General features: G+C 32.0%; 5 protein-coding genes across 6 annotated transcripts in view; 2 read left to right on the forward strand and 3 right to left on the reverse strand.

Annotated features, from left to right (window-relative positions):
- Nucleotides 1-19,738: 19,738 nt before the first annotated feature.
- LOC134690909 (uncharacterized) lies at nt 19,739-23,475 on the forward strand. The gene is made up of 5 exons (XM_063551073.1): nt 19,739-19,796; nt 20,902-21,325; nt 21,869-22,146; nt 22,580-22,687; nt 23,220-23,475. The coding sequence occupies exons 2-5, from the start codon at nt 20,926-20,928 to the stop codon at nt 23,400-23,402; spliced, it is 969 nt and encodes a 322-aa protein (XP_063407143.1). The 5' UTR covers nt 19,739-19,796; nt 20,902-20,925; the 3' UTR covers nt 23,403-23,475.
- A 970-nt stretch (nt 23,476-24,445) lies between these two features.
- LOC134690910 (uncharacterized) lies at nt 24,446-29,602 on the reverse strand. 2 transcript variants are annotated; one of them, XM_063551074.1, is made up of 2 exons: nt 29,481-29,602; nt 24,446-26,239 (listed from the first exon to the last, which is right to left on the reverse strand). In XM_063551074.1, exon 2 carries the CDS (start codon nt 26,232-26,234, stop codon nt 24,813-24,815), a length of 1,422 nt encoding a protein of 473 aa, XP_063407144.1. In that variant the 5' UTR covers nt 26,235-26,239; nt 29,481-29,602; the 3' UTR covers nt 24,446-24,812. The 2 variants fall into 2 exon arrangements, with proteins under 2 accessions (XP_063407144.1, XP_063407145.1); XM_063551075.1 differs by lacking the exon at nt 29,481-29,602 and adding an exon at nt 28,022-28,114.
- A 2,025-nt stretch (nt 29,603-31,627) lies between these two features.
- LOC134690911 (glycoprotein-N-acetylgalactosamine 3-beta-galactosyltransferase 1-like) lies at nt 31,628-46,453 on the reverse strand. Its single transcript, XM_063551076.1, has 6 exons — nt 46,340-46,453; nt 42,881-43,015; nt 40,318-40,436; nt 39,035-39,115; nt 36,503-37,170; nt 31,628-35,143 (listed from the first exon to the last, which is right to left on the reverse strand). The coding sequence occupies exons 2-6, from the start codon at nt 42,895-42,897 to the stop codon at nt 34,979-34,981; spliced, it is 1,050 nt and encodes a 349-aa protein (XP_063407146.1). The 5' UTR covers nt 42,898-43,015; nt 46,340-46,453; the 3' UTR covers nt 31,628-34,978.
- A 7,091-nt stretch (nt 46,454-53,544) lies between these two features.
- LOC134689884 (heat shock 70 kDa protein 12B-like) lies at nt 53,545-60,237 on the reverse strand. The gene is made up of 5 exons (XM_063549853.1): nt 60,201-60,237; nt 58,010-58,325; nt 56,574-56,762; nt 55,220-55,358; nt 53,545-54,682 (listed from the first exon to the last, which is right to left on the reverse strand). Exons 2-5 carry the CDS (start codon nt 58,316-58,318, stop codon nt 53,628-53,630), a joined length of 1,692 nt encoding a protein of 563 aa, XP_063405923.1. The 5' UTR covers nt 58,319-58,325; nt 60,201-60,237; the 3' UTR covers nt 53,545-53,627.
- Nucleotides 60,238-63,947: 3,710 nt separating this feature from the next.
- Nucleotides 63,948-72,089, forward strand: part of LOC134689615 (uncharacterized) — an 8,491-nt gene continuing 349 nt past the window's right edge. Inside the window, exons 1-3 of the mRNA XM_063549586.1 lie at nt 63,948-64,022; nt 68,142-68,479; nt 69,811-72,089. The exon at nt 69,811-72,089 is cut by the window's right edge and continues 349 nt beyond it. Of these exons, the coding sequence (XP_063405656.1) occupies nt 68,149-68,479; nt 69,811-71,783 (2,304 nt within the window). The 5' untranslated portion in view covers nt 63,948-64,022; nt 68,142-68,148 and the 3' untranslated portion in view covers nt 71,784-72,089. The remainder of the gene's footprint in view (nt 64,023-68,141; nt 68,480-69,810) is intronic.

Genomic DNA, 72,089 nt, shown 5'->3' on the forward strand with positions numbered 1-72,089 from the left:
CAATACCAAATTTTCTCATTACTTTTTCAAAATGGTCATGAAAAATACACCCCCCAAAAAAAAACTACTCACGACACTTCGGTTTTGTACATTTCATGAGCAGAAGATTATATAATTTAGTCAAATAAAAACTTATAACCCCTTCAAAGTATCATACTTTACATAAACTTCAAGAAAATCATTCAAAAACTGACCAAAAAAGACTCATTTAAGCGGAGTTATCTCCCCTTCCAATGTTAATTTCCATAGGAAATTAAAAAATGTTGAATATGAATTTTCACCAAGTTAAGTTTTATGAGACTTTTTTCTGTGTATGTAAAGGGCATAATGCTATAGAATAGATCTAAAAAATGTTCTGTTGCAATTAGTTTAAGGTTAAATCTTAGTTTGAATCGACTAAATCATCTGATACAATTGAATAAGCTCATGTACTTTTTACGTTTGTTTTTGTTTTGTATGTGTTCATTAATTTGAACAGGTGCCACATGTGTAGCAAGATCTTCTTTTCGTTCCAGTGCAATAGATATCAATCCCGTTTTTTATAGAGTGTGTTGCTCAGTCTTAATATGGTTTTCAATATTGTATGTTGTATACATTTTGTACTTTTGGATTCGTTTTCTTCTTTTTTTGCCAAGGCGTTGTCAATTGTCGGCTTATGCGTTTTAGTGTCTATTTTTCCTGTTTTCTCTTTCTTTAGCATAATCATATTTTGCTAAAACCAATGTTCATGTCTATACAATTTGGAGGGGGTAACCAATGGCACTTATTAGGAGAGGATATACAAGTGTTAAAGACTCATTATTGGTACAGGTTACCTTACATAATAAAGAAGATATAGTATGATTACCAACGAGAATAATCTCCATAAGCGACGAAATGACACAGATTGAACAACTAAAGGTCAACTTACGGCCTTCAACAATGAGCAAAGCCTATAATGCAAAGACAGCTATTATATCAGTTTATTTGAAACACATCAATATCGTTAACTGATATTGAGAACATTCTACTGAGAACATTCTACTAAGAAAATTACAACTCTACAACAGATGTATCAATGATGGTGATACATGGCTGTGTACATTATGTATATATAACTCGTCTAAACATCAACCCAACAATGTTAAATCTGCAAATTTGCTTTCGCAAATGTTTTTTTCTTCCCTCGCCGGGATTCGAACCCATGCTACTGAAATACCGTGACAACAAATCGCCTGCACTGCAGCCGTCCCGGAAGACCATACGACACATATATATATATATATACAAAAAAAGTTTTTTTCAAGCGGTGTACAGAATTATATATTAACAATTAAATACACAAAAAGAGTTTTAAAAGCCGCATTGTCTGTGCACATCAGCAAAACAATGAAAGCCAAAAAATGAAAGGTAAGAATACCTTAATCATAGTAGTATAACACAATGACTAGATATATAAAAACATAGCCTCGTCATATGTTACAACAACAAAAAACACAAAATAGGCAAACAGCCAAGATACAACAGCAAAAATGAAAGACAAGAATACTTTATGTTTACCATAGATAAAAAAAATAATGACGGGAATAGCAGCTTCAAACTCTTAAAAACCGGATAATCTTTGAAATATCCCATATGCAGGTGAAGTTGCTATATTGCTACAAAATGAAGGGGTTAATGATAATTTCAAAATTAAAATCGTCTCGTGTGTCATATATTTTAGTACTGAGATGACTGATTGTGTATGTCAAATTGGAGGTATAAGTCCAAAACTGAAGCGGAGGAAGCTTATTTACTTCCTAGTTCTGTGGGATATATTAATTGAATTTAATTAGAAAATTCTGGATTACTCATGGAAAGAACATCATCAATATATCTGAATAAGAGAATAAATGATCGGGCGTCTTTACTTTCCCTGTTTTTTTACCAGTTTCAGAACGAAGGACAGAAGAGATTGACTTCGCATAACACACAATTCGTTTTCATAGGCATGCCGACCATTTTTTGAATACATTTTTTCTCAAAATTAGTCAAATGTGTTCTAAATAAAAATCTTGAATACTGATCACTTGTTCCTCTCTTCAGCATGTTACCTAATGGTTCACTATTGACAAACTATGCCGTATGGTATCCCAAAGTAATTAATTTATTACGTATGTTACCATTTATATGTTCAAAAGCATGATACATTATTTCTTTTGAACGAGTTTTAAATTCCACACAGGTAACGGTTATATAGAGGGTCGACAAATTTCAGAAAAAGATCAAGACTTGAATTAATCCAAAATTTCCTCAGAGGTTTTTTAGAATGAAAATATGAAAAATGCCACAACGCAAGTAAACAGTTTGACTGTATTTCTACAGACCCTCTTTAAATGCAAATACATATTTTTCATATTTCTGACGGGGTACAGACATTTGTGGAAAATTGTGGATTAAAAAATCGCACACAAAAAAAGGCATATAAACAATGTACATCAGCAAAACAATAAAAGGTAAGAATACATATTATAGTAAAATAACACAGTGATTAGAAATATAGGAACACAGCCTCGTCATATGTAAAACAATTAAAAAAAACACAAAAAAAGCAAACAGACAATGATCGATTATGAATTTTAAACAACGGTAAACTACTGTTGCCTTTTTTTCCATCCAAGACATAATGTGAAAAGAGTTAACAGTTATGGGTCAACGTAAGACGGAGCTCACAAAAAGCAACAAGCTTTACAGCGCCACGAAACGAATAGTGTAAAACAATTATCTGTTAACATTTATTATAATCTGTCAGAAAGTGTTGGTAAGACTGTTGGTAAGCAGCTTATTGAAAAGCTTCTCTGACAAAATGAGACATTTTTTTGTCAGAAGAAGTTAAACATAATCAGTCGAGTCACAATCGGGATAATAAAACAATCGTTAACTATTACACATAAGACGACTTATTTGTTATCTCAATACTGAAAACTGTGAAAACATGGCGGTAGAACATTGAAACATTGAAGTTTCGTACAGATTATTAATCATTGTTAAACTACTTGGATGAGCAAAATGTTGTCACTGTTCAGTCATATACACATACAATTGTTCATTATCGTTTTTTAAGCTAATGTATTTTTTACTTGTTATAATAATTACAGACATTTTGTCCATTGTTTAATAAAAATTGATCGTATTATATACGAATTACATTTGAATAAATATCACTGTAACACCAATCAAAACATGCAATCATTATAACTTTCTTATCCTGTTTATCTAAAACATGACTAACCAAGACTATCTAACTTTTATAATACAAAACCTGTTATACATTTCGATAAGAGGACTGCTTTAAGTCACACGGTTCTACCACAGAACTCGGCCTAACAGACCTACCTAACATGCGAGGTTATTTGTTCTAAACATGAAATGTTCTGTAGTGAATGAATGGTGACCGTACAAGATGTAAGACTTTTATCAGAGTACGTCAGAGATTTAAATGCAGAGCAGCAAAAATGGAGATTCAATGTACAAGTATAGTGTACTTTTTTCTTTTTCTTTTTATATTTTTCTTTTTTTTCCTTTGGCCACCAACTGATGTACGTACTATTGTCAAGTAAAAGTGAGCAATGCCAATAACTATCGCCATCTGGATACCATACATACATCGTTGCCATGTCCTCTGAAAATTTCATAAATAATGAAATTACTCCTGTTTTTTTGGTTGTTTGTATTACCCAGTCTTTAGCTTGCTATGTTGAATTTTATTAACTATTGTCCTGTTGTCTGTTTTTGTCATAGCGTTGTCAGTTAATTCATTTGTTATCATCGACAACTTATAAGTGTCTCTTTGATAAAGTTTGCCTCAATTCTTAAAACGCCAACCAATGTCGAAAACAGTAAAACAAACAAATTAATATTCAACTTCCGTGTTCTGCCTTTTATTTTCAGTTATTTTTTGTATCATCTAAATTATCAGTATAGTCAGAACGGTCTATTTACGTTGTATAGCAAACAAATCGTGATAAATATGCTGTATAAAGTAACATCTCAAAAAGGCCGAACACCGAAGTAACTTCCGTAAAAAATAGCAAATGAAAAAAGCAAAGGCGTATAACACATCAACCGAATGTCAAATTATGACATAAGTTTCAAATTGTTTGGTTTGTATCCCAGATTATTTTTTTTCAATTTATTTGTGAATTTCGAACAGCGGTATACTACTGTTGCCTTTAGTTGGCTTGGTTGTTCTAGACTGCAATACATTCTTTGTGTATTAAGACATACATTGAGTGGGTGTATGTTTCAATGAGGACAAGTCGTGTACTCTAACTTTTGGATGCATTTATGGAGAAAATAATATGGTATTATTACAGGCAGTTTGTTTCGATTCGTTAGATATTTAGATTGATGTTGGCAACAATTTGTTTTGTTTAAATCCAAGCATAGTATATTTATGGTATGTATGTAAACATTTCGAAAACAACAACATGACGTTTCTTTCGATTTTGATTGAAATCATAACAAAACATACAAAAACAAACTATAATTAAAAACCAATTGTTCAGAGAACAATTGAAGGTCTTTCCATCAAAACAATGTATTTTGATATGAAAAGTTGTGAAACTTAGTTTAAAATGTCATTTCAATCGTCAAATGATAGCTCCTAGTAAGCTGATTCCAAAAATATATTGTTTCCATACATTCTTTTTAAATAAGGGAGATAATTTGTTACTTCCGGTTTGAAAAGTGTTACTTCCGATTATATTTGAATATTTACTTGACACTGATTCCAAAAATATCTGGTTCTATATACTTTTATATTAATAAAGTACAAAAAAATAGCTACTTCCGGTTTACAAAAAGTCACTTCCGGTTGGTTTTATTCAAGGTTAAATGGTTTGATACCTTTTTCTAAAAGTTGTATATCTTTATCATGTATACATATAGAATAAAAGCAAAGGTCAAAATCTAGAACGTCAAATTAAGCTTTGACCTTGAGGTCAATTTCAAGGTCATAAACCAAGGACCTCAAATCAAAAGACCATAGGTCTTAATTATATTTAGTTAATGAGTTATAACACCAAACGCGTATTTCTAAATACAAGAGGGGAGAAAACTCCCTTTTACATTCAACGTACGCTTGCAATCAAAATTTACATCTTACGACATGTCGCAACTAACAATTTAGTAAAAAAAATTTGTTGATATCTTATACAGTCTTTGGATAGAAGTGAAAATAAGCCAAATTCAAATATTAGAATATGACCTTGACATTTGACCTTGACCTAATTTTCATTTTTTGGGACCAAGGACCTCAAATCAAAAGATCCTAGGTCTCTATCACTTATGATTTATAAGATAGAAATTCATATCACTTATATCAGATGCATAAGGGGAAATAACTCTCATATGGAGCGTCATATCGCTTCGGTCAAAATAGGACAAATCATGCGAAGGATATCACGAGCAATTTTGTAAAATGAATTTGTCATAATCTTTTACGGTTGCGAAGGAGATGCGATAACAAGGAAAAAAGTGTTTGGGGAGATAACTCCTTCAAAGAAAAGTATTCGTTTACGCAGGGTAAATTTCAAAAGCGCATAAACTGTTCCATATCATATACAAAATATCTAAGCGACATATTGTGAAACAAATGTTTATCGCAAGAACAAAATTAGGCGGAAGAAAACAAAAATAATCAGAAGAAAAACAATAGGTCTTTCCACAGAAAAGTGGAAAGACCTAATTAATTTCTTTTATACCACTTGGCTACTGCCCCTTTAAATGGCATATTTCATATACGTATGAACACGAAATCAAGTGTACATGTTAAATGTATATTGTAAATTTTGCATTACTTAAAAAAGATTTTTTTGCATACTCATCTTTGAGACACCAATCCAACAATACATTTAAAGTGCAACATGCAATCTTAAACAATCATCATGTGTCTATACAATATGCCAAATACATAAAGGTTTGTTTAAGTTTAACAAAAACAATATAGGTATCTTGTCAAAAGCGACTACTCCTAATAACAAAATCCCATTGAAATATAACCTTCATGTAAAACAAACACTGATTAGGGGCTAGAACAGGATATGTGGCAGGGTTAAATTTAACCGAATTCTATTTAAAAAAAAAACATTAAAAAATCTTTGTTGTATATCTTCAACAAACACTTATTGATGAGGAAAAAAAAAGCAATTTCACAGCAGTGTAATAGAGAGATCTTGTAGGTATACTTAGTGTAATATAAATTTCTAAGAATATTTTACAGTCAATTCCGAAACTTTTATTATTATATTAAAGTGTTATCTTTTATTCATTTTTTTTTCGGGGGGGGGGGGGGATACATGGATATGTAGACAAAGACTAAAAAATGAGACATACTATTTATTTACTTCTTAATGTTATTAAGCCATGCAAGGTAAGAGGCAAACTGTTTTTTTTTTTTTTTAGTTTGTGTTTACGTCATACATTTTGTAATACATTTCACTGCTGCAACTATTGGTTGAATTTATACGGGAAAGAAGAAGGCAACTCTTACTATAAACAACAAAGGGAATTTTCTAAAGACCTTGACTGGAAATACATCTCTACTAACAAAAAACGATAAAAATACATATAAGGTCAACTTTATTTGTAGTGTCTGCCCTTTTAATTAATCACTTCGGAGGACGAGGTGTGTCGATTAGGACTATAACAGATAGTATCAGGCAATGGAAAAAGATATTCGACACAAGACTGTTGTCATTACGTGATCAACAATTGATTAATTAAATAAGACCTAATAGGAATGCATTCTACAAAATGAAGTATAAATTAAATTAAAAAAAAGACAAAATGTGTATCAAATATCAGTTATATTCACAAATGTAAGAACACTGTTGATCTGCAGTGGTAGATAACCAGGTGTATTTTTGATTTCGAAATAGGCGAATAAACGGTCGGTTTGCCTTCGGTTGGCCTGTTCCCCAATTAGAATAAGACATCAATTCCCCATCGTTAAATGTCCATATGCCTGAAGAGTTTATCATACTTGTACCCTGTATACAGATAGACTTGTGGTAAACTAGACCAATGTCAGCTGAAAATAAAAATTGTGTCATGTATCTTTCTATAGAAATAGGGAACGTTTATGCTAAAAACAAACATGCATTCGTATATAGCACTAAACAATAGGTATCATATCAAGCGGACACAAAACCTATAATTCTAACAAAATCACATTTCTTATGTATTTGGAGTCATAGATCTTAATAACATATAATAATGGTCTTTGACTGCTTTTTACACAATGGCGATATTTGACCTATAGGGGACTTGCATGGGGGTAGATATATATATAGCAGGAGACACTTATCGTATATACACACTAAGTCTCACTCTTGTTTAAGTTACATGCGATTTTCTGAGTTTACATATGTTACCTCAATTCGTGTTTAAATCGATTAGTTCTGTTTTGTTCACGCATCGTTGTTATTGAATTTGATCAGACTGTCATACAAGAGAAAGGTTAAGTGCTATAAAACCAGGTTCAATCCACCATTTTCTTCATTTGAAAATGCCTGTACCAAGTCAGGAATATGATAATAGTTGTCAATTCGTTTGATGTGTTTTATCATTTGATTTTGCCATTTGATAAAGGACTATTCTATAAGATTTAAACACCGTTTAACTACTGTTGTTTAAATTACTCCCTATGAAACGAGTCAAACATGTTGTGTAGCCATCGTTTAAATAATCATTTATTTGTAAAAAAAAAACACTGTTGCATGCTTACAATGTAGTGAATACATCTACAATTCGCAACACAGTAAGTATAGACACCGTTTGCCAAATACCTTACATAAATTGAAAATTCAGCCGTTGGTGCTTTTAAGTAATTACAAGAAAATTCTAAGTGATCAAATCGCTGGTGACAACTAAATATTTGTAGTTTAAGACTTAAGTATTTTGTTCATATAAATGTAGTCTATATATACACACCTTTATTTTGTCAAAAATGTGAGTATTACAAAACACCTTATCACAATTATTTTACGTATTTCATAATTTTTTAATGAACACATTTTTTTGGGGAAGTGGTAGTGATAAAAAAAATTATTTGTCGATGATTATTTTTCATTTATTAGTTTGCCTTTTTATTGTTTGAAATTATGTATTATCACAAGTGGTTATAAACACTTCATTGTATATCCTACATAGCGTCATTTCATATATTTAAACAAAAATGATATAATGAGACAACTTTTTTTATAAACCGTATACGTTCTGTATAATATTTTGTTCGATAAAGAGGACGCAACCGGCGTCGACTTTTTTAGGGCAATATTACAACCTATAATCTAGAATCTTATTTGATATGGTATCACGGATGTATGACTCTCATTAAAACCTTAAAAAACAAAGCCAACATTTACTAAATATATGTCACTGGACACTTGACAAAAATAAATTACATCAGAAGATCTTGTTACAATAAAGTGCAAGTATGTAAAAGTAACTAACTTACAGGACTTTCAGTCAATGTTTAAAAAATTCAAATTTGCTAATCAAACGCACAAATAATGTGGTTTTGCAATTGTTTTAAACAAAGTCAAAAATAACAATTTTCTGGTCTTTATAATTGTACGTACAGTTTATAACCAATTATTTATACCTGTGATGAGTTCTATATATTGTTGTCTTTCTTCCGAATCAATCCTCACTAGTTCTTCGCGAGGTGCATTACAAACATTTGCTACGTTAGCATCAGACGCAGTAATGTTTGGTCCAAACTTGAAGCAAAGATCCAGATGTCGATAATAAAAGAAATCAGCTTTGCAGCGTCCATGTGCCTCTAAAAATGTAAACTACAAGTGTAACATGCGTCATTGTTTGTGTTTATTAATTGTGGTATCTATGATGAGTTTTTAAATAGCTAACAATTTTAGTCTTTCTTAAATAAATTGATAACGTGCATTTATATCGGACTGGCCATCTGCACCCCCTAAGATGAGGTATTTGGTCAGAACAATTGATATATCTTTCAACATGTTCAATATGAATTTAAAATTCTAAATTATCCACTTTTCTGCTAGTCGATCTACATTTTCGATGTTCTTATATTAACAACTTTTTCTATGAGGTAAATTGAAGGGAAAAAAACAAGCTCTGTAATTTAACAATTACTAATTCTAAAACTTTGTGTGTTGCCTGTATCCCACATTACATGAAATGCAGAACTTATAGAGTAACGAAATACTTAAAATCTTTTAAAAAAAATTGGTATTCCAATTAATAAGACGTAAGGTAAATATCATAAGTCCGGATTAATTTCACGTAAATCCTGGCTACAAATGTTGATGTGTCAATATATTTTTGTTAATTTGTATTATTGGTAGTAAACTATCTCATGGATGTTAACTCGATATCTCCTATTTTATGATTTGTTTGTTGCATGCATGGTAGGCACGAGAAGTAAGCAGATAACAATTTATTTTCATCAATATGCTTATGCTTATGGGCGTATAATTAAATGGCATTGATGGTCAAATTTATGTTAGATCATTTGAACCAAATTATAATTTTCGATTCGAACATGCATGACATAAGATATTTCATAGTACCAATAGTCAATAAAAACAAGTTTAAACAACGGAATTGCCCGTTTTAATGTTACAGCATTTTGTGCATTTCAGACAAAATGTCATCTTATTTACTTGATGAAGATGACCTTTACGTTGGTATTGAGTTATATAACCGTAGGTCATCTAAAGTAAGTAAATAAGATGACCTACGGTCATATAACTCAATACCAACATAAATATTAAATAGACACCTACGTATGCGCAATCCTATAGTGTAGATGTTTTAAGGTATTTTGAGGTTCTTGTTGTAAGTAAAAACATGAATAAGATATATTCAAATTTCAGAATTACCTTTAAAAAACATAATGTGTCGATAAAATTTGTAAACAAAACGGTTCTTACTACTGACTCTCATGATTGATTCTCAACGTTTTGACAATCTTCGTCTTTTAAATGAAGACCCGACGTGTGACCACAGTCTGAACACATGTGCAACCCCTATCAGTATGTCAAAGGAAATGTTTCATGAATATGAATTCAAATTAGTTGATTTTTATTGATTTGTAATCTAAATATATATCAGCGATGTTGTCCAGCTTATTTCGACGAAGTAGAAATATTAATGTTTGTATATCTTGATATTGATAAATGTTGAAAAATTATATTTCATTTTTATCTATAAATCGTAGTTTATGCCCTTTCAAGAAACACAATAAAAAAATTACATATTTGCAATATTTGTATTCTCAAAATATTTTTTAATTATGCAAAACAAATCTGCAATTATCTGTCAATCAATATATCATAAAATTGAGAAAGGAAATGGTGAATGTGTCAAAGCGACAACCACCCGACCATAGAGCAGACAACAGCCGAAGGCAACCAATGGGTCTTCAATGTAGCGAGAATTTCCCCCGTAGGTGTCCTTCAGCTGGCCCCTAAAAATATGCATACAAGTACAGTAATTATGGACGTCATACTAAACTTCGAATTATACACAAGAAACTAAAAATCAAAGTTTTTTTTTCTACTTACTTATAAACGTTTGGAAAAATATCCAACCCGCTCCGGCTTTTGTTCTATTGGTGTAAGTGAACGGGTCTGCATGTAGAATACACGTTTTCGTAATTGTATGGTAAAAAAACGATACGCAGCGGTTATCATTTAAACATTTAATTGAACATTGCATAGAAGATCCTACGTAAGATATTCCAAGAGATTTTTCATTTTCGAAAGTTCCATCATACTCATGTACATGTTGAGAGGTTATCTCCCTTACAATAGTTCCTGTTATCAATTCAAAATATAGCAGAACGCAGAGCAAAACACTGCACGCGACTTCCATGTCGCTTTTGACAATAAGCACTACTTTCCCGAATAAGACGGTTTCTGTTTCGTTTCTATTTTTTCGTGTTTGAAAAGTCATGAATGCAAAGCGTCAATATAAAATAATACGCTGTATATAGATTTCAGGATTTTCCAAAAGTAAACTTTTATCGTCAAGATCAATTTTGGTGAACGGAAATGCATTACAAGGATTCTAAAAGGATACAAAAAATTGGTACCGATCGATATTTTCGTTTCATCGTTTCAATACTTTTCAATGGTGTAAATCAACCATTTATCAAAAATACAGAAACCAATGTTTTGAAAAATATAAAAATTGATTGTCATTGTCTGGTTCTTTCGAAAAGCATGCATACATTGTTAGTTATCCATCATTTTGTATTTTTCTTCTATGAATGATGTTTGTTTGTGTCAAACCAACAAACTACAAACATATAGCATATGACGTATATGAACTGTTTATTGATGTAAGCATGATCTTTCAGATTTTTTTCTTTTGTCATTTTTGTGATGTATCTGCATAGAAGATATTGAGACCATAGTTTGACCGGATATGTTTTAAACGTGGATATATAGATCTTTTGAGTCAGTTGTCTGCTTTTAACAGTTCAATATGTATTCACAGTGCTTGTTTGTAACGATGAAACTTTTTATAATAGACATAATTGATATTGAGATCAATTACTTAATAAAACATGTTGTACTGTTTAGAAACTCGGGTTGCAACTCCCTCATGCAAAGTTGACCTTGAATTGATTTACTTTTCTTTCTTTTTTTGTACAAAGGTCAGGAAGATGGCCATTGTTATATTATTGTTCGGGTTTTTTTTGTGTGTTACATTTTAACGTTGCGTCATTTGTTTTCTCTTATTTTTTAGTGTAAATTCACATTGCGATAAGATGTGTCACGGTACTTGTCTATCCCAAATTCGTGTATTTGGTTTTGATGTTATATTTTTTATTCTCGTGGGATTTTGTCTGATGCTTGGTCCGTTTCTGTGTGTGTTACATTTTAGCGTTGTGTCGTTGTTCTCCTCTTATATTTAATGCGTTTCCCTCGGTTTTAGTTTGTTACCCCGATTTTAATTTTTGTCCATGGATTTATGTGTTTTAAACAGCGGTATACTACTGTTGCATTTATTTAACCTGTTTCATTTATCATACATTGCTTTCTGTTTGTTTATTATAGATGTTCAGTTAAAAAGTCATAATCTTAAAATCTTTGAAATGTTTCAGAACAGCGTTTATTTGTTTGGAAACGGAAGTAAGTTTTACGTCATGTCTTCTAGCGTAGGATAATGTCCATTCTCCAGTTTTCTGTTTGTTTATTCAAGAAGTTCAATAACGAAGTCATCATCCTCAATTATATCCCTAGAAATACTCAGTTTTATAACTACTAGAAAGGAGAACAATGAACCTCCGAATTAACAGTGTCAATCAAAATTATAGATACAAATGAAAATTTACATTTTTATAATTTGGATCGTTTTATTTAATAATTGCCACCGGATTCTATTATGAAAAATGCTATCTATTTTGACATCTTTTAAACCTTTTCCATGAAGTCCAAATACTTCCAAAAGAGTCTTAGCTTTATGGAAGTCATTGAATGTTTAAGTTTGTTTTCCGTATTTAAAAAAAAATGTTTACATGCCTGTAACCACCACATGTAAAAAATATAGTGTTCTTCACATTTTCGATTAAACTCAAAACTAGTTTTAATTACAGCTATGCATTATTAACTCAAAGTATGTGTATTGTTAAAAAACAACCATTCAAAGAAATGTTAACGTTTAGGATCCTACAATCGAGGACATAACGTGTAAGAACCACTTTTGATTTACGCTGTTGTAAAACTTTGAAAGATGACGAATTAAAGTTGCAATTTGCAAATGTACCTACATGCATTGTATTATGTTGTATATGTGAATACCAGCATGCAAAAACATTTTTTCTTTTTTTTCGACTAACCCCTTCCAAATCCCACTTATTACATGATAAATCATGTAGATATCCTACTAAAAAATCTGACAAATATTTTACAAAAGATTCTTGAAATTATATCAGGAGCCACTGGATAGTCCATAGCCGCGTAAAGTAAATTCGGCAAAAAAAGTTGAGTCACTAGTTGCGCATCTTTTAATCCGCAATCGAATTTACCGTATGACAAATTTATCAGAAATAATCAACATCATTATCAACTTCAACTTCAACATCAAAATCAACATCATCAACTTAAATTCAATACTGTAAACGTAATTAAAAAATTTAATTGATATACATGTGTCAACATCAACATCAACTTCAACCTCAACTTAAATGCCATTCTGTTAAAATTCAATTGAATGTATTTGCGTATAGACTTTGCGTTGAAATAAACAACGTCGCAGATATTGATCACCGTCTGTTCCGGGGGTTGAACAACCCCCTTTTCTTGCCGATCAATGCTTTTGAATAGGAACATATGGTCTGAGCCCCCTTTTGTCTTGGAGTAAAATCCCCTTTTGAAAATGGCTGGATTGACCCCTGCGTCGTCAGTGCACTCTATATTACAATTCAATGAAAATAGTAGCAGTCTCGGAATAGGGGTTAAAGCTTATATTTCGAGCGTACCAGTCCCACCCATGTTCAAGGTGGATAATTTTCGACACCACGAAAAAAAAACGTCCATACTTAATGATTCCCAAGATCTCTTATCATAATTGCATCAAAGAAAAAAAAATTAGAACTTGTTTGTCACATTTTGTTTGATGTTGTCGAAAACATATATAGCATAGGTTAAACTTTTTGAGTACACCTATTCTTACATTTCAACTGAGTCTGGCGAACTTTACTTTATTTTCGTCATAGAGAAGTTCGTAGACAAAAGTGTTTGTCCTATTCAGGAAATTAAATGATTTTAAAATTATACCGAACGACAAGTGAAATTTCGTGAAGAATAAATAGCTCAAAAACACCCGTCCGGTGTTTTTCTTCATTCTCTTTAAAACACAACAAAAGAGAGAAAGTATGTCTTAGCATAAACATGCTAAAATGCTCCATTGATGATCGCACCTTTCCTAACACAAAGTATTGATTACTTTTTTTCGGTAATTGGCCCAATCTAGCTACTGCAACGACATTTCTTGTGTCTCTCATGTTAAATTTATTTTTTTAAATAATGTTCATTGTTTCATACTTCGTACAACTACAGCATTTTTCACCTTGATAACACTGTATACAATAACTAATGTTAACGTGTTGCTGCAAATATATAAGAAAACATTGTTTCCCGACTACAGAAAAACATCACTATCGTTCCATTGTTTGGGATCGATGGTTTATCTTTAAGAATTTGAGAAAGCCCAAGATTTAAATGATAATTGTTAGTGTAATTATAAACCTAATCGTAGGTGAATGACAGTTTCCGCAAATATCTAATAGTAATAGGTTCACGACAGTCAGTCGTGTCGCTTATCTAAACGAAGCATGCGACGAAGCCTCTTTTGAACAATAAAAGAATGAGCGTTGTCCAATAAACCATTAAAGTAGTAGTCGGGGTAAACATCGGAGTAGTCTTTCAACATATTCCCTAAAACCGTAGTACTAACAGGGGTAAAACAAAAACACCAAATATCATACTGTTGATTGCATTGCAAGCTGTAAAACAAAAATATGATATTTTAAATGATTAAAATTGCATCCGTGGAACATTTGCCTGGTGACCTGAAAATTTATATATATTTATCGAAAAACTAGTATTTGTTTTAAAATGTCCATGTTTATTCAAAAACCTGGTCGACTGCGTTGTAGCTCTAGCATTGATCTGATACCTTGTACAAAATTGAGTGTAGCAGGTGCCCTAGTGTAATTTGGATACCTTGGAGCAGAATAGTCCGAATCTACAGAACTTCGAGGATTATTCTTGTTATTATATGAATAATTTGTACAGTACATCAAATGATGAACTGGCTATATATTATAGATACATGGCTGTATACACAATTCATACGAGTACAAACGGCCTTAAAATTATTATCGTAGCAAGGAGTGTTAACTGTGTGAGAAGTAAAAGAAGATGTCTGTGGCACATGATGTATGCCTACTGCAATAAACTGGCGCCATAGCTGCTTATTAATGACGTCCCATGCACGCATATGATCTCGAGCTTTTCTAAGTCGAATTTGCTTGTCATATTTATTAACGTTCTCAAAAGGTACACTAGCACCCCTAATAATCGTCATGTATGTAATCAATTCATTTGCCAAATCCGGGAATCTTTGCAAACAAATAATTTAAAAAAACCTTTAGTCTACTCACCTACAAAATGTATGTCAGATAATGGTTTTACTTTTGAATATGTGTTTCTTTCAATTAAAATGTCCCCATCTTCATCAAAACCAAGCACGTTTTTCGGTTAATCAGTTGTGAAACAAAGTTTTTGTACAGTAAATGGGCAAAATCAACATTTTCTAAATTACATATTTGGTTTATATTTTTTGGGGTACAAACACATCAACATCATTACTAGTAGGTATAACTCACTGTTTTGTTCAGTACTAAGAACTGTAGGCTGCCCTGGATGTACACATCCCTTATCAGGATTTTGTTGTTCAACGGGTTGATGAGGGACGTTTTGAGTTTCAGCTTGATGTGGTGGTAGAGTTGGGGTACTGACGGCTGGTGTGTCAATAACTAAGGTGGTGTCAAGGATTAATTTTTAAATGCCAACATATTCAAGTTCAAAATGGTGAAAAGAATTCCTCCACCAGAACATTGCACATTCATAACATTTATTTACAGAAATGTACATATTATGTACATGGATAACACATACCTTGTCCAGGATCCGGATTCGATGACAAAATCAATGTCTAATCAATGAACTATTTTGGCTCTTGAATTAACTGGATAGAGTTTATGTTTTTAAAGTCAAGATCATCATTCGTATGAAAGCCTTGTAGAGCAAGCCTAAACATCTATGCATTCCAAAAATGTTACGGATGCATATTTTCTAGATAATGTTGAAATCTTTGTTAAGAAGCAGTAATGTATGTTTGAGTTATGAAAGTAATTCTACATTTTGCTCAATTCTAAAAAGTCTAGCTATACACATTCAGGTTGATATATATGTCGTATACCAGAGGTAAGCAAGCAGATATTAAAATACTGAGTATATTTAAGCATATAGATCGCACTTAAAATTGTAACGGCAACGATTTTGCTATGTATGATATATATTGCATAGACACATGGTGGTAGATATTGTCATTGGTGTCTTTATGAGGAGCTGTGAGACCAGGGTAGTGTTATGTCCTTGCGGATAAACTCTTTTTGTGAATTTCATAGCAGTTTACTCTGGATATAGTTTTAATCTTTTAAAATATATCTGGGTTGTTCGGTATAATGTTTAGATTTGCAAAGTTTCGACAGTCTACAATAAGTGTGCATTTTGCATCACGGTTACTGGAGTGAGTTGCTCATTTTGTTTCAAATATAAATCTCAATATGAAGTTTTTAATTGGAGTATAAAATGATATCCTGATTTTCATTTGCAATGGACAACACATAACATAGATCTTCTGTTTTAGTTCAACAGTTTGGACAAATCGGGTCTACTTTGGCCTGATTAAAACTGTATCTATGAGCTTGTAATAGACTTCCTATTAACATGCGGCATTTTGTAATTGCTTTTCTAATGTCTGAGACTGTTGAGGAAGCTGTAGCCTGAGCAGAGTGTGTGACACCTAAGTTTCAGATTGCTAAATGTTGTAGTCACTGTGTTGATTTTTCTTCACATTTTAGGCATACGTTGTTAGTCAAACATTTGTTTTTTGCTGATTTTTTCAGTTTTGTTTTCATTCTATTTTTGAAATTCAGAAAAGAAAGGTAGGTTGTACTAAAAATTGAACTGTTTTAGTGAAGACGCTTTTTTATCTTCCGGGCATATATTGACGCATAGCCTGTTTCATAATTGCTGTTGTGAGAACACCAAATAAGAGGCTAAGTTGTCTTTTGTGAATTTCAGCATTAAACTGTTGTATATCTGTATGTTGAATTTGTACTTTCCGGGACCGTTGTCCGAGCTCCAAGAAGCAGGTATACTGATGCACATGCTATCCTTTTAGGAAGAGACCTTAGTTTTCTCAAAATATCGAGGTGGAAGCTTGATAGAAGCGCCACCCCTTCCCCCTTTCCCTACCTCCTACCAAAGTTGTTTACTTGTATAAGGTCACGATCTGTACACGTGATAATTAAGCTATAGTGGCCAATCAAAATGAAGAAATTTGCAATTCCGTTTTGCTTTTAATGATATATATAAAAACAAAGGCCAACATTAACAACTTGTTAGCCTTAAATGGTTTTTTTTTATTTATTTCAATCGTTCATCATCAATATCTTCGTCTATTGAAACCTTTTAACAATTTTCCTCATCATCATGTTGTTATTATCTATAAAAGGACGTGACAAAACTTCTAACAGCGTTTTGGAATAAACCGCGCCCATTAACTTAATATGGAATATACACGGTCTCCAAGCGGCTGTTTATAAACAATAATAAACCTAAAAACGAATAAAAGACGAAATGAATATTGGACTCGTTAAGTAACATGTTTACAGGTCCCCCTTCGGAAATAAACTGTGGTGCCTTTTCAGCAATGTTTTTTTTCGTACTGGTAATATTTTCAATAATCTTTAATATATTAGCATTTGTGTAAATAAAAAATAAACATTAAAAAAGTATACTTGAAATCACAACTTTTCTGGCGTACTCTAGCTTTTCTGATTAGCTATAATTTTGTAAGAATTTCTTCACAAGTCAAGAAACATATATTACACGTAGGTCAAGGATCAGGCACTATAGGTTTCAACTCTATTCCTAGAATCAGGCCCATGACTTTGTAAACCTTTTATATCTAAAAAAAAATATTTCTGACTTTTTTTAACTTTATATTTAATCTAAGAAGTTTATTTTAGGATACATGACTTCCTGTGTAATATTTTCAGGAAAAGAAAAGAAACGAAAATAGATATTGTGGTTATCGCTCTTGTAACATAATAATAAGAAGAAGATATTTTATTTCCAATTATGGGCCCCAAAGGGCATAAACATTACAACATCCATAACTTTTTTAGTACAATACAAACAATGATATAACAAAAAATATAGTATTGAGAACTATTTAAGTTCTTAAAGAATATATAAAACAAAGTTGTTAAATTTTTAGAGTAACCTCGAAAGAAATACAATTTCCTTCTTCAAGATTTAATAATAAATGAAAACGTCTCTTTTTTATCTGCCAACTAAAGAAATCTTTGCATTGCTTTCACTACAAACGGTCGTTTATATTACGTCAAAATGTTCAGAACTAAGTACAGCAGGTACTAAATTACATATTTTGTCACTGATGAGTCTTATGTAGACGAAACGCGCGTCTGGCGTTTAAAATTATAATCCTGGTACTTTTGATAACTATTAGCTAATAGTATCACACAACGTGTTTATCCACACTATCTTTAGACAGTTACACTTTGTTGACATCATTTTACCTGTACACCAGAATTAAAAATAAAAAGGCCAAATTGATCAGGAAATAAACAGGTAAGTTTTCACAGATATTTATTGATACAATGATACGTGGGGTATACATAAATGAGACAACAATCCAACGACACATAAACAAGAATATATCATACAGTTTGTATACATATGGCTGTCAAATATGAAAAGCGTCTAAAAATGATGTGATTTGTTCAATAGAAACTTTCAACTATCTGTTACACAACTCGTTTATAGTTTCTATTGATTAACATTTAGGCAATTTGTATACGTACATAATAATAAAATTGTGTTATGTTATATGTAAGCATAAACCAATGTGTTTTTATTTTAGTTACGGCTTGTGTTTCTGTCCAAATTGTAACATTTCTTGATTCGTATATATATTGTTTATTCAACAATTTCAGATTGTTTGGAATCATAAAACATTTACCCTATTTTGGCTGATCTACGTTGTATGGTGTTTATATGTTTATATGAGACAGTTAGTAGATTAGCTGTCATAAAGTTAAATGAAACTTTAAATAAAAAAAGTAATGCATATGTTGGTTTTTTTTTATAATTAAATGGCTAGTTTTTAATATGAAACTTCTGAACATATACTTCTTTCTCAGGAACATTCTATAATGTGTCCAAATTTTTTTTTAATTGTTTGCTTCCAGTAAACAATTCGTCTATATGTTTCCCGTATGCAGTGAACTAAGCGTGACAATCCGTAAACTATACGGAAAAAATATGGAAGAATTGTTTACTGGAAGCAAACAATTCGTCCATATGTTTTCCGTATGCAATGAAGTAAACGTGACAATCCGTAAACTATGACTTAAAAACACGACATTTAATAAGCTGCCATATTTTCACATCATAACAAATCGAGAGAGAAAAAAGACGCATACTTATACGATATGGGTGCGTTATAAATGATAACATCGTGCACGGAAGTTTATGAAATATATATGAATTTGTTCAAGAATTGGATAAACCTTATTTTTCACCAGTCACTCGTTTCCAATTACTTAAATAATGTTTATTATCGCTATTTTGTGCATTTTTCGTTTGACCTTTTTTTGTGATAATTTTCATATCATGCTACTCGCTTGAGATGGAATAATTATCACTAGAAACTAAGGAGGCCACGTGGCGTTGCTAACGAAATTGACATGAACATGATGATGAAATTGACAACGTCGTCATAGGTAAAATAGCGATAAATAGATTATCGTTGATCATCTAAACTCGATTGCTTTTCTCACTTTGGCTGTACCAGCTCAAGTGAGAAAATCAATCTCGTTGAGATGATAAACGATAATCTATAATTCTCAAAATCAACGTTGTGTATCCATCTGCTTTGTGATCGATTTCCGTCGGTTTAAGGTATATATACATATTTAGGCTGATATTCGAAACTATATATTAAGTAATATTGAAAGGTAAATATTCTATTCATTTATCAAGTTTTTATTAATTTATTTGCAAAATTATAAAGTTTAAACTATTTCTTAGAATTGATCTATTTCATATAACTAAAAACAAACCAAATTCAAACATGTTTTTGTTAAATACCAAGTTACCAGAACATTTTATTTAACGTTATTGATTTGACCTCTCTGATATGAAATATATAACCCGATTAAATATACTCAATGATACGTGGTAAATTTTAATTAGATAACTTTCCAATGATACAAATAGCACAAAGACAACTAGAGTACAACATACAGTTTTTATATATTAAAACAAAAGGTCATGCATGCAAAATATTCCGCAGTCTTAAAATGTTTGAATAAAGAATGTTGAACGTCATCAATCAAAGATCTGCAATCACTACCATGGCATATTCTTTAAATGACAAAAAAAACACAGATACGATAAATAAAGCTTTAGCCTAAAATTGATAATGTATCTTAGCAGCTGATTAATTGATAAATCGGTAATAGTTAACGCCATTTCAGCACTAATGGCCATTTTGTGGCGGTCATCTTTTGTAGGAAACAGGAGGGAGCTGACAATCATATTCACTTAAGTTTGAGTCGAACGCACCGTAATTTTCATGAAAATGTATACAGGCTATAGTGGAAGAATAGAAAAAAAATGGTTGAACTGCTTTCGATGCCCCCCTTTTCAATCGAAAAGAAAATGTTTTATTGAATGAATTGTTTGAATAAATTGAAAGACATTATGCCTTCAAAAGATAACTACCGGTTAACTAAGTTTTAATCGTTGATTTATAAACAATGATTTTCCCTATTTCAATATATTCCCTATAACTTACACAGTATAGTTTCCTTCATAATTCAAAACAGGATACAATATCTTAAGTAAATTTCCGACTGTGTCTACACAAATGTCACGCGATATAAATATTCTTATCTTTAGAGGTAAATTTTCTTTTGATCTTTCACACACTTAATGTGCCATTATGAAACCTAATTTGCTGAATTTTCCATGTGTAATTTATCTATTTTTGTTCATACAAAAGTCCACATGTTTTCTGCTGACGGGAATGAACCATGGATATGCCATCTATGTATGGAGAGACGGTTATGACCCAACGATACCCGGATGTAGCCAAAGTGACTTTCTGAACTGGGATAAACATTCAAAATGCTTTACACATACTTGGGACACTCACAGCAGACGACAATGGCTGTGGAACACATGTAAGGTTCAGGGCAGAGAAATTCGAAAGATATTTCTTGCGGACGTTCATCATAAATTACGAGATGGGTTTAATGCCAAATCGTGCGGAATACCTGGAATTCAATTGATAAAACAAACATTAAGTGAAGGTCATTCAACAGTACCGGGACTCCAGATATATGCACTATTTGCTGTTAGTGATATTGACGTTTCAGAAAAGGATTTGATAAAGAACGTTGTCTGGTACAACGATCATTGCGCAGGTATTGTACATATAATATATAAAAAGTATAGGACAAATAGCAATCAGACAGTCGTTTTTGTCGATACATATGCATGTCTTCTAACGCATAGATATATCCGTTACATTTGTATTTGAATATATACAGGCAAAAAAATAAACATTTATATAAATGCATGAAAGCGAACCAGTTTTTAAAATTTCAAATACATGGTTTCATTGATACGATATGCACTGCTAAATGATGACGCATTAGATATTTGCAAAACAAAATAATCCAAATGAATTTGAGCGTCACCGCTTTGATTTCAATGTAAACAAACATATTTTATTGTCCCTACTTAACCTACTGCTGTCCTGTATACACTTGACATTTGAATCAAATCACAGAATGGAACTTAAAATATATGTTACGGTAAATCAGACCGTTCGATTTTCTTTTTTCCCATTTTTTCTGTCAGTTTCTGTTAAAACATACACTACTAATAATTGTCACCTTGTCGATACCACAATGACGTGTTTTTTTAACTAAACCTTAATTATTTTCCATTATGTCAATATTTAGCTGCAAATGAGAAGTTTGATGGAGTTGCAGTCAACAATGAAGCATATGCATCGATAAAATGTCACAGTGGACAGTCAGAACAAACACGGTACCTACAAAACCTAAACATGATTAAAACGGAAGCCAGGAAACAAGTTCATGGTCATTTACTTACTCATTACTCCGTCAGCTGGCACTGGGGACGCTGTGGTAGTACACAAAAACTGATTACGTACAACGGAAAAACACAAGATGCAGTCAGACACTTGATTGACATTTTCGATAGTTTCGATGTGCAGGTAAAATTATCCTTTGTTTAGACACAATTGTGTCTATAATTTAAACTAACCTAGCTACATGACAACTGCATAATTTAAACAAACACAAGGTCTGAAGATGGAAACAAAAAGAACAGAAACAAAACTCAAAACTGTGGACAGTTAAATATTCATAGACACCAAAGACTTGGTTTAGACCCAAATTGTTCACTTTATATAGATATATGACAAGAAACTTTGAATAATGTTATCAGTTCTCTGTGATCAAGACCATCGTTAACTCCTTTGAACAATCTGTCTATATGTTTTAATATCATGACTGTACGATTGCAAGCAAATAAAGAAAAGAATGTTTGTTTAATAAATATATCTATAATTATGTTGAGTTCATGTGGCCATTTGGTATCCCTTTCACAGATCGATATCAATAATTAATCAATGCTATATTGTTCAGGTTGGTTACATCACGTTCCCTCAAATATCTGACCGGACTAAACTGGCAGGATACCAGTATGCGTTAGATACCAGAAAGGAAGTATTCGTCACACTCTACACCAATAAGGTAAGATTGTACATACAAATTAAGTATATCACGTCTTCTAATGTTCCGACCTGTTGTCTCATGATCAGCGATAGTATATCAGAAATTAAGCTGAACAAGATGTAAGCATCGATGAAATTTGTTGTTTCTTGTGGAACCCTTTTGCCACGATATGTGTTTTTTTAATTTTTTTTTAAATATTCATCAATTCATGAATTTCAAATGTTCAGGCTTGAGCGTTATGTGCTTTTCCTTTTGAAAGTGATTTAGAAATCAGACAAGCCCTTAAGACGCACAACATTTATAATATGCTATTTTCAATTATAGTTAATTAATAATTTTCAAATTGTAAAGAAAAACATATTGTTTAACATTACTATATTAAGACGCTTTAATATTCAAAATTTAACCCTCTGACTGATACAATATGACGGATATTGACCATACTTGTTGTTAAAAATGTGCTCCTTTCTGATTTTTTTTATCTTTAGATTTCATATCTTGCTTCAATTCAACAGCTTTAACATAGAAACTGTTTTGATTACATTTTCAGGGCGATCCTTGCCAGACAACTTTCTTTCCATCTCCTTGTAACAAAGGTAACCACACCGAGGCTGGAATGTTTGCTGTCTTTGATAATTTTAAGAATAATGGAATCGAGCACGCAAGTCCGTGTATTCACTATTTCAGAGGGATATATTCCAGTGGTGGGAACCCTGATTGGCCAAAACATTGACATAACAGACTGTTAACAACGGAAATAAAACTTAATTATTCATAAAGAGTTTGATATAAAAGTATGTTTTCAATTCTTTATTTATTTCATCTTTTAATTTATAAATGCTTGATTTTCGTACAAATTAATAACGTTGTATAGCTTCCGAACGTATGCTATGTAAGCGCCAAGTATTGATTTGTCTTATGCCTTCTTAGGCATTAGACTGGTACTTATTTAATATTTATTTATTGGTTTGTTATGACTTTAATATCTACCTCTGTTTGATGGGGTGTTAGGATGCACATCTCTTAATTCTAAACATCACAAAATGTGTACAATCATCTCATACATTCGAATAAACAGTGTAGCAGTTAAGATTAAAAAAAAATTTAAAAAATGTACAGCTCGTAACTTGTTAACTTTTCGCGTTGTTTATCGTAGGTGTTCCGTAATTTGAACGGGTGCCACATTGGGAGCAGGATCTGCTTTTTGTTCCAGTGCAATAGAGATCAATCCCGTTTTTATAGAGTTTGTGTTGCTCAGTCTTAATATGGTTTTCCATGTTGTATTTTGTATACATTTTGTACTTTTGAATTCCTTTTCTTCTTCATTTTGGTAAGGCGTTGTTAGTTGTCGACTTATGCGTTTGAGTGTCTATTTGTCGTGTTTCCCTGTCTTAAGCATAATTATGTTTTACTAATACCAAATGCTTACGTCTTACAATTGGGAGGAGGTATCTAAGGGCACTTATTGGGAAAGGATATAAAAGTGTCATTGTTGGTACAGGATACCTAACATAAAAAAAGATCTCAACAAGCGACCAAATGACACATAATTTAACAACTATAGGTCAACAAACGGCCTTCAACAATGAGCCCATAATGCATAGTCAGCTAAAAAATAAGTTTCTTTGAAACACATAAAATTATATCGTTCTCGGATATAGAGAACATTCTACGGAAAACATTCTACCTACTAGACAGATTCGTTCAAAGGGACAGCAACTATTTAGTGTCTCGTATATGGAGGCCAAAATCTAACAACATACCAGAAAAACTGTGAAATTTTTATGAAGACTTTTAATGCATGAAAAAAAATCTAAAAGAATCCTAGCAGTATAATCAAATAAGACACCAGTAAACACATACATCGCGTTATAGACAGAATTCCATTTATTAGATATTTCCGTTTGTTCTTTCTATGTTACATGACTAATCTCTCTCTGCTACACTATGTGCAATTAACGCGCGTCTGGCGTATACAAAATTTAGTCCTGGTATCTATGGTGAGTTTATTTACTAATACCTTAAAGACAAATTGATTATGCAGCTACTAGTATATCATCAAAAAAGTTAGTTTTTAATGGTGACTTTTGTCCGTCATTATTGTTGAGTGTATTGCTGTTTTCTACATCGCTATTTGTACCAGTTAATCTTTGGTGTGACCTATGGTTAGACTCGACGAAAATGCCGGAATCATTTGAGCTGCCATCTTTTGAAGAAAAACCTCATTGTTGTCAATCCCGCTGTAAAGGAGCTTTGATGTAGATGTATTCCCGTTTCTTTCGGTTATGACTTTATCAGCTGTGTTATCGATAGAACCGACCGCGTTCGTTGTTTCTGTAAGCAAACTATTATTAATGTTATCTATAGAACCGATCGAGTTCGTTGTTTCTGTAAGCAAACTATTGTCAATGTTATCGGTAGAGCAGTGACAGTTTATCATCGATGGTTGTTCGGAAGGAATATATTCTCTATCCTGGTTTAAGGTGATATCTTTAATATCAACACAGGTAGTGTCATAAACAGGACAACAATCAGATGTGTCAGTTGTATTCTGTTTATTAGCTACATGTATACTAGTTGAGTCCAGTTTGCATTCGATGCCTTCTTTTGTCATCTTATTACTTAAACACACGTGTGAGCACAGTTGAATTGGTTGATAATTCTGGTGAATGTCTGTTATATCGCGCTCTATATCTCTACGATGGCCGCTATTGCACGACACTTTATCGTTGTAAAGAAGAGCATATCCTGATGTGTTCTCGTCCCAGACGTGGAGTGGACCTCGGAATCCATATTTATCTGGTCTGCATAAACTTCCATAAGGCGTAAAACATCCTAAAAAGTTATAACCTATCCCGTCAGTATCAGGTATACGAAGACCCGGTTGTTTAAAAATTTCAGAAAGACGCCATTTTTGTGTCTTTGTTACTTTTACATTGTTCGTCTTTTGAATTCGTGTTTGAACTTTTTCAGCACGACTTAAACTTTTCTTGGGTGAAACATCTGTGACTGCTTCCAAAATGTGGCATCTATTTAGCGTTGCATCAGACTGTTTCAAAAAGTTCATAGTACAACTAACAGCATGGTCCGCGAGCAGACGTACTTCAGCTTCCGTTTTCAACATGGCAATTTGATATTCATACGCAAACCCTAACTCTGACGCAATGTCTCTCAGTGTTTCCAATATATCATGATTAGGAATGTCTAGTAATTTACTCTCTATTCGTGAAGCTCTTGCACGGCGTACAATCTGATAAATTTGACGGAAAAGTCCTTTTATACTATATGCACCCTTCATTCGACAGGCATTCTTTATTTTATTCTTTTTTTCACTAACAATCATGTCAACTTCGTCTTCAAAAGTTGCACAGAAATTAACTGAACAGTTACTAAACGCTTCCGGAAGTGACGCTCCGTTCTCCTGAAGCAGTTTTGCATACTTCCGGTGTTTCTGAACAAATCTTGCTACAAAGCGGGTCACAAATACATTTCTTGTATGATCGATTTCCGGAAGTGTTGGATATGGCGAAATTTTTCTTTTGCTAATTTCCATAGATTCCACCATGACTCCTGTCAAAGAGAAAAATATAAAAATATACAATAACAACAATCATTTAACATGAAAAGGAAATGTGAAGAATGTCTTTAATCTATCTTACCTTCCGTTATTTTATTTTTTTTATATTCAAATAAAATTATTATAAAAAAAATGTGTAATGTAAAAGTTTAGTCAAAGATTGGGAAGTGTTGAGCACTCAAAATCCAAACACATGAGTAATACAGCTTTAGTTGTCGTGATAGATGCTTTCGTTTCTGTGTTCTGTTTTATTTTAGGTCATTTGTTCCTGTACTCAGCAGACTTGTCATTTATTATCCCTTCTTCGTACTCAAGGACTCAACTCAAACAAATATGTTATTTAAGGAATGACTGTAATATTTTATTCTGTCTATGAAGAAATAACATAACAAATGTGGTGCAAACTGAATAACGAGCATAGCGGGTTATTTAACAGTGTGCACCACATTTTTATGTTATTTCGAATAGACAGAACAAATAATACAGTCATTTCTTATAATTTAATTCTAAATTCCCTTTTTATTAAACCGTAGAAAACCATGAAAAAACGTTGATAACGTCACGGTCACATGACAAAATTATGTATATGGGCTAATAACAAAATAACGTCAGCCAATCAGAAGACGCGTTTCATCCAAAATTAAATTATAAGATGATAGACTAATAGTATTGTAATGAGCTTTCTATATCGATATATGAATACATTATTTGTATGTGCATGATTCAAATAAAATAATACGTCCTGCATTGATTATTTGATTTATTTTCCAATGTTCAAAGCCACTTTCAACACTACTGGCTGTTTCGTGGCGGCCATACTTTTATTTGTAAAGGAAGCCTGGAGAAACCGTCAATAACGTATCAAAAGCATAAGAGTAATGCTGGAAAAAAGACTTCACAGTTGAATTTCACTACGTTTATAAAGAAGAGGTAAACAACGAAAGGGATACAAAAAGAAACGTATGTCGAAGAAAAACAGACAATGCAATTTGTCATTTTTGAACATTTCGGGAAGACTCATATTAGTTTTTTGAGCGGTTAAGAATTTGTAACTTAAAACAAAATATAAGTTATGATTTGTTATTAGAAATCTCAGACTAAATATAGCTAAAATGTGAGGTTTCGAAGGTCAATAAAAACATGCCTGCGTCAAAGGATAAGTTATTGAAGGGTTGGTAGATGCTGAACGTCCGGTGGCAAGTATTACATGCATCCTCATGACAATAAACTAAATGCCAACTGGATTCTTACATTTTGAAAATAAATTTCTTAGGAAAACATATAAAGGCAGACCCATATTCATGACTGACATTCCTTGGCTGTGACCTCTTGTAGGTTTACTTTTATAAATTGTTATTTAGATGGAGAGTTGTCTCATTGGCCTCACGCGCACCACATCATCCTATATCTTATTCTCGGCGGAGATACATTAAAGGCTTACCTAAAACCTATACACTATCCTTTCTACAGCGTTAGGGTTTATTTCTACTTTCTCTTTTAATGTACCGCGTCAATTAAGCACCTACCGTGAAAATATAAGGTTAATATTTGATTCTTTTTGTAACGTTGTTTAGTTAGTGTCAAAAAGAATTTATTAAACATGTATTTTGATTTCGTATCTATTGAACACATATTAACTCAAAAATGTCGAAGTCCTAAAACGACTTCGACGATCTATGCTCGAACCTTAAGGTTCATCAATTTGAATTAAGCCACGATGTATTTTCTGAATTCTAATCAAAATTGAATGTCTGAATCTTAAACGATTTACTTACAAAAATTATTCAATACCCTTGTATCTTAAATCCTTAATATGGCGTCAGATAAGAAAATGAAAATAACCAAATAAAATTTCCGTGCACCTAATAATAAACTCTAATCAATGATTTTTATCAAATCGTGTTATTATGTCCTTGATGATAATTCAATTCAGGTAAACAAAAATGCACACTATTTCAGTATTTGACATATTAAAATCACATATTTGTATACATTTTTACATAAATCAAATCATTGATATTACTGCTTTCCGTGTTTAAGTTATAGTTTATTAAACATGTCAACGTATATCAGTGTATAATATACATGGGGAATTTGTTCAGGTTTTATTTTAAATAATATGTGCTAGTGAGTCATTGATCATCTAGTTGTTGTTTATATCTAATGAGAAGGTTCATATCAATACATTGTGAGGAAACATGTATATATTTTACAGTATTGGAAGATTCCAGCATGTCCGTACAGAGCGTATTCATAAAATTGTTTAGAACATATGAAAAGAGAGTGTGAATGGGATTTTAAAAAGAGAGAATAATGGGGGGGGGGGTATAAAGAATAAGGAATAATGAGATGTTGCAATATAAAATTAATGAATACAGAAAAATTGACTTTAAGTTATCAAACAGAAATTAAGGACCCTCTTCCATTCAGACCTTCATTAGAGCCCATAGTGTAATGGTTAGTGCATCTTCTTCTTGTTTCTCTTTCTCTCTCTCCTGTTGTACAATTTGCGAGTATGATCTTAAAAACAATGATAGTCCGTTGGAATGGGGCGATAAATGGCCGAACCGTGTTATGAGAGAGCAATATCTCTTGCACGTAAAAGACACCATTGAAGATTTCGCAAAAGAGCAGGCAAATGCCGCTACTCAAACCAGCCAAATGGGAAGGTATTAAACAAAGTTGTATTAACTTGCTTCCCTATCCACTTAACTAAAGTAAATAAGAAAATAGAAATAATTAAATTATTGAATAAATGGTAATTTAATGTCGGTGGAAATCTAAAGTATAAAGCGAGATCTTTATATATGTAATAATTTATACATCATGTATCTTTATGTATAGCAAATTGTACTTAGTGAGGAGAAAACGCATAAATTTACAGTTTTTTGACATAACATGAGTTCACATATTATATGAAGGTGGATACTTATAGTTAAATATTTCATGCTTCAGTTGTTTCAAAATAGATGTTAAAAAAATCATCATATCCAATTGCTTTGAAATTGTTCTTCCGATACAATATATAATGTTACTTTATAACAAGTGATAGTACAAATATTGATTACCTTACTTGTGTTGTAACCGGTAGATCCCCAAGAAACACATGTTACCGTAAAACAATCAACGTATGATATAACATGTTATATGCATCATACATAACATGCATAAGTCACAAGTAATGTATTGCCTGATGACACATTTAACAAAACAATTATTAATGCACACTTTTACCTTTTCTTTATATGTGTGAAGATTGACAAGGGTTGACAACCTTAGGTATCCTGAGTCACACCTAACCTCGGATATTGTTATTGATCTAAGCAACAGAAGCTTGATTATGGGGCTCTTGTGGGAATCACACCTAACCTCGGATATTGTATATTGATCTAAGCAACAGAAGCGGAATTATGGGGCTCTCGTGGGTATCGAATGAAAAATAAATTTCATTATCGGCATGTCAATCTATCGCTCAGCTAACACCAATGTGATAGTTATTGATTCCCATTAATCATAGAATTGTTAAGATAACGTGAATTTATAACATCTAATAAAGAAATAACGTCTAATATACATAAAAATCAATGTTCCTTTCAATAGTATTAGACATCTAAAGTAGTCGGTGTATATGGGTACATAACATAACATTTCACTCGCACTAGCGTCGTATCCATATTCACACATTCAAATTGTTTTAATTACTATTTAAACAATATAAGAAATACAGATTCCATCACTACAAAGAGTTTGTAACGATTATTCTTCATTCAGGAGTTTTAATATTTATAGCGCGAAGCCATGCCGAGCTCTTTAATTAATTAAAACTCAACTGTCTACAGTTGCGAAATACCAGTATCGTAATACACGAGTGATTGTGATGGAATCTGATTATGTAGTGATTTTGATCTTTCCTTTCCGAAGATAGGTAGAACGTAGTATTCCCGATATGTGGCATATTCAGGCGTGGTAGCTTTTTCTTTAAAAGTCACCGTAGGAAATTCAAAAGAAATGAAAACAATTAAACGTCATCATTCAATTTCGAACAATCATTTGCACAAAAAATAGAGAAATATAATTACCAACTAGAAATAAGAATAACACATCTAACAACAATCCATTGTGTGCATATTTCAAAGAGGAACTTACTTCTGTAAGTTATACGTCATGTAATTATGGAAATGCCAATTGTAAAGAATTTTACAAATTATTTATTTTTTGTAAACTCATTAAACAATCATACCATATTTACTTATTTTTATATTGAAGATACATTGAAGGAAATAATTGTAGGCGTTAATACATGATAGTTTCCGGTTGGAAATATAACACCCTCTAATAATAAAATTATAAGGAAGCTCTTAAAGAACCACTATGTTATATAAGTGTACATTCTTACATCAAAGTAAAATGTACTCTTAACATCTGTATATTATATTACCATGTAAGGCATTGCAAACTGTCAAATCAGAAGTACTTTTAATATCTACGTTTATTTCTGCATTTTTTAAAGAATAGACGAAATATTGTCAATAAGTGCTGTACAGACACAAATAATGCAATAAAATGTTATAAGATTTGATCTTTTATAAAGTGATCATACACGATTTTCACAATAATATAAAAACAACAGCGAAATCATTTCTCAATTTACTAAATTTAAATATCTATCGAAAATTACAGTGTATGTATGTGCATTTGTTTTTACAAATTGTGACTTGGATGGAAGTTTGTGTCATTGGCACAGCTATCATACATTGTAACTTCTTAATATTTACATATGATCTAATTCTGTTAAAAAAAACTTCGTAATCCAAATCATGCAATAAAATTTTAATTCATATTTCCTTGATAAATTCCCCTCACAGAACAGAATGATATATCATCAAAAGGAAGCTATTATGGTTTTATTTGGTGAAGTTGAAATCATCCCATTCGTAAATTTTACGGACGCCAGTCATCATGAGTCGGTTGACCGTTAGTGAACATCTGTTTCACTGATGATCCCGTCCCCTTTTTAATTTCAACAAATGTTTTCTACCAAATCTATTTGCCTCATTGTGTTCATCTCAATTTACAATTCTGAAAAATTATGTCCCCATTTTCCCCTCACCTTGAACCTCTTTGTCTTTGTTAAACATCCATTTTACAAACAAGAACCCAATTTTTGTTATTGTTGAATGGCCATTTTTATATATAACTAACCATAAAGCTAACAGAGATTTAAAAACTTTAATAAAAAAATGAAAAATATATTGTTAAAAATAAATTAAGAGTCTGATGAATGGATCTGCAGATTTTAAAACTAACTTCTTACACGAATGCAGACTGGCCACCATGATATGGCTTGGGTTGATAAAAGTGACATAAAACAAAAACATACATGAAGTTAAAGTCAATTTATTTTCATGAAGACGTATGTCATTAAACATAGGGTGTATTTAGCGCTAAATAACTAGTATAATTCTGCCACATTTTCTATGTGCCTGTCCCCAGTCAGTAGCCTGTAATTCAGTGGTTGTGGTTTGTTCCCTGTACCACATTTGTCTTACTTTCATTATTTTGTTCATAATTGAGACAATTAAGTTTTCAACTTTGAATTTTTTTTCCCTTATACATGTTATGAGTCATAGCTTTATATAGTATAGGTTACAATCAGGGTTTCCCCTGGGTCAATTATCATTTTCTCCTAAAAACAATATTTTTCGCCACTGTATTACTTTTTTCGCCAAGAAATATAAACATGCTTTAATTTCGTTTAACATCCCCCTAATTAAGATGAGTTTTCCCCATTGTTGTCATGAGTGATCTCTCAAACTTATCTTCGAGTCTACATTGTAATGAATAAACACTGAACAATTATCTTTTAAAAAGAAGAACTTTATGGGGAAAATTGATTATAGTTTGAACAACTTTAAAAGAAGGGGACTTTTCTAGACCATCTTAAATGAAAAAGTTTTTATCGCCACAAATATCATTTTTTGCAAATTGATAAATTTTGAAAATGGCAACTGCCAGCGGAAACCCTGGTTACAATGCTATTACATGTTTTATGTATCAGACAAAACAATCTGATGGAACTCATATTAGTAACTTAGATATACTATTGAATAAGGATCTCCATTATCTAGGTGGCTCAGACTGAACACTATCTAAGTATGGCACATTTATTCTTATCAAATGATACAATTATTAAAACTAATACAACCATGGAAGGGCTGTATATATAGTCAGTTAAGGTCATATTAAACTCCTGTCATCATATTTATGAAAATTAATTAATGCATACTTAAGGTTTGAAAAGCTTCTATCTTTTATGATCTTTTATTTTCTGACTCTAAAAATCCAGTTATATAATATAAAAAAACATGAAATAAAAAGTTCTTTAATAAAAATAGAAAACACATGGCAAATTAAAAAAACAAATCCCTGTAAGCATGAAAACACAACTTTACATATACCGTATAGTGGGTTATTTTCGCGGGTGTAAAATTTCGCGATTTTCATTGAATAAGGTATACGAAAAATTTTGGCGGTTATTATTTTGGCGGATTCAACATTTTTAACATTACCTTTGCATGTACACTTTTAAATTGGCGGAATTTATTTTGGCGATTTTGTTCTATCCGCGAAAATAAGCGGTATAGTACACTCTTGATGCATTTTAAAGCATTTTAGAGTTCAGATGACAACCACTTTTGACTTTAAAACGATTTTTTTATATCACATTCTTGATAATTTATTGACCTAGTACAAAATTACAATAAGAAAATTGATTGAGGGCACTGGAAAATAAACATGGCATTCAGTTCCCAATAGGAATAAAATATTATTGCATTAAATATTGAATATTAAATCATTATGATAACAAACATGATGAATTGGATATTTATCAACTACAACTATGAACTAAGGAAAGATAACTCCAATTTTGAATGTTGCTGTAATTATAAATCCAATGGTAAATTACAGTCATGACAGTATAAAGCAGATAAAATATTTAGAATTAAAAAAAATATGCTCACATAAGTTTACATGAAACAGTATAAGCTTGGATGCTAGTTGTATGCATTTAATATCAGGTACTAGTATTTAATCTTGTTATTAAGCTTACGTGTGAGTCCAACAACATAAAACATATTCTATACAGCCTTTTGAAACCCTATAAATTATTTGTTCACGATTGTATTCATTTGACCATGTTGACAATACAACTATGACAATATAAAAAGTACAACCTTAAAGGTAGTTCAACAGTTTAACATAATTTATGAATTATTAAATGATGATATCCGACCAATGAAAGCTGCACTTGAATAGTTCATCAGCTGGGCATAACAATCCTGTAGAAAGATTTATTGTTATAATGTTGAATCAAATCTTTTTCTGAATGAGAAAGTATAAAAAAAACATTTTGTTTATATCATAGACTCAATAAAAATAAGACAAACATAAAATTATCAGAAACACTGTCTAGCTACATGTGTATAAATACTTGATTTGTTTAGATGTCAGACAGAATAAACAGCTGCGCCATGAGCGCATGATACACCGGACGTCTTATGTGGAAGTTATATGCAATAATCATAAATAGTTTCTGATAAAGTTTTAAGCAATAACCATATATAGTTTTTGAGACAAGGCGGGAAACCCCTCACCCTGTTTTTTTTTGTTCAAAAAACTAAATATCACTAAAATAAAATTTTGAATCAAAACCAAATAGTATACAGATCTTAAGATTAATATAACAAAGAAGTGTGTAAAGTTTTAAGCAATAATCATAGATTATTGTTAAGATACGGCGCGACATGTAAAAAAAAACTCCCCTGTTTAACAAAATACTCAATAACTCAAAAATAAAATTTTGAATCATCGCTAAAAAGTATACAGATCTTAAGATCAATATAACAAAGTGTGTAAAGTTTTAAGCAATAATCATAAATTGTTATAGAGATACGGCACAACATGTAAAAAAACCCTCCCCCTTTTTTACAAAATACTCAACCACTCAAAAATAAAATTTTGAATCATCATCAAAAAGTATACAGATCTTAAGATTACTATAACAAAGACATGTGTAAAGTTTGTAGCAATAATCATAAATCGAATTTGAGATATGGCGCGACATGTAAAAAAAACCTTCCCCATTTTAAAAAAATACTAAATAACTCAAAAATGAAATTTTGAATCATCACCAAAAAGTATACAGATATTAAGATTAATATAACTAAAAAGTGTTTAAAGTTTTAAGCCATAATCAAGAATCGTTTTTGAGATACAGTGCGACATGTGAAAAAAACACCCCCCTGTTTAAGTTACAAAGTGCCGTAAATCAAAAAGTTTAAATCTAATTTTCACCAAAAAGTATACAGATCATTTGACCATCATAAGAAACAACTATATTAAGTTTTATGAAATTTGGATAAGTCGTTCTCAAGTTATGGTGCGACATGTTTACGCCGGACAGACAGACAGACGGACGGACGGACAGATGGATGGACAGACACCGGACATGTGTATACCATAATACATCCCGTCAAAAATTTTGACGGGTGTATAAAAAAACACAATAAAATCTTAAAAATTCTCTTTGCTAATAATTGCCAATTTACAAAATGCGTATATAGTATTTAACACCCCTATTACATGCAATAATAATATTTGTCCATATTGCACTTATATATAACATGTGTAACACATTTGAATAACTATTCTATTTATGTTTAACTTCTACTTTAAAGTAATGGTAGCACTTTAGCCATATGGAACATATCAGATATATCTGTCGGAGTCTGTCGTCCATAGACACTAGTTCTATATAACATTTGATGCATCAATAACATTGTCTGTGGATTAACGTGGTGGAATGTAACAGAAAACTGGCTACAGCAACCTCCTCCCTATAAAAAACAAGTAGAGAATGGATTAAGATTTAACAAGCATTCTGTGAGAATTGCATGGCAATACAAAGCCCCCTACTGATTAAAAATTCATTGTTTTGGAACGAAATTCGAACTTGATCTTTACTTCATTGAACTTGGCATGGTGTAAACTATATATATATATATATATAACAAATATCAAGTCAATAAATTCAAGTATGATGAAAAGAAGTTTTGAAAACTGATTATTTAAGGAACATGAGGAATTTTGTAAATCAAATTATCATAAACTCTACACAAAATCATAAGTCTGAAACAAAATTTGAACTTGATCTGTAACTTGTCATGATTCAACCATATACCAATTTTAAAATCAATATATTTCAGCATGAGAAAAAAAATGCTGAAAACTGATTATTTTTGTAAATTGCAAAGGACCATAAATCTGCATGAAATAATCAGACCAGGACAAAATTTGATCTTGATCTGTAACTTGTCATGATACAATACACCAAATATCAAATCAATCATGTCAATATCTTCAAGCATGAAGAAAAAAAAAGTGGAACTCTGATTTGCTGAATGGATGGACAGAAGAACAGAGTGCAAACCTAAAGTCCCCTTTGACTTGTCGGTAGGGGACTACAAACCACAACGATATAAGACTCAGACAGGAAACCCATCTCTTTTGTGAACAATATATAATCAAAATTTTTAAAAACTTTAAAACTAGTCATGCTAGTGGGGTAAATATCAACAGTGTCAAAGATAGGGCAATCATAACACTTGACAATGTCTATCATAAGAATAAATGTATCAGTTATCATGTTATGTTGATAAAAGCATCAACATGCTCAAGAGGTCAAAATATGGTCTTCACTGAAGCCTGACTGGAGAGGGATCCTTCTTATGCAGTCAGTTGGCCCACACTCATGAAAATTTCTGGATCCGCCACTGGTTTCCTACATGTACCCACATAAAAAAGCAGCAGGTTTTTTTACCAGGGAAAATGTCAACATACATTTTCAATGGTCTTTTTATCATGTTTATATAAATTTCACTGAGGTGGTATGAGTTATCTCCCATTGGTCATTAATATAACAAAAATTTAGCTATGAGCTAGGAAAAACACATACTGTACTTTTGTTCATGTAAACATATTCATTTAAAAAACAAAGTGTACAATACTGCCAATATGTAGAATGATTTAGCTTTACACATTGAATTGAATATATTAAAAATATAACACATTCTATACATACATAACATATGTTCAATTAAAGATATTCATTTAACAGGACTTGTGATTGTCTCATATTAATGTGAGAAAATTCTAAAATTTCATTTAATATTTCAACATTCAATATATAAACTTACATCTGTTACCCCATTCCAACTATATTTTTTCAGGTATCGGGGAACAGTTCCATAAAGATGCTGCCACACCTTATCAGTATGGAATGTCTCACGTCCATATTTGTCATATGATACCAGCGGAGGTACACCCGCCATCTGTAGACATTTACCAATGTCTAAATCTTCATCCTTCCCGTCTGGTGGGCAGCCATTTTCTTTAAATGCTACCTCGATAACTTTCTTCAACCCTGTCCGACTAATCACATACCCAGCCCCACCACTCATGTAACCTTGTTTTAAATGCATATTGAAATGGTAACCAAGGTAACCTGGTAAATCAGGATTATGGAATGATAATAAAAATCTTAAATTCTCCATGATCACGTAGGTATCATCGTCTGCTTTTAATATCCAATCGTAATCCTTCAAATAGTGAAGATACACATATCGCAACATAAAACGTACTTTTCGAGTCAAATGACTTTTTGATTCCGTCACATCACAGGAATTTAATATGTCTTTTTGTTTTTTGTCAGTACACATGACATAAAGAATTTTATTACATCTTTTCCCCCATGTAGCATTGACAACAGGAATCTGTTTATTTAAATGGCCACTTGTTGTTATAACAAGACAAAGTATTCTTACTTTCTTGAACATTTCATCTGCTGCTGTTGTATTTTCATAAACTAAAATGAAAATTGTAAAAAAAAATGATAGTATAACTGTACAAGAATCAGAATGACAGTAAACCAGATTTTTAACATTTATTTATGTCCTGGCACAAGAACACAGTTATTTCGTAGTGCATTTCTTTTAGACAATAAATTCAAATTAAAAAAATTGCACCTGCTCTTTCTCAAACAGATTTTTTCAGTGTAGTGTACTACCAGTGAGACAAATAATATAAAAATTATAGAAACTTCTACCAGCTCTAACTCAAAATATTGACAATTCTGTGTTAAAAGGGTGTAAAATTCAGTTTGACAGCTTCAGACGTAATAAAATTTGACCTTTTTGAACTGGACCAAATCACTACTTAACATAAAAATTCAGCACCCAAATCTTTTAACATGTAATGACCCCCCCCCCCCCCCCCCTTCTTAATATTTCATGCATTTAATATCAAGAAAAAAATTGGGAAAGTGTATCAAATAAAACATGCAAGTTATAGATATAGGAAGATGTGGTGTGAGTGCCAATGATTACACTAGGGACTATATTGGTAGACGACTAAAACCAAAGGATGATAACTGAGTCCTTGGACCTCCTGGCATTTTGGCATTGTTTGTCAATATCACTATTAACATGACGATACCCAAATTGCACCTATTTTGACAGTATTTTAAACTGTTTTTTTATGATCATTTTGTGTTTATTTTGTAGCCATATCCTTCTTTATTGTATAGGTACATCAATTTGATTTTCAATCCATATGGAATCATAGAAATATTGGTCTGAACTGACCTCCAAACCATCATTGATTCTGTAATGAGGAGTACCCAATTCCATCTATGCTTAAATTCACATCGTCAAAAGTCGAATAACAGAGCTTTTGTTTAATTTCTTCCAAATATTTTGAACAATTGGATATATTTGTCCATGCTTACTCTTCATTTTTAAAGAAATGGATACTTGTAACATATTGTATTTGCTAATTTTAAAAAGATGACATTTTGATGACGTTGCATGGCGACGTTTCAGTACATTTTGCTTTTTCAGTAAACACTTCATCTGTAGTTAAATACTGTGAACCTTCTGTGAATTTTAATATATTTACCTATATGTTAAAAGACGTGCAAAGTATCAAAGCATATAATAACAAATTTTCTTGTCTCTATGAAATCTTGTGAAATTGTTGCTGCTATTTTTGCTAAATAGATACAATTAGGGTACTCAGTGCAATCTGGGTACCATTATGATAGGACCAAAACTCCTAAATGGTAAAATCTACAATTATCAATATCAAACTTGACCTCTATTTTGTCAACAGTAACAGCATTTTAAGATTTGAAAAGATTTAGTTGAATGGTTCATTAGTAAATGCATCAATGTGACTGAAAACGCCATTTTTCAATCTTTCAATAACCATAACTCCTGAACAGGAAAAGTGAAAATAGCCATTATTGAACTTGACCTCCATTTTGTCATTAGTAACAACATATCTAAATTTGAAAAGCTTTGGTTGAAAGGTTCATGAGCAAATGCACGTGCACCACTGGAAACACATTTATTCAAGTTTTTTTAAAAGAACCATAACTCCTGAACGGTAAAAGTCAAAATTGTCATTATTAAACTTGACCCCCATTTTGTTGTGAGTAACAACATTAATAAATTTTACAACCTTTAATTTGTTTAAACAGTTCTTGAGAAAATATACCAGGAACCTCAGTTTATGTTAGAAGTCCAATATGCGCTAACAACTTCACGACTGCTCTCTCTTTTGAACATCATTAAGACATGATGAAAATTAAATGTTTCATAAATGTATGTACAACAAGTTTACCAAGTGTAAAATACATTATTTTATTTTCAGTTGTTATTTTCACTCACTTGTTTTATCATTTTGAAATTCTTGCGCAATTCTGTTTACGTCAATTTTTGTATGGAATGAAGCAAACCAATCCACTAAATCTGAAAACATAAAATCAAATTCCGATAAAAATATTTGCTACTCTGTCTCAAATTAACAAGTGTTAACCTTTTTACAAAGAATGATGTACATTAATAAAGGAATTATACAGACAGAAAACAATTAAGTGTTCATGTGCTTTTTTTCAAGATATAGTTTAAACATATTTATTTATAGTGGATTGGGAAACAAATTTTGCAACTTAAATCAATCCCTTTCCACTTTGCGGGTGCGAGTGCTGCCTTGTAGCGGCATTAGCCTACTCTTTTTTGAAATCTACAAGGGTGTCTTTAACATGCAAGAGATATTACTCTCTCTTAACACTGGTCAGCCATTTATGGTCCCCTTCCGACAACTATCATCGTTTCCTCAAAACCATACTCGCAGATGGTGTCAAGGGAGAGCCGAAAATTGAGTTCCTGAAATTTTTATCCCAAATAGGAATCGAACCAGGAACCTTTGTGTCAGTACTTAGTTCGATGTACTAACCACTACACCACGGCCCTCAGATATAGGCCGTTGAAACTTTGGAGGGAAATTATTCTCTGTAGATTTTTTATCCAGGGGCTGGAGATTCCAACTATATCTATATGTATCCATTCAAATCATTGATTGTCCACACAATAAAAAGGGGGGGTCCAACCCTCTGGATCCGCCACTGTCATACATTTACCATTAGCATTTTTTTTCTGTTAAAAATTATTAATTAATAAAAAAATATATACAGTATTCGGTTGTATATAGTACGTAGTTATGTATAGTCCACATCCCCTTTTTATCCCTTTAAAATTGAGAAAAAAGTTTTGCAAATAATTTGTTTTTTTCATAAATGTCTAGTACACTGTAAAATGCCTTTGAAAAAATACAGATAACACATATTTAATATTAAAGATTTCAGAAAAGATGGCATTTTAAACCATATGTTATCAAATGATGAAAAGAAATGTAAGGGTTATTTGTTGGCAAAATTATTAATGGTGTATATAATACAGGGATAATACCAGATATAGGATATTGAATATCAGGCAAAAATTCAAAAAAACAAAAGGAGTGAACATCCTATAGTTACTTCTGACGTCAGAATCTGTAACTTTGGGAAAACGTAAGATAAAAAAAGTCAAAATTATTATATATATAAATATATATATAGGGAATCAATGAATCATGACTGTAGCCGACATTTAGTGAGACACCCTCTTCTTACCTTCACTAAGAGTGACACAGAACATTGAGGTGAATGATATGACACAAGCCGCACACAGGTACTTCAAGTATAACTTCCAAAATGGTCGGTGATATTTCAGACATAACCTGCCTCTATACCTGTAGATAAAAAACATTCTTAAGGTGTTTACATATCTCAACTTGTACGATTCGCTCGTGTATGTAACAACGTATTAGATTTTAGTGAGAGAAATTTATGTATTACTGAAAAATTATTACACCAGGGTTTTCGATATCACAAACTGGTCAAAACATTTACTAAATTTTATCACCGGTATAAGGAAATAATTCGTAAATATAACTCAACATGCAGACATCTTATACGTTTAGTTATTTCACACCCAATTTTTTATTGAAATATTCTTTATAAAGCACAAAAATGTCAGTATTCTCCTCAGAAACTAACAAAACCTTTAAATAGACTTATTAAAAGGGGATATAGTTACGATACTGTTGTCAGGTCATTAAAGATTGCATATTTTGGCTTTAACATTGATTCACTGATAGGGTCTTTGCATCGGAACTAAACACATTTATTTCTAAAAAAACAGTTGTTGGCATGACACGGGTTATGTTCTTCTCATATATTTTATGATAGTATGATACTAAACCCCTAGCGGGAGGGATTGTACCTGATATTTATATGATGAAGACATAATCTTTCAATCAGTTTAATTGAGGTCTGGAGCTGGTATGTCAGTTAACTACTAGTAGTCTGTTGTTATTTATGTATTATTGTCATTTATATTTTCTTTTGTTACATCTTTTGACATCGGACTCGGACTTCTCTTGAACTGAATTTTAATGTGTGTATTGTTATTCTTTTACTTTTCTACATTGGCTAGAGGTATAGGGGGAGGGTTGAGATCTCATAAACATGTTTAACCCCGCCGCAATTTTGCGCCTGTCCCAAGTCAGGAGCCTCTGGCCTTTGTTAGTCTTGTATGATTTTAAATTTTAGTTTCTTGTGTATAATTCGGAGTTTAGTATGACGTCCATTATCACTGTACTATTATGCATATTTTTAGGGGCCAGCTAAAGGACACCTACTGGTGCGGGAATTCTCACTACATTGAAGACCCATTGGTTGCCTTCGGCTGTTGTCTGCTCTATGGTCGGGTGGTTGTCGCTTTGACATATTCACCATTTCCTTTCTCAATTTTACTATTTGTTTTGAGATCATAAATTCTAGGCAATCTAAACAATCATGACAATCATGAATTGATGATCAATGTTTTTAAATGCAATTTCATTCCATATACATGATATATAACTGGTAAACAGAATAAACTAAATTATACACCTGATATATGTAAATTATTTAAATCTTAAAGTTTCTTTTGTTTGTAATTTTAAAATAAAAGACAATGTGTTGTTGTTCACCAAGTTTGCAGATATTTAATCATGTTAATAGTTTGTTTCAATTTGGGACATTTTTTCTACATTTGCTATAATCATTATCATGATTATGATACACATGTTATGTTTCAGCTGTAACATATCTTTTATTTAGCATGGATTAAAGACTATTTGATACATAAAACATATATATATGCAAACTAGACAATATAAAAAAGAAGATGTGGTATGATTGCCAATGAGACAACTATCCACAAAAGACCAAAATGACACAAACATTAACAATTATAGGTCACCGTACAGCCTTCAACAATTAGCAAAGCCCATACCGCATATAGTCAGCTATAAGAGGCCCTGATAAGACAATGTAAAACAATTCAAGCGAGGAAACTAACGGCCCTATTTATGTAAAAAAATGAACGAAAAACAAATATGTAACACATAAACAAACAACAACCACTGAATTACAGGCTACTGACTTGGGACAGGCACATACATAAATAATGTGGCGGGGTTAAACATGTTAGCGGGATCCCAACCCTCCCCCTAACCTGGGACAGTGGTATAACAGGACAACATAAGAATGAACTATAAAAATCAGTTGAAAAAGGCTTAACTCATCAGATAGACAAAAAATAAAAGTGGACAAGCCTTTTAAAACAAAAGTAGGCAAGCCTTTTATTTTTGTCAATATCATAATGCAAATAACACATAAATGTAACTAGCCAAGGTTTTTGGTATAGGAAGATGTGGTATGACCTCGAGTGTCAATGAGACAACTCTCCATCCAAGTTACAATTTATTAAAGTTTATCATTATAGGTCAAGTATGGTCTTCAACAGGCTCACACCAAACAGCAAGCTATAAAGGGCCCCAAATATTATTAGTGTAAAACCATTCAAACGTGAAAACCAACGCTCCAATCTATATAATAAACGAGAAATGAGAAACACTTAAGAACCACATAAATAAACGACAACTACTGTACATCAGATTCCTGACTTAAGACAGGTGCAAACATTGATTGCAGTGGGACTAAATATTTTAATGGTACCAAACTGTCTCCCTTTTCTGAAACAGTATTAATTTTGTATACCTGTACATTGCACCTTTATCCATAGTACAATGTAGTAGGTTCAAACATACATTTAAATTTAGAAACCATGTTAACTAATTTTACATACCTCATTTTGGCTATCATTTGAGAGTCCTTAAATAACCTTCAACATGTTCAAGGTATCATTCTAAATATTTACATCTTTATGCTGATGACTTCACAATCAATTGTTTGACCTGTTACAATCTGCTTTCCAGGATTTCTGAAAAGATAATTGAAACCCTTCAGAATTTTCTCCTAATACATCCAGTCAAGGGTACTACATTTGTACTTCAACTAATGTACAAGTAATTTAATTATCAAAGAATGGTACAACATCAAATTGCAGATAATGCATGTATACCATGGTTTTTCCTAAACACACTTTTAAAATAAATTATTTCATTAAAACATCCAAAGAAAAATTGTTATATATATATTACACCAATCATTGAGATATATTATGTCATTGATCAATGAATGCTTTAAATCAAACAAGCAATCAAAGCAATCAACTTGTACATATTTCTATCTTTTCAAAGATTTCTAGAATATATATATAGTTATATACCATACATGCCATATTATGCCCATATACAATGATATAACAATGATAACACATATAAATATCTGAATAAGTGTTAAAAGTAAACTTTAATGCCCTTCATCCCTTAATCATGTTAATCCTTATATTTTTTTCATATGACCAGATGACCATGATGACCACAAAAAAATTCTGCAGATATTTATATTTATTGGTATATATATGACGTTGGCAACATTGTTGTACATGTTGAAGTCTCAAGACACATATGCTATCGGACTATGACTTTAAAGTTTAAGTAAATATAAATCTTTGAAATTGAAACACAAGGTTATGGACCACAAAAGGAAGATTGTGATTGATTTTTGGAGTTTTGGTCACAACAGTTAAGGAATAAGGGGCCAAAAAAGAGGCCCAAATAAGCATTTTTCTTGGTTTTTTTTACCATAACTTCAGTTTCAGTACAATGCAAATAGAAATCTATGAAATTTAAACACAAGGTTTATGACCATTAAAGGAAGGTTGGGATTGATTTTGGGAGTTTTGCTCCAGTTTAGGAATAAGGGCCCAAAGGGTCTAAAATTAAACTTTGTTTGATTTCATCAAAAATTGAATTATTAGGGTTCTTTGATATGCTAAATCTAACTGTGTATGTAGATTCTTTATTCTTGATCCCATTTTCAAATTGGTCTACATTGAGATCCAAAGGATCCAAAATTAAACACAGTTCGATTTTAACAAAAATTGAATTCTTGGGGTTCTTTGATATGCTGAATCTAAACATGTAAGTAATACTTAAATTTTTGATTATGGGCCCAGTTTTCAAGTTGGTCCAAATCAGGTTCCAAAATTAATATATTTTTTTTTATATCTACTAAAATTGAATCCTTGGGGTTCTTTGATATATATGCTGAATCTAAACATGTATTTAGATTTTTTATTATAGGCCCAGTTTTCAAGTTGGTCCAAATCGGGGTCTTACGTCTTAAGTTAAACTTTGTTTGATTTCAACAAAAATTTAATATATATGGGGTTCTTTGATACATTTGTATATGCTGAATCTAACCATGTGTTTAATTTTTTTATATTTGGGTCTGGTTATATTGGTCCACATTGAGGTCTAACATTTCTAAAGAGTCCAAAATTGAACTTTATTTGATTTCATCAAAAATTAAATTCTTGGGGTTCTATGATATGTTGAATCTAACCATGTATTTAGATTTGGAATATTGGACCATAATACATGTAATAGGTACATTGAAAATGTCCAATTTACAATTTTTAAGATTTTAAGTTTAGGTTCTTAGACCACATTCATTCTGTGTCAGAAACTTATGTTGTGTCAACTATTTAATCACAATCCGAATTCAGAGCTGTATCAAGCTTGAATGTTGTGTCCAACTGTTCATGGTTCGAACTCTGCTATCGTATAAAACTGCGCCCTGTGGAGCATCTGGTTAATATAAATGTAGGGAGAATGAACCAAGGATGAAAGACTCTTTTGGGCGAACAAACTCAAGGCAAACATGTCATCAGGGCGAACAGACCCAATACCACCAGCAGGATACAGGTATGATATCAATAAACATGATAAACCAAAACAGTAGGAAACAAGATTTCAAATCTAACCAATTGGTTACAATATGTTGCCATGTACAAATGATGTTGTCTGGCATCACACCTGTGTCCAACATCTCTTTTACCATAACAGCTGGCCACGACCCCTGCTTGCCTGGCAAAGCAGCTGTTTGATTCAGTGTAATATCTGTCTAGGTGCCATGCCTCTCCAGGGCTATAGAAATTTAACATAACTTGTCATTGGCCTATAGTAGGGGTTACTTTATACTGTATTAGTTGTATTAGTTACTCTAGTTTTAATGGGGTTTGTGTAGTCCAAATAATTTAAATGACGTCTTGAACGGTTCATGCCCAATACACTTTCGCACCCTACACGTTCCCACCTCGCACGTTCAATCACACCCAAGGTCTTTGCACTCTTCACGTTCGCGCCTAATTTTAGTTCAAATTCCAGATTCATAATTGTTGTTTTAAATTGCTTAGGTTTAAATACTTAATGTATTTATTTAGCTTGGTATGAGTAAAACATTGAAGATTTTAAATGAAAAACACAAAAGATAATTGTTTTTAACAGCTTGATCCCTTTGATCTGAAACAATGAAACAATAAAATATAACCAAGACGTGATAAAATTTATTCAACACACAAAAAAAACGTAGTCAGAATCTCACTTTATTGTAAAACAAGTCAATGATTGAAACATAGTTAGAGGGATACACTAACCAAAACATGATTAAGAGTTATTCAACACAACATAAAATGTTGACAGAATCCCACTTTATTTAGAAAGGATTGTTAATTTTTTTAACAATACACATGATACACTATCCAAAACTTAAATAATAATAATGCTGTCTCACTTTATAATGAGACAATGACAACAAATATACTTATAGGAATACACTTGCCAAAATTTGATTACAAAGTTAATAAACACATATATATACATACAAAACCAATAAAAATTGGGCGTGAACATGTTGTGTGCGAACGGACTATGGGCATGTTGGGTGCGAACATGTAGGGTGCGAAGGTGAAAGGGGGCGAACAGACCCTGATTCGTCTTGAACATGTTGAAAGGCTATTATATATACCATATTCTTTTTCTTTTGGCAACTGTCAGGTTTTGCTGAACAAATGCTGAAAGGCGTCAAAGCAAAAAATAAAATGTACTTTTAAGACTTCATAATTATGTTGACTATGGCTCGTGTACATGTTCAAAAGGTGTAGCACAGTGTTTAGCTTTTATGTTGTAAAATTTATTTTTGTGTGTATTTTTGTCGTATTTTGCCATTCATAAGAGCCTGAGACTACTATAACAGTAGTCTCAGTAAGAGCTAAAGACATGCACATTTCGTCTCTTTTCCGTAGAGATAGTTTGCCTCCATGCATTAGTTTGTTTTCAAATAGAACATATCTGCTTACCTCAGATTTTAAGCAATTTCCTAATTGTGTATTATATCAATCTGAAGGTCTGTGTCATCAAAAATATTATTTTTATTTTCGTAGGTATAATCCGGAAATAAATATTGATGATTAAAACTCAATTCTCAACGGAGAGGATACGATTTGTTTACGGAAATTCGTACAGCTGGACATTTAGCGGTATCGGTTTAGATTCCAAGTATGTCCTCTCCGGTTTCCCGTTCGTTGTCTAGGCATTTGTGCGGCATCCGCAGTGACCTTATCCTTTATTTTGTATATAATGATTGTTTTTTTTTTTATACTATGCATTTTTTTATATTTTTGAGGATGAGCGAGTCGGGTGAGTGGGTGTGTTCGTATGCTTTATTACATTGTACTTTACTAAGTATTGTTTTGGGGAAGGTTAACTTTCTGGTAGACAAATTTTAGTGAACTTTGGTAACATTGTGCGAAACAATGATATAGAGAAGGAGATTTGTATTAGACAACTTGTGATGAAGGATAACACCTCTCATAGCTGGTTTATATATGTGGACGCTATACTCTCATTGTATGAATTTGAATCTATTTTTGACATTTTAAACTCGATTCCAAATAGAGAAAGCTGGAAAATCTATGTGAAATAGAGAATAGAAACATTCTGGAAACAGAAGATAACGAATATGGCAGAATGAAAGTCTACTCTTCGCTTCTTGCATCCTATGTCAATGAATTGTGGAACTGTTCATAACGTTTGGGCCAACACAGGACTTGACTCTATTTCTATTATGAAAGCTAATGTAAAAGCTAGGTTACTTACAAGAGTGTAAACACTGCAATCAAATCGTATTAGATTTAACAAGTATGAAGTAAGTGCGATATGTCAATTGTGTATGGATGAGATCGAAGATACTGAACATTTCTTGCTACAATGTGCTAGTACAGATACTGTGAGGAATCAACTTATTCCAAAGCTAAGAACTCTGCTTTATGACTTTAATCATGAAATAGGAAATTTAGTCTTCTCAAACAATTCAATGCTATTGAGAGTGATTTTGGATGTCTCTAGTCCACAAGTTCCAATATTAATACAGACTTTATTTATGGAGAAAATTGAGGCCATAACAGCAGGAATGGTATATGCCTTGCACCATAAAAGATGTTCTATACTGGATTTAGTAGGCAGCTAGGTCTCCGACAAAGGTAACGTTGTTGTGGTAATCAAAAACTCTTCATCCTTCTAGAATTATTGTTGACGTCACGGGTATTTGAAGTTCATAACTACTCTGTGTTTATATAAGAAACAAAAACAGATGATACCATTCCACCCGTAATTCGGTATTCAAGAAATACTTTTCAATCATGATGATTTCATGGAAGTCACGGAAGTTTCAAGACTGAAAGTTGCCGAATTTCTAATATTATAAAAAAAATAGTGAGTTTATAAGTTTGATTATAAAATTGTCAGTTTAAATCGATGATAATTTGCTCTATATTTAAAGAATTTGTCGAGGTGAATCTTCCATACACCGGATGAAGTTACGTTTAGAACAATTGTGTACTGAAAATCAATGAAACATTTGCCACTGGACATTAAACCAAAAATATCAATCATGTCCGAATTGCAATAGGAATGTACATCACCGGTTAGATTTGACACTGTCATGCACCTTCGTAAAACAACAAACGGGTTCTGTATACATTGTGTGTAATTATTTGCATTGGTGTTCTTTGATGTCTATTTAAAACACAACAAATCGGTTGTCTTTTCTTCCCGTTTAACGAATAATCAATTATCGGTGCAGCTCACGTTTTTACAAAAATGTTCATAACTTACGAGTACTTTTCTTCTATTTTTTTTTGTGTGAAATAAGTCCAAGGTCTAGAAATTTCTAAAGTAGGTATTTATTATGTGTGTATTCTTAACATCGGTTGTGTTCCAAAAATATATAAATGGATCTACAAGTTATGCCATATGTTTACCTCAGATGTGAGGAATCTTTCTTAGGAAACTATAAATCCAGTCGGTAAAAGTATTTTTGAAATATTTTTAAAATAGATTACTGTTTACAAGTTCATTATATTTGAAAATGGACGTAACTCTATCTTCACAAACTATTACCAATACAATAGGAATGTTCATGCTCCAATGATAAAACTACTTTCCTTTCTGATTTAAACCCTAGTGTAAGATTTCATTGTTTTAACTAAATACCATAATACAGATGCAATCATAAGGTAAGGTTTATTTACTTATTAATAATTGGCCAGCTAAATGACTAAAACGAAAAATGAGATTATGAGAAACACCAAAAGTACAGCAAACATTCAACAAAAGAAAGCAGATTAGAAAAAGAGAAATTCATTGGCACATACCAATCTTCAGTACATAATCACATCATAACTAAAACTGGTGATTATTTAACTCTATTATATCAAAACTGAGACTACTATAACTATAGTAGTCTCAGATCAAAACGAAACAAACAGCGTATCTTGCCGTTGCATCACTGTACTGGTTTAGGAGGAGTGATGGCGCTAAAAAATCTAGTTTAATCCTGTCAAATTCTGCATGTGTCTGTCCCAATAAGAAGCATGTAATTCAGTGGGTGTCGTTTGTTACTGTATCATATTTGTATTCGTTTATTATTTTGAACATAAATAAAACCGTTAGTTTCCTCGTTTGAATCTGAGACTACTATAACAGTTTGAACTGTTTTGTATGTGTCCTTTCTGGACTTTGCATAGCTGGCTATGCGTACATACCTCCGGGTGCGGGAATTTCTCGTTACATTTAAGACCTGATTGGTGACGTTCTGCTGTTGTTTTTTCTATGGTCGGGTTGTTGTTTCTTTGATACATTCCCCATTTCCATTCTAAATTTTATACTTTACTCATTGTTAAAGGCCGTACGGTAACCTTTTTTGTTGATTTGAGGGTCGTTTAGTCTTTTATGGAGAGTTGTCACATTGACAATCATACCACGTATTTTTAGTTCTACACATAAACAACAAGACAGTTAGCAATTAGTAATACGTCTGTATTGAACAAGATAAGGACAAACTGACATAGACATTGCTTAAGTAATACCAATTGCAAGAGCTATGGTATATATCTGTATGTTGAATCCGTATTTTCCGGAACTGTATTGTCTTATAAACTATGAATGTTTTGATGATTATATGTATCAGCCTCTTTTGGCGTTTGAATCAAAGTAAAAGAATCATAATTTGAAAGGTCTCCGTTTTATTTACAAAATATATACTTGTCTTTAGTCTTCCAAACCTGGTATATATCACAGCTAGTATAAACGATAGTGTGTACTTTAACATGTTGAAACACGCCAAATCACGCAATCTGATTATAATAAAACTATGCCGCAATTCCATGTATTGAAAGTAAAATGGACTAAAAACGTTTCATGATTAAAAAAAATTAAGTGGGACGTGGTACAATTGCCAGTAAGATAACTATTCAGTAACCGTAGATTGAGGGTCAAAACAACCATAAATCACTTTACGTCCTTCAAAAATAAGCAAAACCCATGCCGCATAAAACCTTCGTGACAAAATGTGTGAAAGGTATTAACCAAAAAGATCACAGAACAAAGTACCAACGTCCGATTACCCAGATTACCCAAAGTTATTGAAACGTACTTGAAATTTAATTTCAACAAATTAATACATGTGTTTACCGTTGATATCCATGGCATATTTAAAATGGCTTGATTGATCAGATCAACACAAAGTACAAATACAGAAAAAAACAAGCATGCCTCCAAGAGAAAAAAATCAATTAGAACACATCGAACTGATTCAGTGAAAAGACGTCATAAATAGTATGAGCACAGCATGCATTATCTTGTTCTATACAAACGTATATAAGTATCGAGAGAGTGTCCATTACCGGGCTGTATATATATAAATGCATATTTTTCCTGTTTTGATGAATCAATATCATAATTGGAAATTGGATCTCTGTGAACTGGATTACATGTAAATTTGTACCATGCGGTCAATGCAACAATGTATATAATTTTTTTGTTATATTTCAGACATCAACAACAGAATGGAAAAAACTATTTTGAAAATTGTCAAAGTATGTCAGCAATCATATATCACTTTACTTATTGTGTTATGTTTTGTTTGTCTCTTTTGGTTGGTCACAAGACATACTCAAACAAACTATAAAATATCAACGAAGAGTGTTAATAATTATATGAGATTCCATTCCCCACATGAGATTAGAACTGATTTTCTGAAACAAGACATCAATGCTTATTTTACAAATACCAAAAATACAAGGAAAGCAGTCTCTTTTGAAAGAAGTGATGGTATTTTTTCGTACAACAATTCGTTTTGGACTTTCACCAACGATAGCAAATGTATGAGAAAGAAAAACTTTGTTTTAGGACATCTACGGTACAAAAAACGTAAAAAGAAAATCCCTATATATTTACATCAACCAGACAATGACATCCACATATCACGTGTTCTATTAAATGGGGGAGCATGGGAGGAGAACAACTTACGTAAAGCAGTAGAAGTAATGGGTCAGTATCCAGATGCAAGGTTTATAGATATTGGCGCCCACGTTGGAGTTTATTCACTAACATTAGCTTCATTAGGATATAAAGTGATATCAATTGATTGTTTTAAGGATAACATTGATCGACTTTGTGCATCGGCAAAATTAGGGAACTTGTCAAAAAATATGTATATAATTCATAATGCTTTATCAGACATGAAAGCGACGGTTGTTGTTCGTGAGTCTTCTCCGTCAAATATAGGTGGCAACAATATCGTGCAAAAGAGCTCTTTGAACATAAATACCGGAAAAACTGTCATGGGCGCTCTTGAGACTATTCAAGCAATACGATTGGATGATTTGTTAGAAGTGATTGATATAAAATCTGCCGTACTTAAACTGGACGTGGAGGGAAGTGAGCATAATGTGTTAAAAGGAGCAGACACTTTTTTCAGATCTGTAAATGTGCATTTCGTGATGATGGAATTTCATACACATAAGGATAGAGTCTCAGGAAAGTTTATATCAGAATTTATGAATCAACATGGATTTCAGCCTATTTTGCCAATTGGCGTTTCTTTAACAAACCAAAATGAATGGCCATGGGATGTGCATTGGACAAAAAAAGGAAGAAAAAATAACAAAAGCATACTTCAGATAATTTAGTTTGTATGCAGAAATAGATTTTGTACATTGACAAAACAATAGTGTGAACTACTAAATTTTGAAGAAAAAACATAATATCAATCTACTATAAGTTGAACTTCATTACAGAACTACATTTACATCAATAACTAATAAATAAAGTAACAAAATGCATGAAAGGGACTACCATTTATTATTATCTTACATATAAGTTCAGGGGCGATAACTATAAATCAAGTAAATGTGGTTTAATGACCAATGAGACAACAACCCACCAGAGACCATCTGACGTAAATATGAGAAACCATTTGTCACCATTTTGAACGAAATCCTTGCAGGCGTGTATTGAAAAACAAATTGCGAGTATAACGAACAGAAAGCCGTATATCTGTTTATAGCACCTGGTTTATACACAATGGATGCATGAAATCTATGGGTCGTTGTCATTGCCGACAGACGCTTTATACCCAAGGCAACCAGTCAAAACGTCAGCATTGTTGCAGTGTTTTCTTCTAAATCAAATTAAAACAGTACCGGTTGATTTTATATGCATTTTACTTTCTATGAAATTTAAAAATCATGCATTCGAAACAAAACAAAAAACAACCCTTGCTGTAACAATGGAGAAAAATATATGACCTAAGATTTAGCCGCTAAATATATTGTTTATGTCTATGTTAAGCTCAACAGGGGCGGATCCAGCCATTTTTAAATAAGGAGTGGGTAGTTCCTAACCATATGTCACGTTTTAACTGCATTAATCGTCCCTCCAAAATCCGCCGCTCCTAAGTGGTTATCTAAAAGTTATACAAGTTTGTAAAACGGTCTCTTTTGTAAACTGTCTAAAACGGCTGAAAAATAACACTACAATATATATGACCAAATATTTGAATAGCCTTAAGATTTCTAGACCTAATTTCATTTTAAGATGCAAAACTATTTTGTAACCATCAGGATCCTACGTATCTTTATGTTATGATAATAATTGCATTTATGAATGCTAGAATCTAGAGCGGGTCTAGGGGATCTTATCTGGTGATACATTGGATGTGAACGCATTGTTTTTCTATTAAATGGTATCAAACCCTCATGACCTTAAAGGCAATTCACTAACAAAAAGGCTTCCTGAAAAGTCGTGGAAGTCAAAGTCCTTTGCTTGACCAATATTCGTTGAATAAGTCATTTTTGTATTATTACAGTTTTTTACGTTATACATGTACATTTGCCTTGGCCTGGAACGCTTAAAATCACATATTTGAAAGTCAAGGAAGTATAAGATTCGAAATATTTGAAGAGCCATATTGTGCACATGTTTTTTTTTAAATCATACATTTTTAATAAATAATTGTACAGGAAATAATTTCCGTGATTACTGAAACTTCATCAGTAAATATTATATCATGCTTGGTTGTGTATATGAAGAAAGGTTTCGCTATGTGAATATGTGTGAACAAATACAATGGATTTTTATGTCGACTATTTTGCGCGCAAAACCTCGAATATCACCAGCAATGGTAAAAAATAGTAAAACTGAAAAGATGCAACTAATAAGTTTTGCTTTTTTGAATAGAGAAATGAGTAAAAAAAAAATAAGAAAAAAAAGAGATTTATAAGCAAACCCAATATAACTTTGCATAACATTATTCTGTCAACGCTGTTTCAATAAAATTAACGGTACCAATTTTCTTGCACCAGATGCGCATTTCGACAATACATGTCTCTTCAGTGATGCTCGTGGCCAAAATATTTGAAATCCAAAGCTTATATAAAAGATGAAGATCTATAATCCAAAAGGACCAAAAAGTATAGCCAAATCCGTGAAAGGATTTTTTTTTTCAACCGAGACAAATTCAAACGTGATATTTAAATCATAAAAATTAGAACAATACAATCATTACAAAACAAGTGCAGAAACCAGTCTAATATTGAGAAAAAATAAGGTTAAAGACTAAAGTAACTTTCTTTATGTAAATGTCTCTGGTTCCACTTTATTAAATTGATTGATGATATCTGGTACCGAATACAAGAAATACATAATTTACCTCTATAAAACGATTAGTTAAATGCTAAAAGAATGTCAAATGAAATCTAAAAATACGTTTTCAACTTAGTGAGAACACAGCTAATAGCAATACAATTATATAAGATTGAGTTTTGTTTTAATTTCTTTTCCAGAATTGCGATCCTTTGCACTTACACTTATTTCTGTATTTCCGAACACAAATTCAACATCAACGGTTCTTTCTTCTTCAGTTGGATCAGGAAGTTCTAAACTAATTTGGCAGAGTTGTGTACAGCTTTCATCATCTGTGTACATTGGATCTTCGTTTGTGGAAACATAAACTGGAAAGGTGATAGCTGATTGCATCTTGTGCGACGTATAAAATTCACCACTTACTCTCTTCCCTGCTTTAACAGTCTCGTTTTTCGAAACAAATTTTGAAAATATCTTGTCACATTTATCTTCTCCTTCGATTTTCAACAGATATTTGACATCGTGTGTGGTCGTATCAAATACTTCTATTACTTCAACACCATATGTGAATCGCAGAACACGGGACTGGATATAGTCTGGCCTATGACCAAACAAAACAGCACCTTTTAGTACAGAAAGACCAGCTTCTTCTGGAATTATTATTTTTTTATTCCAGAATTTCTTGATAACAGCATCTTGAATAAGTCGACATTCAGAGAAACCACCTACTAGCAAAATTTGAGTTACATTTTGTACCTTTTTGTCTTTGAGAATTTCGGACATTAGAGAAAGTATGTTGTCAACTGTTGGTTTGAACAAATTTATCATCAGATGTGCATCAATTCTCATTTTATCTACACGTAGTGAAATTTCATTTCCGTATGGAGATGACGCAATCACAGCTTTTAAATCATCTCCCAACATTTCTCTACAATTAGCATCAAGAGACGCATAGGGAATAGTCATGTTTACTTTTCCCTCTTTTCCAGTTACAATTGTTCTCTTTACAGCCTCAAATTCTCGAAACAGATCAAGGAAGGCAGCTGGATCTTCATCTTTAATCTTTTTCATCACTGGTCCACCTAGTATCTTTACAAGCATCTGGAAGAACCTGCCATCAACTGAAGTGCCACCACAATCATTCCCTGAAGCTCTGTGGAGTTCTTTCAGACGTCCATCTTTTGTTTTTTCATGAACAGTTATGTCAGCTGTACCACCTACAAAAAGATAATAAAATTTGTGTTGGTACTGAAATAATACCAGAAACTATCAATTAAGTACATTGTATAATCTATAAAGTTATAGTCACAAGTGAACTTGATGACGGTAATTTTAGAAATATGTGTTTTGCGCATGGATACCATTTTCCATAAAGATGGACAAAAATTGGAATTTCAAGACTTTTAAATAGATAAAACAAGATGCGACGACTACAATGATACCAGTTATGCTATACGACTGCCGTTCATTGATTCATGTAAATTCAAAAATGTGTCACTGCCATATACATAATCTTAAAAACTAATCCGTTTGACAAACGTTTGATAGTAAGTTATAAAATAAGCTATCAAATATTTGCCATCAAATTCGTGTTATCCTGACAGCCACTGTTTCAACCTTTAAGAGTTAAGCTATTTTAGAAAAATAAACTTGTTTGATATAAATGAATTTCAAACTTGAATTTGAAAATAGACAAGCACAATAAACACAATTGTGTAAAACAGAAACCAAGTATGAACTACACTTAGATTTACCTCCTAAGTCGGCAACCATGTACCTAGTTCCCTCAGCTGACATTGCAAAAGTCTGGTCTGCTCCGTGTAATTTTTCAGTCGGCAGATACTGGCAGAATATACTAGCGGTTTCTGGTTCAAGAGCTAGGAGTAATTTTTTCTGATGGAATGCTAGCCTGAAAAGATAGGATTTATATAATGAATAGTTATCAAAGGTACCAGGATTATAATTTAGTACGCCAGACGCGCGTTTCGTTTACATAAGGCTCATCAGTGACACTCATATCGAAATAGTTATAAACCAAACAAATACAAAGTTGAAGAGCATTGAGGATCCAAAATTCCAAAAAATTGTGCTAAATACGGCTAAGGTAATCTATGCCTGGGATAAAAAAAAATCCTTAGTTTTTCGAAAAAGTCAAAGTTTTGTAAAAACAGGAAATTTATAAAAATGACCACACATTGTCCATGATAATATATATATCCACATGACTTCCTATACAAATATCTTATTGATGGATGTATTTTACATTTGCTGGAAAAACAAATTAAGGTAAATTTTTGATATGACTTTATACATTTGCACAACATTTTCTAATTATTTCAAGCGATATATTTGAAGTTCAAAAAGTCAATAAAACTATTTGAAAGTGCAGTCTATTTTCAGAACTAAAGCAGCAGCATTGTAACAACATATAGCATATAAAGCATGTAAAGGTTGATATTATCAAGAACTCATATCAAAACCGAATCTCTCGTTTAACCAAATTCCATTAACAAAACATATATACAATGATATATATTTATTTTAATTTCTCCCGGTTAGCATCCAGTTAAACAAAGTCAAAGTAAATCAAAAACAAGAATGTATTTGAAAAATTGGAAAATATAAGGCAAAGAGTGGTTAAAAAAGTAAAATTAAATTTGCACAATAAAATAACACTGTTTTAATCACATTTCATTAAAATTAAATGAAAAACATTTATCATATTAAAATTGGAATACGATATTTTAGGATACTTATGTAGTATAAATACACACGTAGTTTTTTGTTGTATATCAAGATTTCTTTTTTATTTTTCTTAATCCCTTTTATAATTTCTATGTCATTTTGATCAATACTGAACTAAGATTGTCATTCACGCTCAATTTAAACATTTTTTATTCAGGACATAAATAATATGGATTGAATAGCAGGTTGAAGTCTCCTCTTTCAAACAGACATTTGAGGGAATTTCTCAGTGCATTGAAGACCTGTTGGTGACCGTCTATTGTTGTTTGTTCTATGTTTTCTCTTTGAGTCATTCCCTATTTATATTCTCATTTTTATTTCATTTGGCTTCCTAATGCATGATTTTTTTTTAATGTATTCGACAAAAAGTATTACCTTTTCAGCACATTCCCTCATAAACTGTTTGGCAGCATCTGTCCATATTGCTGGTATTGTTAAAACCCATTGTATTTCCTGTATTTTCACACCAGTTCCCTGTTTTTTCACACTGTCCATGAAATGATCTACCAGTGCCTTAATGGACAGGCTAAACACATCAACTGCACTCACAGGCTTGGCTTAGATGTCCTCCAAGAACATTTCAGAAGAAATATTCTAAAACAAAAAAATGTTTCACATTAAAAGTATAATGTTTCATTTTTGGTTTAGTATAGGAACAAAATGTTTTATAGATATTTTGATTTGAGCGTCACTGATGAGTCTTATGTAGACGAAACGCGCGTCTGGCGTACTAAATTATAATCCTGGTACCTTTGATAACTATTTACACCACTGGGTCGATGCTACTGCTGGTGGACGTTAAGTCACCGAGGGTACCACCAGCCCAGTAGTCAACACTTCGGTGTTGACATGAATATCAATAATGTGGTCATTTTTATAAATTTCCTGTTAACAAAACTTTGAATTTTTCGAAACACTAAGGATTTTTCCATCCCAAGCATAGATTACTTTAGCCATATTTGGCACAACTTTTTGAAATTTTGGATCCTCAATGTTCTTCAACTTTGTACTTTTTTGGCTTTATAAATATTTTGATTTAAGCGTCACAGATGAGTCTTATGAGACGAAACGCGCGTCTGGCGTACTAAATTATAATCCTGGTACCTTTGATAACTTTTAATCAAGTTTAACTTAAGGCAAAATATGTTAGCTAAAGTGTGCATTGAGCATCGTATTACCGATTTCGCATGTTGTATACATTGCTGAATCCATCAAGACGGCCTACTTCAATGAGAAATATCAACTCAACAAACCCTTTATCCAGCACAAGTTTAAATCGCCGTTGACTTTGTATATTTATTATTCTTATACTTATTGATGTAAAAGGTTCTCTTAACAAGGGAATGAAAACCTTTACAGTGAAGTCTAGAAAAAATATAAATTATTGTTATACAATTTGAAAAATAGATATATTTTATATCCGAGTTTAAGGGCAAATTATTCAATACATGTGTGCTATTATCAAATGTTAAAATATAAGACAAAGCTTGCATAGATTAAAGTTTAATAAACAAAATTAATAAAATAATAAATATGAATTCCGATTATATGAATTCCGATTATATGAATTGATAATGTTATTTATTATACTGAAAGCCGAGGCCGTTTCAAAACATTGTTTGTTAGAGCATTCGTGTATACTTTTAGTACCTTTAATACTGTTGATGCAAAATGAGATCTCGTGATGGTGCATTACTATTCGCGATAATATACGATAGTTTGACGAGTCTAAAACTGACCAAATTTTCATATTCATTTTAATGTATATAGCCTTATAATACGTAGTATGTATGTTATACCTTGTTGTTATGAAGATTCATTTTAAATCGATGAAAGTAGAAATATTCGTCTTGTTTTTCATCCATTACAATATCTGCATACTGGTTTTCTGCATCGTAACCAAAAGCTATGAATTGCTTTTTATCATTCAGAAGCAAACATGTAGGAGTTTTTAATGATAACAATGCTCTCCCGCCGGAATTCCAAGCCTGGTTAGCATGAATTTTCATTGGATCAGTTTTGAATTCATGTCGCATAGAAAAAGCATATCCAGAATAAGTTGATCCGAAATCTAATGCAGCTACTAATCGGTGGTCTTTCGTCGCCATGGTTAATCTAAATTCAAATAAAGTGCATTTCTTATCTAAGGGTTTATATAATAATTAGTTTTTTAATTAATTTTAAAAAAGAAACAAAGTAAAACTAAAATTCAGTAACACCTGAATTTTCAATCTGTATACATGAACTCAATATAGTTGGAAATTCAACATATAGCTCGGTCTTTACCACCACATAGCCTAATCACTTCTTCTTTATCTCTGCCAAAAGTAGTTCCGGAATTTGGAATATTGTTTTTCTAATCGTATAGCTTTAGATGATATAAATTAAATAACAATGTTTGTATCGGTGGTCAAGCCGATTGCTCACTTGTACATTATTATAAGCGGTGTATATACGGAAGACAGGGAATAATCATAAGTCACTGTTTAAGTTTTACATGCTAAATTATAAATAATGTCATGAAAATTAAATGAAATATATAATCAGGTTGCTGAACAAATACAATTTGTGACTTAAACCAACATCGACTTCATAAATGCATCATCATGTACGTGTCATGTCAGGTTTTGTCTTCAGAAAATAGTGTAAAATTGATAGCTAATGGTATATAGTTTGCCATAAATATAAAGAAATGATTAAAAATATTTAAAAACAAAATGTTATAAAATATTCGGTGTGTTAAGACGAAGCGTACATTTCTTTTTATTTCTATCCATTTATTGTGCATGGACTAGAATGTTTCAATGAAGGTCAAAATAAGAAATAAAATGTATACAAAGGAAACATTGTTAACAATATTGAAGAATTACTCAAGCTCAAGGTTTCAGAGGAGCATTAACTTCAACGACAAAATCAAACTATCACGACATTTGTCACATAACATCTATTGTTATGTTTTTTAATATAAAAAGAACAGAATTCATAACACGCATAACGTGCAGTGAAAAAAAAACGAATCCGAATCAGGCTCGAATGGCTATAATAAAGATGTGGGCAATTTTATCCCATCAACACACATGGTTTTAACAGCTGTGTCTTTAAAATGGAAAAGAAAAAATGACAAATTATAACAAAAAGATAAAATTTACTTTTGCAGTGGGAGTACAAATTCCGTCTGTGAATATTTTTTATGTTATATTTGAGTTTAGAAACTGTTGACAGATCATACTATTCGCTTTGTAAATGTATCTCTTTGTAATTTTATGATTAAAAAAACTTGTATCTAAATCACACATTTCTTGTACATCCCGTCCTTGTGATATTGTGATATGGTAAAATTTTTGAATTCCTGTCTTTAATTTTTGATAACGTGCTTTGTTTATATGCCTATTTTGTTCGCAGATAGTTGTCTAAATAATGGAATTTGATGCGACTGTCATCCAAGTGAGAGGTTTCACTAGCTATTAAACCAGGTTGAATCCACCATTTTCTACATAAGAAAATGCATGTTACAAGTAAGGAGTATGACAGTTGTTTCCTATTAGTTTGATGTGTTTGAGCTTATGATTTTGTCTTTGATTAGGGACTTTCCGTTTTGAATTGTTCAGTATTGGTGCGATTTTTTGTTTTTTATATTTACTTCTACCGTAACATTTTTAAGATTGTCTCATTTCAACTATCCAAGTGTTATTGTATCTCTTTTCAAAATGACTTATGTTTAAACTAAACTTTAAAAGATAATTTGTGAAGAAAACCTAGTATCTGTTATCAGAAGAATATTGTAAATAGTTTATCAAAATAACGGAGATAACCTTACCTTGGTATATTGCCCAAACCCTAAACGGAAACGAAAGTCAAATTATTTTGTTTGAAAGAGAAAACATGAATACAGATTGTTATAAGCAGCTTAAAAATCGTAAACACAAAACTGTTAAATGAAATCATAAAAGTCAAAATATTTGAGAAGTAAAAGGAATGAAAACTGTTCACGTCTATCCAGGAAGATTAACAATTCCTAATATTGGAGAGAAATACCCCGGATCAGATTAAATCATGTGACTTCATCTAAATATAAATGACATTTTTAAGTATATATATGAGTATAGACGTGTTGTGTAAAGTTTTAAATTCTGCGATGATTTTAAAAACCAATATCAGAACAAAATTGCATTGAAGTGTGTCCAGGTGTAAACAAACAACATAGATTCCACATTTTAAAACAAACACGGGGCTATTATATATATTTATATGTATAACTTTTATTTCATTGATTTAGGAGTAAAAATAAATCTTTAAAAATGTATATGAAAAGGCAAAGAAGGGATATTCCAGCTTCAAGCCATGATCTTCATTAAATGTTATGAGTAGAATGTGTTAAAAAGTCGAATAACTCTGTTTGTCTCTCCACAAGTCATTCACACAAGTAAACAATTTAAATTATTCGTGCATTTGTTATCCATATAAAGTTCCGATAGCTCTGAATATTCTTAACGTCTATTTTTTTTCTTCTTCAAAACTACGGGCACTCTAAACTTTTTAGCCTAGGAACTAGGGGCAATCTCATTTGCTCCGGAAGGACTTGACTTTGACTTTTAACTTTATTCCTAAAACGCTGAACTTTTCATCTCCAACGCTTTACTTAATATCTTCAGGTCTTGACTTAAGTTCGACGGCACTTGACGTTAGATTGTCAATACTATAATTAAGATCTTCGTGCTAGACTATGAATTTCCAGAGCTGCACTTTCTTGACCTTAAAATCCATATTTTTGTTATTTGTATGAACCAGACACAGGGCTATGTAGATATATAGGAAAACTATAGTGTGAAGATATAATGAAGTCCTATGACAATTAAATCACTTGAGTTAGGTTCTTCAAAAGACATTTACCATCACCATGCCTATTTTGTTTCTGTCCAACACCAATATCTATTATATATAGATATAGGAAGATGTGGTGTGAGTGCCAATGCAAATAACATCCATCCAAATAACAATTTAAAAAGTAAACCATTATAGGTTAAAGTAAAGCCTTCAACACGAAGCCTTGGCTCACACCTAACAACAAGCTATAAAGGGCCCAAAAATTACTAGTGTAAAACCATTCAAACGGGAAAATCAACGGTCTAATATGTCCTTTACTAAACGCTATTTTCTTTATTAACCTTATAATTAACTATTCATTTAAGATATTCATTGAAGTTTTTTTAATACACTTTCTAGTGCTCTGTCACTTTCACAATCTTGACTTTGTCATTAGGTCCTTTGTTTGTCATCAGGTCCATATTTTAATTTTTCATGCAGAAGCACTATCTTTTGTTGTGAACGAAACTGCAAAATATTATACTTAGACGACATATGTATAATGTAGCTCGACTTGCCTTCGTTGTTTCGTTTTCCAAACGAAAATTATCACTATATTAATTGTTTATGTAATTTTCAAGTATTCGTTTAGGCTTTTGATGGTCATTAACTTTTTTCACGTCCTTCGTATTCGGCATAGTACTATTATTATCACTTCGTTCTAAAATTTCTATGATGGTCATCTGCTTTTTTTTCTTTCTCTTTCCGTGATCTTTTGCGTTGATAGCTTTCTTGTATCTTTAGTTTTGTATTCCTGCTAATGTATTCCTGGTCAGTTCTGTTTTTTGAGTTGTGTAAATTAACATTCTCTATTTTTTCAGGTTCCAGATAAAGGCAACAGTGGTATACCGGTATTAAAAGTCAGGAATCGATTTTAAGAAAGCGAACCCGGGTACCAAATTAAAACCGAGCGAAACACAACAACTATAAAAGGAAATCAACAGGAACACCGATGTGCAGAAACAGACACTGCTTACTGAATAAATTGAATTGTCGGCTTCGCCTTGAAATTGTACATTTTGCTAGTTTCTTTCCAATTCGTTTGTCTTTGTATGATTTACTATTAGTTTTTAACTGACTTTATCTTATTTGATATAACTTCCTGGATATCTTTATAAGTATTGCTTCTTTGGGATCTGTGTCGCTTCGTTTCCTGTTTATCCGTTGTTGCTTTCTTTTAAGGGCTTGATATTTTCTTTTCAGTTTCAAATGTTTTTCCTTCAACGCGGTAGTGTTTTTAGTTTTTATCAACACTACTTTTGTTTCTGAGATATTCTTCTACTTGTTTTAACCTGAAAACTCAGTTTAGGTTCTAATACTTCCAGATTTGAATTTACTTTCCTTTTTCTCTTTTTCCTATTAAAGGTCAACTTTTGTAAAAAAAAATAATCTTTCTTTGACACAGATTTTTTTTTCATGAAAGAAATATGTCCTTCCTTCCCCCCTGTGGGTATTCCTTTAACATTTTTGGCCCATTGTCTTTCTCTGAACACTTTTTGCCTTTCAGTTAAACCTTTCTAAATCCACACTTATTGCTTGGAAATGCATGTAGCCAATCAGGAATCCCTAGGATGCTTTTAGTTGATTTCAGTCTCTGTTGCATGATGTTTTTATCAAATATTGTTTTTGGCTTTTAACATATTAATCTAGCTTTTAGAAACTTCGAGTACTCTCAAATCGTACTTTCTTGTTAATTTAAAATGGTTTATACAGTTTGTAATGCATGTTTGTTATTCAAAATTTACGTATTAATTGCTATATCGCGTCTCTCTATTTGTGATATATACCAGCTGTGATAAGTCTTTGGTATCATCGTAAACTACAGTTTAATCCGTCATTTGGCAGATGATTGGTATGAAAACACAAAAACTTTGAAAGTCTGTCAGTATCAAAATTCAAAAACCCAATAATCATCTTTACATTGGTAAAGCGGTGTTCAGATCTCGTTAAGCGCTGTTCGGATCTCGTTAAGCGATGTTCAGATCTCGTTAAGCGATGTTCAGATCTCGTGAACATTTTTGAACAGTAGAAATCCATACGAAAATAAACCCTGTTTTCAAAGACTCACATAATCATAACGCTCCGAACGAAATCTTCGGAGGATTTTATGTCTCCTGCTATGAAAAGGTCTTTGTTTTTCTGCTTTATATCAATCTTAAGAGTTAAATCATTTGCAAACGATTTTGATGGTTTGTTCATTCATTTTTCTATTACATCTCTGTCCTAGGTAAGCGGAGGGTTGAGTGCCCGCTTACATGTTCAACTCGGCCACAATGCAATTTACAGTGGCTGTCGTTTTTTTTATGTGTTTCATATAGATGTTTGTATTTTGCTCATGGTTTTGTACATGAGTCAGTCCACCAATTTTCTCGTATAAAATGTTTTACATTTATCATTTCGCTGCCTTTAATTATGACTATTTGGTAGCGTTTTATTCTCATTGTTTATTGTCGTATAGTAACCTAAAGTTGTAAACTCCAATGATAGATTCCTGTGGAGGGTGGTTTCATTTGCAATTACACAAACTGATATCGCAAGGACAAAATACCAAATAAACATGCCTGGAATTTGTTACATGAAAAGAAGCAAAAACAAAAAACAAAAAACAAAACTGAGTAACTTCCGTATTTTTCTATGGGATTGGTAATTTTTCGTTATTAAACTTGTTATCCTGTAACAACATGGACAATTGTAAAAACAGTTATTCGCAGGTTTCATTTAATTGTATTTGATTTCCTTAATGTATATTAGAACAAGTGTGAAACACTTATGATATTTATCTGTGAATCTCTTTGTTAAAATGATGATCCAATGGAAATTTCTCCATGGAAAACTACTTAAAATTATTAGCAGGAAGTTCACTTCCTTGTTAGACTTTTTCATGAAATGATAGAGGTGGTAAAGGTAGCATGCAGTTACGACTGTCAATGATCCTCAACTGAAGAAAATGTAAGTTTTTAATTGCAGTGATTTAGGGCAACTAAAGACCGAAGAAAAATTGTCCAAATATCAAATTTATCTTTAATGCAAAAAATGCCATAATTTTTCATAAGGTCAGGGTAAAGAAGAATGTAAATTTGCTTAGTTTTGACATATCATAGATCCTCCAATGTAATGTAATGTGTCGATCAGAAATCGCATGTCACTATTATGGTGTAAATAGTAAACTTCGTGAGATATGGTTTATTGAAAAAAAGTAAATGTATATATTTTGTAGGCTTGCAAAATGCATTCCACTCCTACCTTTTACAACAAATGGCACTTAAGGTGGTATGGGTGTTTTCCTCCATCTTGGATTGTAAAAAAACAGAGAACATAAGGTCCAGATTTTCTATCAAGTTAGCAAACTTTGATGCAGGAATGCAAATATTTAATGTGAATTTTCATTTACAAGAACAAATTTATATAGAACTTATAAATATTAATATTTTTGCAAATGTTGATTATTTGTGGTTGTTATAAAAAAAAATCAAATTGGCATTTTAAGGGGAGGTAACTCTAAAACAGTGCATTTTCTGAAGGATTCTGTATGGAATTTTCCTATTTTGTATTTTAGCTGGAAGAAACGTACGGCGACTCTATCTTTTCTTTTGATATTCTCAAAGCATTGTCTGAAAGCTATCTTTTCCTTAAGTATTTATCAATTCTATCATTTTTTTAGTTTCTAATCGCAAAATGGTGATTTTTACTGTATAATCCATACAAAATTTGTCATTTTGTCACGTCCTTTAGCTCGAAAAAATGCACGGTGACCTATCATTTTTATTATATTTTTCAACATATATCAATAGATACATGTACTACGTTTTGGCAAAGTATGAAAAAATTCTATCATTTTGGTTTTAGACTCCCATACCACCTTAAATGGATTTTTTTTCTCGTTTTTAATATGGTTTACTTCAATCTTGTTTTGTGAAGTTTTGGTCCCTGCTACTGAACCACACATTTACTGTTTGTTTTTCTTGTTTTTTTATTTTTTTTGTGCATAGGACGGACGTACACAGTTAGCGTCATCAAGCTGTCTCCCTATTTTCCTTTTAAATTGTCGACGCAAAACATACTGCTTGTCTTGTTTGTTAAAAACCCTGACGTAGGTCATCAGTGTTGCCTTGTATACAGTCAATGTGTTTTTTTGCCTTTTGATATTCTTTTTAAGTACGAAATATGTATGGGGTTTCTATTCTTCAGAGGTGTCGAATATAGGGGAAAAAATCCAATATCAAATAGCAAAATCAGAAACCCAAACACTTCAAACGAATAAATAACAACTATCATACTCCTGATCAATCTGAAAGTCCTTTTATATTTATTATAAGAATTCTATTGGCTTGTTATGGTATGTCTATTTTCGAGAGGAGTAGAATGTAGGTTGCAAGTCTCGTTAATTGTTCTATTTTGATCAATCATATTGTCCTTTTCATTATTATGACAGATATCATATTTAGGTCATTGCCCATACTCTGAGGTGTAGATTAAGACAATAGTTAGAACTTTAAATGTCTTTGTTTTCCGTTCGTTTTCCTCGGTTTTTGTTTGTTGCCCCGATTTTGTTTGTTGTCCATGGATTTATGACTTTTGAGCAGCGGTATACTACTGTTGCCTTTATTTTTTTTCATATTTTTATTGCTCATTTTGATAGAGCAAATAAGGATTTATATAGCTGAAATATATGCCCTTCCAAAGTATTTGCTATTTTTCATTGAAAAGCATTCCAAATCTCTACATTTGTGTAGTTACGTTATTTAAAAAATTGTTTAGTGTACTTTTAAGGTACAAAAACTACTACAAAAGTGTCTCACATATACTATTGGTATTAGGGAGAAACGTATCAGGTATCAAAAAACGAAATGATGCCAAATTTCATTTAAGAAATAATTCATGGGGGCTTGAATATATCGTGATTTTACCACGGGTTGGCCCTTTATGACAAATATTTTACCCTGAGCGATAGCGAGGGGTAAAATATCGGCATAAAGGGACAACCCGGAGTAAAATCTAGATATATTCAAGCCCCCATGAATTATTTCGATTCTAATAGGTCGAAGCGCTCCAGGTGGAGGCAAATATTTGCCATTCCCAGAAATAAAAACACTATTAAATTGGCGTAAAAGAACGGAGCAAACTGAATTAGTGACATGCTTAAACTATTTAAAATAACATATATAGATAGTTTTGAATTAATTTAAATGATAATTTACTGATATGTCTTAAATGTTTTAACAAATATGGCTTATAACGCATTTTAGCATCGTTTGTTTACGTTTCCATGTTGTGATGATTTTCGGTAATACAAGCGTGTATTTTCCCGTAAAATGCTCATATTATAACGTCATCGTTTTATGACGTCGCAAACTCATTCATAAAAAAGCATATGACGTGGGAGTACGATCGTAACAGCCCATGCAATATATTCAAATTTTACCACGGGTGTGTACTCAAAGCGTTTGAAGGACGTCATGTTAGAATTGTGTATTTACATTTACCAACCAAGAAATATATTTATAAAAATAAACGAGCGGGGTTTTCGAGTATGAGTCAGTGGAGAGTTGAGTTTCAATTTCCGTTATAGTTCAAACACACAAATGATTTATACTTTTAATCAGCTTCCCATCTCATTTTGTGAAAGCAAACAATAGCAGATATAATCTTGACGTCTAGTACTTCAAAATTGGTGTACCAGGAATTCGTTTCAGCTTCCTTAAACGACTGCATCTGGTCTTTGTTAGTCTTGAATTTTAGTTTCTTGTGTATATAAACTCATTATAGATACCAGGACTACATTTAGTGTATACGCCATACGCGCGTTTCGTCTACAAAAGTCTCATCAGTGACGCTCGAATCCAAAAAGGTTAAAAAGGCCAAATAAAGTACGAAGTTGAAGAGCATTGAGGACCAAAATTCCTAAAAGTTTTGCCAAATACAGCTAAGGTAATCTATGCCTGAGATAAGCCTGAGTTTTTCATAAAATTCAAAAATTTGTAAACAGTAAATTCAAAAATATAACCATATCAATGACAATTCATGTCAGCACAATTCAGAGTACGATTTACATCGTCACTGAACTAATATAATATTTGTTAAGGGGCCAGCCGAAGAACGCCTCGGTGTGCAGGAGTTTCTCGCTGCATTAAAGACCCATTGGTATCCTTTTGCTCTTGTTTCTGCGATTTCTGTGTACATCATTTTTTTATGATTTTAACTCAATATTACATCTTATATAATAATTATATCTTGTCATACAACCAACATTGTGTCGTAGAACTTTAAATAAAGATTTGCAATTTGTTAATATAACCACACAATGTGTGTTTAAATTTCAGAATAAAGAACATTATCCCTTTAAAATTTCATCTTTCGGATTAATTTGTGAAACTTGTACTTACGAACTTGCGTGTTCAGAATATTGAGTTAAATCTTAAAACATATAGTGTTTTCTTTAATGTTAAAAGGATTGACTTGTAAACTTTAAATGTAAATAAAATTTTACACAAACGTGTCTTACAGAACCAGTTGATATGTGCACATAAAAATTCATTACACTTTACCTTAAAAAATGAAGGAAAACATTGGAGTCAGGTTTCCAATTATGATTCATTTCATTCAATGTGTTTTTATACAAGCGTATAACACTTCAAATACGTAGCTCTCCATCGCCTTTAATCTCTATTTTTTAAAACAAGCAAAAACAGATATGATCTTGTTAGATAAGATAAGATAAGATAATTTTTATTAACCAATCATTTATGTATTCATTTATTATGAAATTTTCTCTTTTTCGTTTCAACGTCAATAAACGGCTGCTTTCAAAAGGCAAGTGAAATTGAGATATTAAACACATAACGTTTATAAAGTATCCAACTTATAGCTAAACTATGTTTTTACACATGTCTGTTATAGTTTAAAATACTAAAAAAAAGTTGGACATGATGCATGAAATGTTTCAATTAATAACTATCAGCTGTTTCAGTTTACGACATTAAATTTCCAACAATGATGGTACACTATGGATAGAATAATTGTAATATCTGTAAGCTTATATTCAATGCATTTCATAATTTCCATATTTAGAATCATCATGGACAAAAATAACAGTAACCAAGAACATGACGACGATAAAAATGTTTATGGAATGAGAAAAATTACATACTTGGAAAAATATGGGGTTAAACACTTTCCCTACCGTGGAAGGCGCAAATACGCACCATCAATTTACCAATCAGAAGACGGAGGAATGTTCATCTCAAACGATATTTTCGGATTGACAATCCAACAGTTTGAACGAACGTATAACGATTGCCTCCAAAGAAGGAAAACACATGAACAGTGGATACTAAACCTTAGATATCCTGACAAATCTTCAAATAAATATCTGGAATACTTACAGGATTGTACAGACTGTAATAAAGGTAATCAACTGGTAATTTCTTATACATTTGAAAACAAAATAGACAACAACTGGTTTGAGCTAGATCAGGATGTAGCATAAATTGAAATAATTACATTAGAGGTATCTTTCATTATAATACGCTATTTTGATTGGCTAACTACATATCACGTGTTATTCCTTAAGCAGTTGCAATACACAATAAAAAGTTTCATTTATGATGACACGAGGTCCCATAATAAAGTGCACAGGTAAATTAAATAAAAACTTGATGTAAATTGTGAATTCATGATCCTAATTAAAAAATGTAATTATAAGTATTGAATGCTTCTGCGCTTCATACTAAATGTACTTCGGTCAACGCTTTTACACCCCAATAAAGTTACAAAAAGAAGCATTCAATTCTTAGATAAATGTTGCTAGCATATACGTAATTTAGTCTCTGGTGGATATATAGTTGGGTCGTTAGCAATGATATTTTACATAGACAACAGAATCACTAAAACGCAACACACAATGAAAAAGACAGTTCATAAAATACTATAAAGTTAACAAACAACTGAGAAACTCACACCTCACATGAAACAAGAGAAGCATTTAGATGCTCCGTAATCAACCATTCTCAGATTATCTGTATGCACTACTGCAATAAAAAATAATATGTAAGATTTGTTGATGGGACAATTCCTTCAACGTATTGATACATATACGGTTTTGAACAGATAGGTATTTTGAATCACACAAATAATGTAAAATGCGTTATAAATACATAGAGAATGTTTTCTCTGAATCTCTGTTGATTTTAAGATAAAATGTCTATAAATTTACTAACAGAAGGAACCTCAACAGATTTAGACAGATTAAATGGAGTTAAAAAAAATAGCTAGATTATTTTCTATAATATATTGTAATTATAATAAAGTTTTCGCTTTGAAAAGACAAACCAAATATTCAACAATGTGCTAACATTTGTTGAGCCTAAACGGTAAGAATATAATAAAACAAATAATCCCCTACACGAAGGTTTGTACGACGTACAAATATTGAGGTTATTTCGAGAATGGTGCATGCAGAATTACAAACATATGAACATTTATACATTTGATGTAAACATCATTTTTTTCTACAATCTTACACATTTTATAACAATGACATTTATTGTTCGGTCTATATATTTCATATCTATAAGACAATTAAAACTAGGCCGATGTGAATGCGAAAGTCATTAACTGTATTTGGTTTTATACTCTATACGCTATGTATGAAACTCATATCAGAATATAACGTTATGTGTACGGACGTGTATACATTTTTAAGATGAATCAATAAATAAATGTATCTTACATGTTTTAGAACACCTTCTCTGGCCTGAAAACGAATCTAAAGAAAAAGAATTATTTGAACTTTTAGTAAAGACAGTTGGTACTGAAATAGATATACGTACTAGACAAAGATTATTTATTATACATGATATGCTTTATAATGCATTTAATGGTCACACACAAATATCGAGTGGAAGTTTGGCAGAAGGAATAGATTTGCCAGGAAGCGACAAAGATGTAATGTATGTTCTCACTGAAGCAGATGTCATCCGGAATGTACGAAATACTAAATATGTCATAACGGCAAAACTAAAATGTAAATACCCGATTCAACATTCCATATTCGTAATGGAGACAGATATAAACCATCCTGGATTTACAAGACTGAGATTTATAGCCGCAGGGGATGAAAAAAGTCACAATATTTCACCTGAAAGCTTTGAAAGTACTTCACACGGTTTATATTTATCAGTTGGTGAATTTCTAAATGGTATAAAGAAACAAAATCCACATCATCACCTTGTAATACACGGCCCTTGTCTGTCATTTACACATCAAAATGAGGATGTTGCATTTTGCCTACGAAGCAAATATTTACCTTACAACGCAATTTCATGGACAATGCGTCATCGAAGGCAATGGCCCCCTACTTTTGTGATTGACAAAATCAAACAATACGGATGTTTGCTAGTACCTATAGGGCCGAAGCATGTGTCAGATTCTAATATTTTATGGAGATTGTCTTTTTCTGTGGCAGAAAAACAACTTGTGCATTCGTTTAATTTTACTCAATTATTATGTTACGGTCTTCTCAAAATAACCTTAAAGCGTATCGTTAACATAAAAAATTATTTCAAAGAGTTATTGTGTTCTTACTTTATGAAGACGGCTTTATTCTGGGTCTCAGAGGAAGTGGATATTGACACATTTCAAATACCTAAATTGTTTACTTGTTTTTTTCTCTGCTTAGAAAAATTAACATCATGGGTCAAAAACTGTTACTGTCCAAATTATTTCATACCTGAACACAACATGTTCCTAGAAAAGATCACCCCGAATAACAATAAAATGCTACTACGTGTGCTGAACACCATACAAGTTGGCGGAATCGACAGATTGACGAGGAATTTATTTCCGCTTAACTCTGTTTTAATAAGTACAAAGAAAGAATCTTCGTTCATAAAACTTGACTTCTTATACTTCAGGATTTATAGAAGTAAGGATGTGCATGACTTTAAAGAGTGTTATGAAGTAATGGCACTTACTCAATCTTTAATTAGGTCAGAATCGTCCACGTTTATTATTGATGTATGTAAACATGTGCATGCTATTTACAGTCAATTTGCAGTGCAACTTCTACCTTCACCAAACATGATACCTAAAATGTACAAACTGTATCATAAACATTTACAAGACTGTATCAAGACAGATGCTGTATCGGGTTGGTTGTTATATGCTTCCTTTTATTATGGCACAGGACAGTTCAGAATAACACTCAAACTGATAGATTATGTTCTATCAAGATCTTCACCGAATATGGTGCCTAAATTAAGTAGCTTTAGTGAAGAGCTTGTAGACCGTTACAGACAAAATGTGCATCCCAAAATGACATTAGTTGAAAAAATGAAGATAGCGATTGTAAGAAATGTTGATTACTTGCAACACTCATCGTTGATTCCAGTAGAACTACAGCTTGAGGTGAAAGATAGTCCAATTAGTATATCGTCCATTGTAATGTCTCACTGTCTTAGATTTCTATCCTATCATCATCTTAATAAGGTTCGCAATAAACAACAGGCTTTACGTGATTTAAACGCAACAGTAAAAGAAGAATGTGCCAAAGACTCCACCAGATCATCTGATTTATTAACAGTACTTGGAGTATGTGTGGAATTGTCAGGAGATAAAAACTTAGCCTATGAGTGTTTTCAAAAGGCTTTACGATGCAACTTTATGATATGTTCTTCAGCAAGAATTCGCATGTCAAAACTTTTTGACGTATAATATAAGTTTCGTCGTAGTTTCGAAAAAGTCTTATCGAAATATCAATATGAAACGGTTATAGAGTAAATGACGACCGTGCAACGTGGACATTCAGGAATCTAACGTATCAACTAATAGATGTTAGCGTTCTTATGGGGCAATTACATTATATAATACTGCTGTGAAACAGGAAGTTGACAATTGGAAAGTTATATAACTCATACTTCAAATATAATTAATGATCATAGTTCATTTATCTAACAGGAGCAATTCAACAAGGGACAACCAAAACTCATAAGTCAAAGAGAAAAAAACAATGTCAAATAA

The sequence above is a fragment of the Mytilus trossulus genome, chromosome 11, assembly GCF_036588685.1.
Source record: "Mytilus trossulus isolate FHL-02 chromosome 11, PNRI_Mtr1.1.1.hap1, whole genome shotgun sequence".
Lineage (NCBI taxonomy): Eukaryota > Metazoa > Mollusca > Bivalvia > Mytilida > Mytilidae > Mytilus > Mytilus trossulus.

Coding starts and splice junctions, on each gene's coding strand:
- LOC134690910 (XM_063551074.1), bottom strand. CDS start 26,234: ATGGTGGAATCTATGGAAATTAGCAAAAGAAAAATTTCGCCATATCCA.
- LOC134690911 (XM_063551076.1), bottom strand. Junction 37,171..39,034: donor ATTTCAAAATGATAAAACAA/GTGAGTGAAAAT, acceptor TTTTCATTTTAG/TTTATGAAAATACAACAGCA. Junction 35,144..36,502: donor GTTGGAATGGGGTAACAGAT/GTAAGTTTATAT, acceptor TGTTTTTTATAG/GGAGGAGGTTGCTGTAGCCA.
- LOC134690909 (XM_063551073.1), top strand. CDS start 20,926: ATGAACCATGGATATGCCATCTATGTATGGAGAGACGGTTATGACCCA. Junction 21,326..21,868: donor GTACAACGATCATTGCGCAG/GTATTGTACATA, acceptor GTCAATATTTAG/CTGCAAATGAGAAGTTTGAT. Junction 22,688..23,219: donor TCACACTCTACACCAATAAG/GTAAGATTGTAC, acceptor TTACATTTTCAG/GGCGATCCTTGCCAGACAAC.
- LOC134689884 (XM_063549853.1), bottom strand. CDS start 58,318: ATGGCGACGAAAGACCACCGATTAGTAGCTGCATTAGATTTCGGATCA. Junction 56,763..58,009: donor TGAATCTTCATAACAACAAG/GTATAACATACA, acceptor ATCTAAGCCAAG/CCTGTGAGTGCAGTTGATGT. Junction 54,683..55,219: donor CATGGTTGCCGACTTAGGAG/GTAAATCTAAGT, acceptor ATCTTTTTGTAG/GTGGTACAGCTGACATAACT.